The 70860-nt window shown below is 41.5% G+C and overlaps 5 protein-coding genes across 6 annotated transcripts in view; 2 read left to right on the forward strand and 3 right to left on the reverse strand.

Moving 5' to 3' along the window:
• Nucleotides 1-4700: 4700 nt before the first annotated feature.
• Nucleotides 4701-7238, reverse strand: LOC133114115 (germ cell-specific gene 1-like protein). Its single transcript, XM_061223306.1, has 5 exons — nt 6938-7238; nt 6365-6412; nt 6025-6177; nt 5307-5418; nt 4701-5019 (listed from the first exon to the last, which is right to left on the reverse strand). The coding sequence occupies exons 1-5, from the start codon at nt 7236-7238 to the stop codon at nt 4701-4703; spliced, it is 933 nt and encodes a 310-aa protein (XP_061079290.1).
• Nucleotides 7239-16860: 9622 nt separating this feature from the next.
• rcvrna (recoverin a) lies at nt 16861-19446 on the forward strand. The gene is made up of 3 exons (XM_061224359.1): nt 16861-17241; nt 17904-18015; nt 18402-19446. Exons 1-3 carry the CDS (start codon nt 16861-16863, stop codon nt 18518-18520), a joined length of 612 nt encoding a protein of 203 aa, XP_061080343.1. The 3' UTR covers nt 18521-19446.
• A 2308-nt stretch (nt 19447-21754) lies between these two features.
• gas7a (growth arrest-specific 7a) lies at nt 21755-43669 on the reverse strand. Its single transcript, XM_061224118.1, has 10 exons — nt 43330-43669; nt 36654-36743; nt 35645-35760; nt 34919-34993; nt 32821-32899; nt 30480-30608; nt 29489-29612; nt 26919-26998; nt 26508-26606; nt 21755-25196 (listed from the first exon to the last, which is right to left on the reverse strand). Exons 1-10 carry the CDS (start codon nt 43432-43434, stop codon nt 25083-25085), a joined length of 1011 nt encoding a protein of 336 aa, XP_061080102.1. The 5' UTR covers nt 43435-43669; the 3' UTR covers nt 21755-25082.
• A 742-nt stretch (nt 43670-44411) lies between these two features.
• On the reverse strand, nt 44412-49960 carry LOC133114116 (growth arrest-specific protein 7-like). The gene is made up of 3 exons (XM_061223307.1): nt 49852-49960; nt 47705-47776; nt 44412-44557 (listed from the first exon to the last, which is right to left on the reverse strand). Exons 1-3 carry the CDS (start codon nt 49946-49948, stop codon nt 44412-44414), a joined length of 315 nt encoding a protein of 104 aa, XP_061079291.1. The 5' UTR covers nt 49949-49960.
• A 9574-nt stretch (nt 49961-59534) lies between these two features.
• Nucleotides 59535-70860, forward strand: part of LOC133114224 (myosin-4-like) — a 14478-nt gene continuing 3152 nt past the window's right edge. Inside the window, exons 1-31 of one of the 2 annotated variants that reach the window (XM_061223406.1) lie at nt 59535-59738; nt 60449-60592; nt 60722-60878; nt 60970-60997; nt 61144-61252; nt 61345-61437; nt 61537-61600; nt 61695-61793; nt 61915-62018; nt 62174-62312; nt 62508-62626; nt 62717-62866; nt 63105-63275; nt 63531-63847; nt 64056-64125; nt 64729-64816; nt 64901-65018; nt 65095-65218; nt 65551-65687; nt 65818-66073; nt 66419-66661; nt 66749-66925; nt 67064-67209; nt 67796-67886; nt 67971-68360; nt 68446-68572; nt 68681-68799; nt 69406-69602; nt 69790-69973; nt 70056-70221; nt 70567-70691. In XM_061223406.1, the coding sequence (XP_061079390.1) occupies nt 59535-59738; nt 60449-60592; nt 60722-60878; nt 60970-60997; nt 61144-61252; nt 61345-61437; nt 61537-61600; nt 61695-61793; nt 61915-62018; nt 62174-62312; nt 62508-62626; nt 62717-62866; nt 63105-63275; nt 63531-63847; nt 64056-64125; nt 64729-64816; nt 64901-65018; nt 65095-65218; nt 65551-65687; nt 65818-66073; nt 66419-66661; nt 66749-66925; nt 67064-67209; nt 67796-67886; nt 67971-68360; nt 68446-68572; nt 68681-68799; nt 69406-69602; nt 69790-69973; nt 70056-70221; nt 70567-70691 (4656 nt within the window). The remainder of the gene's footprint in view (nt 59739-60448; nt 60593-60721; nt 60879-60969; nt 60998-61143; nt 61253-61344; nt 61438-61536; nt 61601-61694; nt 61794-61914; nt 62019-62173; nt 62313-62507; nt 62627-62716; nt 62867-63104; nt 63276-63530; nt 63848-64055; nt 64126-64728; nt 64817-64900; nt 65019-65094; nt 65219-65550; nt 65688-65817; nt 66074-66418; nt 66662-66748; nt 66926-67063; nt 67210-67795; nt 67887-67970; nt 68361-68445; nt 68573-68680; nt 68800-69405; nt 69603-69789; nt 69974-70055; nt 70222-70566; nt 70692-70860) is intronic. The other variant, XM_061223407.1, reaches the window with a different exon arrangement.

Raw genomic sequence — 70860 nt, forward strand, 5'->3', positions numbered from 1 at the left:
GGTCAGATCAAGAATTACATTCTAGCGCCACCGAGCGTCTGGCTGTTTGGTACCATGCACGGTATCTTTTTTCCATGCATATCTACTGCCTTTAAGATTGGGTTATGTGGTTGAGTACGTGGAGAGGGATACCTACGTGGATTTTCTGCCCGCTAGCAATCTATGAAGGCGAAGTATCTTATTATTCTGGTTTTAATTGGAATCAAGTGAAACTCATCCTAAGTAAGGTATTTTGTTCACCAGTGATATTTTCAATTAGTAGACTATTGCCTGGGCTGCCAATTCCTTTCTATACGGCGTTTAGTGTAAGGGTGTAGTGGCCACTCACTAGCAGGACAGTGTGTTTCAGTGGTTTAGACTTCACTGCGATCTAGCCCTTGTTAACGTTACTATGCAACTACATTATCCATGTTCCTTAGCGGTAATGATTTTCAGGAAGTGTTGCGAGAGAGGGTTCGTGTGTTGTGAGTTTTTGAATGAGAGAATGCAATAAACAACACGTTTATTTTCTCCGTCCACAAAAAGCCTCCTTTGCACCTTGTTGTTCCCATACTCCTACATGGGCATTATTATTTTGAACTACCTTACCTGATTTAATTACGAAATGAATTTGGTCACGCTGTTACATTTTCTTTGATAACTGACAGATATATGGCTGACTTTCATAGAAATAATTTCCCCAACTAACTATAGTGAGTACAATTTACGCACAACATTGCCTTGCAATACAACATGTGTTTCTTGTTCGTACCTCCACCATCTTTGCAACAGCACGTAATGTACTAAGCAGAACGGAACGTACACAACAGTACAGCAGCAAACTAGCTGACCAGCACCTTGCTGTAAGCATGGCGTCACGATTATTGGCGTCACGGTTATTGGGCTCCTATTCAAATGTACTGAAAGAAAATATTCTCGTGTACAATTTCAAAACCGCAAGGTCTGCATTGAGCACCACAGGTCTTGTAAGCAACTCTAAGATTGAACACGATAGACATCGAAAGTGTTTCACTCTCAGCCTGGGTAAGGATAAGGGCAGCATGCACGAGATTTTTTCGAGACTCATTTTGAAAACCATTAGCTCTGCAGTTTGGTGTCAACTCGTGATTACATGGCATTGTTCAGTAATATCATGCGTTAAAGCTCAATCGAATTTTGAGACTATAGAAATGTTTTCCCCTTAGGCCAAGTTACATAATCGTCCATTTCCCAACAGGAGGTCTGGAAACAGCCGTGCTGAGATATGAATTCACGGGGGACAGAGAAGTAAATTTGTTAACAACACAAGTTCCTGTGGCATTCAGGGGTAAAGGTGTCGCAGCGCTCTTAGCTAAGGTGAAGTAGCCTAAATCTACTGTACGAAAAACTTAATAATAAAGCTATTTAGAACTGTTCAGTAAGCCAACGCGATATGACGCATGTCGACTGTTATTGGTTATTGATAACCAGTGACGGCTATATTCGTCACAAATAGCCTGCATTTCTCTGTAGGAGAGAGTATCATCCCATTTGAAGTCATACAATTTCTGTGTATCTTTGGGTTGTTTTCTTGGTGTGTGTCAATAATTTGTGATTTTGGGGTATTTTTTCTTACTGTTGACAAAAACAACTTAAAAGTCTCTCTCTCTCTCTCTCTCTCTCTCTCTCTCTCTCTCTCTCTCTCTCTCTCTCTCTCTCTCTCTCTCTCTCTCTCTCTCTCTCAGAGTGCCTTGGACTTTGTTGTGGAAGAAAACCTGAGGGCACATATATCTTGTTGGTATATTAAGCAATACATAACTGAAAACCCAATGTCTGAGTATAAAGACAAAATTGTTACTTAGCAATGTGTGTGTGTGTTTTTGTGAATAGTACAAAATTATTTTATTGCAGGCTGTTATATTGCCGCCTCACAGCAAGGAGGTCCTGGGTTCGATTCCCCGTCGGCCGGGGCCTCTCTGTGTGGAGTTTGCATGTTCTCCCCGTGTTTGTGTGGGTTTCCTCCGGGTACTCCGGTTTCCTCCCACAGTCCAAAGACATGCCGGTTAGGCTGATTGGAGAGTCTAAAATTGCTTTGGGTGTGAGTGTGTGAGTGAATGGTGTGTGTGCCCTGCGATAGACTGGCGACCTGTCCAGGATGTTTTCATGCCTTTCGCCCAATGTATGCTGGGATAGGCTCCAGCCCCCCTGCGACCCTGTTCAGGATAAGCGGGTTAGGATAATGAATGAATGAATGATATCACATTTCACTGTAGAATTTCAAGCCCTGTGGGTTGTCTTATTTGTAAAAAAAAAAAAATGTTTACCAATTATTACATTGACTGCACAAAAAACTCTGGTACACACTTCACTATATAAAAATGAGCAGGTTTAAGTTATATGTTTAAGAAGATAAGTTGCATTGGCTAAAAGCATCTGCTAAATGACTAAATTCTAAATTATACGGTTTCACCACTACCATCATCATAATCAACATTGGTTTTGTGTACAGTTATTCAGTTAATTATGTGGCATCATTTTTAGTCTTGAAAAAAGTAATTTTCTTTTTCCTGTGCATTACCATGTCATATTCATAATACTTGCAAGGATGAAGTATTTAAATTAATCCCTTTGTTATTAACTTACATTTTTACTTTCTGATAATGCTCTCAAAGCTCCTTTTCTATGGCAATAATGTGCACTGCTGTGGGTGCAGTTTTGTTGCAGATCACACTGCATCCTCAGCCCCTGTTTCATGTTATTCCCTTATGTTCAATTATACTGAATTTTTGAGCTATGTGTAGATTGGAGAATACACACACTTCAACTTGCGTATCTCATTATAACTTATAACTGTGAGTCAGCAAGGTAGCCAATACCTACTAAGAGAAAGCAATACACACACATATATATATATATATATATATATCACAGTTTAAACGATGAAAATGGTCGTCAGAGTCCTAAAATCCTGTGTTTTCCTACTTGTAAGAAAAACAAACTAAAAGCCCACTTTCTTCACCAAATTTATTCTGTTTCTTTTCCAGTTTGGCTTGTTCCGTATTATAACTAATTTCATAAAACTCGGGAACAGGCCAGGTTATCAAGCTAAAAGCTAGAACTAACCACTGACACCATTTGGTGAGTAGGTGTAACTGCATATTTACAATATTGCAGAGAAGCATGAGGCAACCCCCCACCCTTACCTACCGAGGAGGGATGCTTGGTTACTCTGGGTCAGTTTGGTGATGGGGAAGACATGCATAATGACACAAGTACAAGTCTCACTTGCACTTCACTCACGGACAAAACCAAATGAACAAAAAATGAGACAGAATGACAAAAAAGAACAGAATGAATAAACGCAAGAGGATGAATTAGATTAAAATCAAGAAATAACATCTTGCAAATTAAAATAATGTTTTGAAAACATACATACATATGCATAAACAATTTCTGTTTAAAACGTTTGACTCAATGTGTACAGTGACATGGAGAATGTATTTAAAATATGCATTGATATTTTTGTACAGAGAATTTTGCACAAATAAGCTGGTTCACGTACTGTATAGGGGATCTGGACAAATTCCTGGTTTCTTCTGCTAAGGCAGAAACTCTGCCCCAGTTAATATTGTGGCCCTACTAACACATACAAAGAACATTATAATACCTTGTATGCCATGGGTGGCAAAACACATGCAGTTCATCTAATTAAACAGATCCTGCTGTTTGGTGAATCTGATTATGTTTAGACAACAGTACAGGTGAATGGTATGATGTAACAGGGAGTGAAATGAATATAGAGAAGAATCAGTTCTGTAGTCATTCTGATAATTTCTACAGGAAAGCATGAGTGGTACTTGACACTTGGTGCTTTATAGGTTGGGGGTAATATTTCCTCCACCAACCAACTGCTGTTTTTCATACCTGCATGCATTTCCATTAAATATTTTAGTGGTGGATTTTGCTGACATTCTGAGCAAGGCACTCCTGGAAATTGTATGTAAATTAACACGGAACCTCACTGGGGAAAATATCTGTGTTCAGTATACACTGGTATTTCAGAATCCAAGGCATGGTCTCAGTATATCTTTGTCACTTTGAGTCTGTTCAGCTCAACTGATTTTTAAATGGATTGTATACCTGCCCTGTGATTCTTTCAGGTCATCCAGAAAGGATCTGCACATCTGCCCAGCCATTGGACAGCATTGTCCCAACTTGCTGCTGTTTAGAAAACAAAGTTTCCAGATTCAAGAGCCTGGGAGAATAAAGCTTACTATTTCAAAGCTGAGGATCAGCACATTAAAGGAGTTAGCCTTTAACTGGTGCACCTTTTTACCATATGAAGCAAAAAAAAGCAGACAAATCCCAGCTACTGCAATGCAGGATACTAGTCCAAAAATGTGTTTGGAAACAAAAAAGCAGACAAATCCCAGCTACTGCAATGCAGGATACTGTTCAGAAAATGTGTTTGGAAACAAAAAAGCAGACAAATCCCAGCTACTGCAATGCAGGATACTGTTCAGAAAATGTGTTTGGAAACAAAAAAGCAGACAAATCCCAGCTACTGCAATGCAGGATACTGTTCAGAAAATGTGTTTGGAAACAAAAAAGCAGACAAATCCCAGCTACTGCAATGCAGGATACTGTTCAGAAAATGTGTTTGGAAACAAAAAAGCAGACAAATCCCAGCTACTGCAATGCAGGATACTGTTCAGAAAATGTGTTTGGAAAGAGCGATTCCATCAAAGAGTGGAAATTCCAGGGAGGTGGGATGAGCGATGAGGCTCCGGTAGATCCATCTTATCCTCGACTTCCAGGAAGACGGAGTCGTCGGGCGGCTTGCTGGAGAGGTCCAGAAGCTCCTCAGTGGCGCTTGGGGCAGTGCTTATGTACACGTCCCACAGCTGTGCCGGGGAGTTGAGCTCCATCAGCTTTTCTTCCAGCCTTACGTGCTTCTCCAAGATTCGCCGTTTCCGCCGAAACTCGATGATGGTCTTTGTGTAACGGTTCAGCGTTGTTACCGCCGAGGCCATACAAGCCGCAAAGGAGCTCCACGCCAGGCTGTAGCAGAGGAAAGAAGAGAGAGAGAGATAGAGAGAGAATATCAACAAAAATGTGCTGCCATTGCTGTCTTTCATTCTTCCTCAGATGGAAGATCTTTATTTTGTTCCCAGTTGTAGGTTCTCAGAAACAGGTTTAAAAATAGATATGTCACCATCAATTACAAACTGGACAATGAGGTCCCGCCCAGCTCTGAGTCCTCAATAGTAACCTGATATAAAATCCTGAAGTGAAGACACAAGCCAGTTGAATAATTACAAAATCATGTGAAGTTGAGGAACACTTACAGGTAGGACCAGCTGTAGTCCCAGGTTTTGGGCCTCCAGTCCTCTGGGCCCAGGCTCACGCTCAGCTGGAAGATTGTAGTGAACATCATGTGTGCTACCATCCCCAGCAGACCTGCAGCACCACAGGAGCACAGTCACAACCAGGGCCAGATCATGACGTTACATTATTGGCATTTGGCAGATGCTCTTATCCAGAGCGACGTACAGTTGATTAGACTAAGCAGGAGACAATCCTCCCCTGGAGCAATGCAGGGTTAAGGGTCTTGCTCAAGGGTCCAACGGCTGTGCAGATCTTATTGTGGCTACACCGGGATTAGAGCCACAAACCTTGCATGTCCCAGTCATTTACCATAACCACTACGCTACAGGCCGCCCTAGAGCTTCTGCAGTCAGTTTTGATGTTCACAATGGGCAACCCGATCGGCAATTTCCCATCGCCCTATGCTACCAGCCACAGGTGGCATCGGCACAGTCTGAATCAATCTGAGGCCGTGAGGCTCATCCAAGTACCACAGCGTGGTGACTTAACTGAATGAGCCACCCAGAAGCCTTTTCACAATTTTTCTAAATTCATAATATTGTCAACTAAACTATGAATGAAGAGATCAACAAAGTGGCAGACATAATGCTCAAGAGATGAATGAGACGAAATTGAAAGTCACAGCTAGGTGTTACCAAATGCACAATGTGTTACCAGTGGTGAATAAGGCAGCATTACCGGACAGGGCGGTGAACACAGCAGCAAAGGCATTCATCTTGAGTCCGTTCATGAGGTTGCAGCAGCAACACATTTCGGTACACATGAGGACCCCTCCCATGAAAAGCAGGCAGATGTACAGGCACTCTGCCACAATGCACAGCCACAGGACCCCTGAGGGGAGAAAAATAATAACCTTTAACCTTTGAACTGCTCTCCCCAATCTAATCGAGGTCATGACTGGGACCCCTGTCTTTTTAAAGAATTGTGGTGCACAAGAATATAAGTTAACAACAACTAATAAGATTCACTCATTCTTTGTTAATAATAATAATATAATAAGAAATATAAAAGTACTCACCTCTTTCATGTGCAGGCGCAATCTCTAAAAAATTTCTGCAGGTAAATCCTGAAAGCAGAAAAAATGGAATTGGTTAATACAGCAAATGTCCCATGTAAAAAGCGGACACTTATTTTAGTTTAGAATTATTTTAGTATCTACTCATCTGACCATATAGTGACATTTTAACAATAAACAAAATCAACTAATAAAATAATTTTATATTTAATCCGTAAATTTGCCATGTATAGAGTACTCAACCCCATATAGATTCTTGAGACAGTCATGATGTCTGGTGGTCAGTTTGCACAGAATGTACTTTGTAGAGTCTAATATTGCCCCTGGGTTCATTATCAACTTATTATTTGATAATGAGCCTTAAAAAAACCTAAAAACACATTTCAAGATGAAAATATTTAAAAAAATGTAAAATATGTTTTGTCCCACTTTAAGTTATATACTGAGAGTTTTTCAGTGAACAGTCATAAATGGCCTATAAGAAAGAGTGGTATGAGAGAGCTTGTGGGCATGTATATATGTGTATACATATCATAATATGCATCTTGGTGGGGTTGATCTGGGGATGTATCTCACCGATCATGTTGAAGCTCTGCTCGCAGGACACCCAGATCCCCGTGTGGAACTTGCGCATGATGAACTTGTCCTCGCCCGTCTCCCAGATGTACTGCACCAGACGGCTGTCGTTGAGGTTGGAGCTGTTGAAGCGGATGCAGTAGGTCTGCTTCACTGTGACGGGGCCCGCGCAGAAGGGCTTCACCACCTTCCTGGTCCCCTCGCACCAGTAGCTGGTGCTCACCGCGGACACGGCGAAGGTGAGCGCCACCATGTTGAGGGTGATGGCCAGGTAGGCTCTTTTCTGCCGCGCCATCTTCATGGCCCAGGGAGGGCAGGAGACTGGTCCGCTGGCCTGGGGATCTCTCTGCTGGCCGGCTCCTCAGAGTCGCATAATCTCAGATTATTTCTGCATTTCCCTGATTGTACACTGTGGCAGACTGAGCCCTTCTCCCTCAGCTCTACACTCAATGCACAGATGCTCTTCCCTTTACTGCCCACTCTCTCTCTCTACCTCTCACTTTTCCTTCCTTTGGCCATTTTCCTATTTCCCCACCTCTCTCTCTCTATCTCTATTTCTCACTCTCTCTCTCACTCTCTTTCTCTCTACCTCTCACATTTTCTGTATTCTGGGTTTTGTGCCACGGGTACCATTTAAAAGTGAATCTGATTTGGGAAATATGCTTAGGGGATGACAGATGCTGAGAGAAAACAGATCCTGTCTTTTCTTCACAAAAGGATTATTTTTTATGTATCATTTCCATAAATAAATGTTACAATGATACAATATCTAACCACTCAGCAGGAAATTCTTTCAGAAATAATATATCAACGTTCATATATTCATGATGACTTATTTGTATTTCAAAATAAAGTGAATTTGTGTGTGTGTGCATGTCCAAAACAATAAAAAAAAAGTCATACATCATTACACACACATAAATTAGAATATGAATTCTGGGTGTACTCTATATTATTTCACTGTTTTAAAAAGTTTTGACACGCAGAGACAGCAGCATTTGTAGGAAGAAACATGATGTAAAATATGTTTACACCTCAGGTCACAGTGTACATCATTTCACATTGCCATGGAAGGGATTTTCTGTCATAAATCCACAGCGTCAAACTCAGGTGATATGAATTTACATCTAAATTCTTTTTCTGTGGCCATGTAAAATGAGAAATTAATATCCGGTGCAAAGCCATAGCTAAGCACCTTAGTCGTGTTTTTAATAAAACATTGTTTTCTCATGAAAACAAACTGAGCTGTGTGCATGAGGGCATGGATGCATCTGGCATGGAATTGAATATTCTAGATATTCAAGATGGATATTGAGGAAGGAGAAATTACTGTATAAATATAATCCTGATGGGAAACTAAGAGAAAAACCATACTGTTGGGTCATTGCAAAAGCCATTTTATATAATATTGCCTGTTTACGGATTCCGTAAATTTAAATCAGAGAGACTGGTAGTATTAGTCGAGCAAAACTAATGAAAAGTATGTGCAGGGATAAGATACTGAACCTTCTTCCCTGAAGCTGTCTTGAGACACCTTAAATGAATGACATTGTCACAGCGCAAGTGAGATGTTCACAGTAGCAGTTGTGTCCAATACTTTTTTTCTTGCAACATCGTAACCTGTAAAGACTAGCACAGAGGCTTGCACTGACAAGGTCGCTACTGGGCAACACTACAGCTACTTATGTAAAATTTCAATAGCTGTGGCGTGTATCCTCAGACAGAGTGACCCACCCTCAGCACAGCATGCATCTGCCTAAACCCTTTTTCATGTAAGGTCAATATTCTCTCACTGTCCATGCTGCTACTGTGAAACTGTTCTTCCTATTGGATTGATTAAGCCTGGATTCACCATATATCCTTCAGACGTACTTGTGCTATGCATCCTCCTCTCGCAGTTGGAAAAGTTCAGTGATCACCAAAAAGGTTGAGGGATCCCCAGGTTGCAGTGCTTTGGAGGAAGTGAACAGTAGAATAGGATGTATCTCCATGCAGTTCCCTAGCTTACATGACGCCATCGACAAAATCAAAACCATTTTTGGAGCAAATCCCCGAGGAATAGCTATATATTAATCAGGTTCTCTTACAGCTGGGGTTTGCCTATATTTAAATGAAACATGCAGCCACTGAAAAGCTTACAGTGGTACTTTAAGTGTTACGATTATGCTCTTTGTGAGACAATTTATGCAAGCTAAACAACATTGTATCTAAGGACATTGATCTTGTATGGTCTTGAATGCAGTTATGCAAAGTGTAAAATGCTGTGGTCAGGCTGTAGCCACTGGAGCTGTCCATCATGTTGACAGATATGGGAGTGTGTCTTGCTTTTTTCAGCACAATGGACAGCTCCAAAGATTTATACGCAATAGTTGATAGGCCTACTGTGCCAATAGTTTGTTTTGGATGAATTCATTTCAAATAGACAGTTTTATATGCACAATACAAAATAGAGATAATAATTCATATTTTCACACCCCTGCCCTGCAGGATGTGTTTGAGTGTAATTCACAATTTATAAACCTAAAAAACAAAACTTCTTTCCTACCTTCTGAAGTACACCATCCATCCATCCATTATCTGAACCCACTTATCCTGAACAGGGTTGCAGGGGGGCTGGAGCCTATCCCAGCAGCTGTTGCCAGTCCATTGCAGGGCACACTCATACCTACGGGCAATTTAGACTCTCCAATCAGCCTAACCTGCATGTCTTTGGACTGTGGGAGGAAACCGGAGTACCCGGAGGAAACCCACGCAGACACGGGGAGAACATGCAAACTCCACACAGAGAGGCCCCAGCCGACAGGGATGAGGCGGCAGTGCTACCCACTGCACCATCCATGCCGCCTTCTGAAGTACACAAAACACAAATTTTAATTTATTTCAACGGCAGTGTGTCTAAAACATTCCTACTCTGAGAACTCTGATACATGGAGTTTATAAATGATATAAAAAAGAAAAAGGGCCCTGTTGGGGAACCCTTTTGGATAATTCTTTGTTGTAAAAAGATGTTTACCAAGGCCCAGACCCAGGTGATTTACTTCAATGAGTCAGATGAGTATAATTCCAGGGCTGAACTTTTTATTCTGAAGCAACTCCAAGAATATAATTGAAAATCTGTGGAGAGATCTCAAACAAGATCGTACATGCAAGGAGGCTGAAGAATACCTCTGAGCCAGAGCTGTTCTGCCAGGAAGAATGTGGAAAAATTAGCTAGCTACAGATAGCGTTTACAAGCTGTTATAGTTGCCCAAGGAGGATTTACAAAGTACTAACTGACTGGGTTCCCAGACTTTTTCCTTTTTTTATTATTTCGAAACTGTAAAAAATTCTAATAAAAAGTCATCTTGCTTTCAAATTTGAAGAAATGTGTCATGCTTAACACTGTACTATTTAGAGGTCAGGTTTGCTTATATTTACATTACATTATATTACATTATTGGCATTTGGCAGACGCTCTTATCCAGAGCGACGTACAACAAAGTGCATACCCATAACCAGGGATAAGTTCGCTGAAAGACCCTAGAGGGAAGTACAATTTCAATTGCTACCTGTACAACAAAGATAAGGATGAGGGCCTTTTTTTTTATTTTGTTTTATTTTTTTTGAGAACAAAGAAACAAACAAACAGAGCAAAAGTGACCAAAGTTAACTATCCAAACACTGCTTACCTAGCCAACTAAGAATACCGATACACAAAGCAAGTCACAGAGACAACAATTAAGGTTCACAGGGAGGTAGGGAGGGATGGGGAGAGGTGCTGCTTGAAGAGGTGTGTCTTCAGCTTGCGCTTGAAGGTGGGGAGAGATTCTACAGTTCTGACCTCAACGGGAAGTTCGTTCCACCACCGTGGAGCCAGAACAGACAGTAGTCGTGAGCGTGATGTGGAGGTTCGGAGAGGGGGAGGTGCCAAGCGGCCTATGGAGGCTGAACGAAGAGGTCTGGCAGGGGTGTAGGGTCTGATGATTTTTTGTAGTGTTTACTTTGATAATAATTGTAAAAGTCTTTTTGACTAGGGGTGTCAACATCTTTGCACACAGTATGGTACAAGTAGCTGGTAGCATGATCACCCCCATACAAGATTATATACCTAGCAGCAGGCAATCATCATAATCCGTCCCTAATCCATGCCTTGTTCATAATACATTTAACTGGAACTGGAAATTAATTTTTTGAATTTTCAGGAAGCTTGCATATTATGCATATATTATGCATATTATGAAAAATTTTTTTCATAAAATGCCTTCCATTTGAGGCATAAGCACCTGTTCTAGATTTTATGAACACCAGATGTGGCCAATCATCGACTTGCTAGGTTTAATGCGTTTTATAAAATGACCTTTGAGCGCCCTGAAAAAAACATTTAACCATGGCTTCACACGTCTGGCGTGATGGGGATGACAGAAGTTTGATTGACTGATCTGAAGGCTGAACGGATAACCAGCGATAACACGATAAAGCAATCAGGGTTAAAATCCCTTTACCACCTGGACAGATGTGAGTTTGAGCATCACACACAGTAAGGTTATAACCCCATACACAAACCCCATTGTTTGGTGGATGGGTCAGGCGAAAGCCAGTAGATACCTTTTGTTAACACTGTAATTGTAAAAAACTGCCGTCTTCAAAAAATCTGCCAAAATCCATTTTCTGTCACAATCACTGATAATGAGCAGCCATACTTGTCAGTAGAGGAGTCTGAAGTCGGGGGACTTAGATTTAGGGTTTTAAGGAGCAAGGTTAAAGTTCTGACTGAGGCCATGCATAGAATGAGTTCCAGCAATACTTCCTTAAATATATGCTGTTTGTTTTTTTCTGTCGTTATGTATGTATGTACATAAGGGAAAGCACCTGGTCCAAGTCATTCTGAATTTTTTCCCCGTTTTTTTACTTTCCCTGCACACGTTTCCTCCCTACGTTCAAGTTTGTTTGCTGTTTAAATATTTGTTTCTGTGGAAAAAAAAAAAGAACACCACATCAAATGACTGTAAACCCTTGTCAATGAGCCATCACTCATCGCACATCTGTCAATCAATTCCTTTCCGGTACTTTCTCCTCTCTCTTAAACTTTTGCCATTTACTTTTGAAGGAGGACTTATGTAGTTATCATTGTGACGGGACTATTAATTTAAGATTTAACAATTTGTATTTATGGCTCCAAAATGTGAATGCCAGAAACAATGGTGTCCCTTTTCAGGGGTTTAGACATAAGACTGGAACAGGTGCATGCTGTGCTAAAACCTTTATGAAACTGTTATTAAATTGCCATTCATGCAACAAAGTTTTTTTGTTTGGACAAACGTAGCAGCAATTTAGTTGAAGTGCTGGTTACACAGTGTGCCTGAATAACAAGAGTTGTTTATGCAATTGCTATCAGCAAGTTTGTGTGCTACAAGAGAGGAACATTTTATAATGGTAAGCTCTGTTAAGACCTGAGAAAAGGATTTACACATGAAAGTGGGATTTAGATGGACGTTGTAGGAGGATAACTGTCTATCGTTTGGTCTACAACTAATCCACCTTGCATGAGCAGAGAACAAAACAATGTGATTTTCAATTTGTTGCTGGAAGTTATTGAAACCTGACCTGGGAATGATTGATTAACCTCCTAAGACCCGCACTCTTTTTTGGTATGCATTTTTAATTTCTCTTTGCTATTTGGGCTTATTGGGACCTGATAAGTATAAAAACTAAGCATCATCTTTTGATATGATGTAGTTTTTGAGGTATCCACGTATGTGTACATCGGGCCCCAGTTAAGCAGAATTAAGTATTATGGTTGTACAGCCCAAAATGTGGAGTCCACGCATGTGTACGCCAGGTCTTAGGAGGTTAAAGCTACTCATGCTTTCAAAAACACAATGTGAATTTTGACTGCTTTCAGAAAAATTGTTGTATGATATTTTATGAAAATATTGCACGTTCAGTTCAATTTTCTCTAACAGCTCATTTTTATTTAATATTGTATTATACTATAAGTACACTTAGCTTATATTGTACATATATGTACAGTAGATGTACAATAATGTTTTTTTCTTTTACATTTTTATTTATTTATTCATAATTGTCATTTCACTTTTCCATACATCCAGTTTTCCATACATCCATTTATTCACAATTTATCATAGGTGTATGAGACACAAAGATCCACAGATTTTCCAAGATATATTACATCTAAACCTAAGGGATCAGGGATATCTGGGAATGCGCTGTAACCTACGCGTTTAAAGGAACATATGCTGCAGCTGGGTTATAAAATATGAATGTGATGCAGTGCTAGGCTGGTTCGTGACGAGTTTGAGAACATACAATCTTTTTTCCTTTTGTTGATAAAAAAACGAATATAAGCTCAAATATGATTCCAGTACACGGCATTGGGAAAATAAAATTACAAATATTCCAGCAGTCGTGCTCCGCTCCTGAAATTATTTACCTCAGCCTTAAATCCATTGTATAGAATCTAAATCCATTTCTATTGTTTACTCATGTTTAAAGGCACGTGCCACACACGCTTTTTGATCACCTATTACTACTTCTGTCATACTCTGAAGACAAAGCGACAAATATAGAGCATATAGGCTAGCAGTGTGGCTGTTGGTCTGTTTAATCTCATAGGAGTTATGTGCAACCCAGGAATCTTGGCTCAGCGGATTACGCGAACTAGCCAACCGCCCAATGTACAACTAACAATAGACACGCACGTGCTGGATTACAATTTCCAAGAGTTTCTGATTTTCGGGTCTTGAACAGGGCCAGGTTGGACCTCTGTCACATTGCAGAAATCCACCGACATTCCTTTAGTGTTGGGGCCTGACTTATGTAAGTGTGCTGGTCATTTATTGCTAGAAGAATCCGACAGACAGGACAAATATCTACGAATTGGCTGTGTTCTACAAGCGTACCCCCACTTCGTGATGGGCACTAAGAATAGCCTATAGCATGTCATTAAGATTCCCTGAAACCGCACAAACTCACCATTGCTGCAGCACGGACTTATTTGCACGTCATGAATTGTCCTTGAATCCGGTTTATGACATTCAAGTTTACAGAAAAGATTACATCGCACCGTTCGAAATATGCCGGTTCGTTTGCCATGCATGAAGTTGCGAAATAAAATAATAAACAGCTATCTTTCTTGGATTTCATTGTTTCTGTTAAGAACAATAGCCTACATAAAGTAAATATGCGCAACTAAATAGGCTTCATGGCTTCATGGCTGGCTGCAGACGCGAGTGCGAAAAAAGGTCGTTAAGCAGGTCTTAACGTTTGATTAAAACATTGACTTTGATTACTTGCTTTATAATTTTGACGATATGTAGAATTTTGGCGATATGGACATACAGATTTTAGTTGCGCAGTCCATAGTTCTGTAAAAAAAACTATGTACAGTGCAATAGGATGGATATAGAACAGTCTGTGTGTTAAAACGAGCTCATAATTATGCAGTAGACTCTTCATAATCAGAAGAACATATTTCCATACGCAGCTCACTCAGTTTTTCATTCCCCTGCTTTCTATTGATTTTTGTAGTCTCATCAAAGACTACAAAAGTTAAGTTAAAATTATTTGAGATTTGACTGATGTTTTATGGTGGCCCGGATGCCAAAATTCTCTGATTAATTCATGGATTCTCTGATTAATACATGGCCTACTAGGCTCTGTAGAAAAAAGTACTGATCAGAATATACTCACAGTGATAATATTTACATTACTATTTTTGTTAGACATAGTAAATAGTCTCTTTGCCAGAAGGACAATGCCTTACTCTGCCCAGAGGGAGCTTGTCTTCTGCCGTGCCAAACACATTTGGCAGGAGCACAGGATTGAGAAGGCTGGAAACAGGATTGATAAGATTGAGTGTGAGATTGAAAGGATGAGACTGGCAAGAGATCCCATGGCCTTAGCAAGAATATGTGCAGGGTAGGCAGGGTGAATCTGAGGAGCAGCACACTGGCAATGGTGCTGAATGGACAAGAGGAAGTATGAGATCGGCATATAAGTATTAATGGCAAGTCACACACACACACACACACACACACACACACACACACACACCATTGCATCTTGTACACATGGACCTGCGTAGCTACAGCACTGCTTCGTCACTGGTAACTGTTTTTTTTTTACAAGACAGTTACGTGTATAGAAACTCCCCTTTTACCTTAGTTGCATTTTAACTTAGAATTCTGAAAATAACAATTAATTCATTATTATTAAGCAGACACTTTCAATCGAAACAGAAAGTTGATTAGACTAAGCAGGGGACAATCCCCCCTGGAGCAATTCTTGGTTAAGGGCCCAAACAGAGCCCAGCAGCTGTGCAAAACTTATCGTGGCGACACTGGGGCTTGAACCAACAACCTTCTAGGTCCCAGTGATGTACCTTAGCTACTAGGCTACAGGCTGACCCCAGACTCAGTAACAGCCCCCAATAACTGCCCTCAGATGCAGTAATAATGCACTAAGGGTGCTCTTTGTAAATCCCCCACCCTTAGTTACTATGCTTCGTGGTACTGGAACATGTTACTGAGCACATTTAATCTTAACCATCTCATTTGTGTGAATTCATCCAAAGCCAGAGTTTGCAATATAGTAACTGAGAAATGTAAACCCATTTAAATCCTCAGTTTACTCACACTATTGCTTTCACACAGCGACACTTTACTGTTGTGTGTTTTTACACAATTTAGTAATTAGTGTGCGACTGACTGCTGCCTCTTGAACAGGTCTCCCTCGTGAGCAAGAACTTAATCTCAATGACACAACCTGTATGAGTTAAAGACAAAATTCAAGCTTAATTACACTAATGTAACAGTCATTTTAAATACAAACCATAGGAATATGCATCCTACAATTCCCCCTGAGGTGGACTAGGGTATTTAAGTCATTTAGACAGTCTCTTTGCACTGCAAGCAGTTTAAGCAGCTTTGAGTACAGGACATGAACTACCCCAACCCCACACCCACCCCGCCACCCCTTTTCTGGGGCAGAGCTTAGAGACACACGGGGGTGGGGTGAAAATTTAACAGTCTTGCCTTTGTAAGTTTCCATATGGATTAGATTTAAATTCTGGGAAGGCAATTACACTTCTGACCCATAGCAGCTTGAGCTATTCCAGATCTTATTAGACACAGGACAGCATACTTAGTGGATGCCCCCAGGATGCAACCTCTTCCAAGAACAAGACCCAACTTCTGGTAAATACCAGCAGTAGCTTCAACCGCTACTCCTTTTGAGTGCTGTTTTTACACCAGATACCATTTACATCAAATAAAATGTTTGCCAGATGGGAATCTGATATCTGACTGTGCCCAGGATAATTCCTTTTGAGATAATAGAGTGAAGCATACTGAAATATGTAAAATGTAAAATGTGTAAAATATAGGCCTACTGAAATACCCAGGAAAAAGATACCGATTGCAGACCAGGGGAGGCGGAAGGAGACTTAGTGATTACAAAATGAGGGGGTCGGGGGGTTCTCGTCTTAATGCTTAGTATTGCGCTGAAACATAAAAAACATTGCCCCTTTTTGGATACGATTGGACACCTCTGAAATGTAGGCTATATACATGATCTTTTTATTTATCAAGGTATACAACAGTGAATCTGTGTGTTGAGCATATTGTTTCCAGAATAATCCAACCCAAAAAAGTCCACCAGGAGTTGACAACTGACTCACTTGACTGACCCTTCCTCACTCTGCCCTCAGAAGAGATGTCAAACTTTGTGTGACGTATTTATCCCCTTAATCTTTAAGAAAGCCAGTCTGGATTTAAAAGAGATATCCATAATCCAGTTCAGCACTTTTGTGGGAACTGTAAGGGTACAGGATCTTGTCCGCTGCGGAGACGACACGTAGCTACCACACTGCCAGGCCGAGTGAAACAAGCAATCCATAGTACCCTACCTGGGTGTGTTTTTGAAAGATGGGCAACACCAAAAGCGGCGCACTCTCCAAGGAACTGCTGGAGGACCTGAAGCTCAATACGAAGTACAGTGAGAACGAATTATGCGCCTGGTACCAGAGCTTTCTGAAGGAGTGCCCCAGCGGTCGCATCAGCAAGGAACAGTTCGAGGGAATATACGCCAGTTTTTTCCCGGACGCAGACCCCTCCGCCTACGCGCAGCATGTATTCCGGAGCTTCGACACAAACAGCGACGGGACGCTGGACTTCAGGGAGTACATCGTGGCGCTGCACCTCACGACTTCCGGGAAGACGCTGCAGAAGCTGGAGTGGGCGTTTGCCCTCTACGATGTGGACGGAAATGGCACCATCAGCAAAAACGAGATTCAGGAAATTGTACAGGTGAGCAATGCTTGAAGATGTTCTGGAACGCCCGTGTGAGCACCAGGATTTTGTATGTGTAGTCGCCACAAAACTCGCACAGGGTGCGGTAATTGTCTAGGAATGGAAATGTGCATTTCAGCGAAAGATATGAATAAACACAGTATAAATAAACACAGGAATTGAAAGCAAACTTGCAATGTTCAAATTAGATCAACAATGATTTGCCAAACTAAATGATAAATAACGCGTGACAACTAAAATCATACATACAAGAAACCCAATACACGTAATGTGATGTAATAGCTCACAACATTGAAAATATTTAGCCTACAAACTTTAATCTTCAACGGAAAAGCACACTAATATAGAGATAATTATAATAATAACAATTTCCTAATGCTTAAGTAAAACAAATTTCCAAAATGGTCCAAATGCTGTAGTGGTAACTTAAATGTCCTTCAATAAATTATATTGTTGATAGTAATCCCAGCTAAGGGAATGAAATAAATACTAAAGCTCCTTACCTGATGTAATTTGTTTACCCTGTGGCGTGAAAAATAGGCTAGTAGGACCTCTCGTTGCAAATGTATGTGCTTGTATCCACACTTTTACTATAATGTTTTCATTTTTGCGACGCAGTTGCTCAAAAAGCCAATTTGTATTATTCTGTTTGCACATAGTCAATATTCCACATGCTATCCAAAGAAGATCAAGCAGGCCTCCCAGAAGAAGAGAACACGCCAGAAAAAAGGGCGGATAAAATATGGAATCATTTCGGCAAAAAAGAAAACGGTAAGCGTCGTTGGTCTCTGTAAACACTATTTTGTGTACAGTTCTGCAAAAAAACTTTTTTATGTATTATTATGAGAACTTTAATTATATTTCAGTATACTGAAGTGTTATAATGTACATTTAAAGCGCACTCGATTTACGAAAACTGTACTTCGGCAATCTACTTTTGGCCTACATGGACAATGATGATAGCCTATTAAATTATCATAACATTAGCTCTGTAAATAAATGTTTCTTTGTGTCTTAATTTGAACTTCTAACGTGCATTGAACATGGGCCATACCGTTTTGCAGTGATCTTATTAATCAAAAGATTTCACACCATCACTCATCTACAGTGAACTATTTAACTATTAAAATAATGTTTGTTTCTTTCCTGTTTTACAGACAAAATATCTGAAGGGGAGTTTATTCAGGGGGTCATGGACAACAAAGAGATCTTGAGGCTGATACAGTTTGATGAACCACAGAAAATCAAAGATAGGTTAAAGGAAAAGAAGAATTAGCTTTTGGATGTGTGAGACCTCCATTGAAAAGACTGTTCATTTTTCACCGTTTACATACCTGTGCTGTCCAAGCTTCTTATGCTGCCGTGTAGTGTTCAACTCAGATCTACATTGTGTATGTCATACATCATTGTATATTTGCAGGGTGTTTCATTTTGCTTTCCTTTCACAACCACATGCCATAGGCTCGAAACAAGCTCATGAAGATCCTGGAGAAGAAGTCCAGGTCCCTAAGTCACTGCCTCGTACCTCTGCCTTGTCCTAGCTGGATTAGGAGCTGGCCATTTGCTTAATAAAACTGAATGAAAACCAGAAAGCTCTCCAAATTGATTGAGCTTCGGCTATGGCCAGCAATCCCTTTCCACCAAATCAATCCTCTTAAAATCTGAAGGTCATTTTGAACAAGTGCTTGTAGAAGACTTGTGGCAGTGGTGGGAATATTCCAAGAGGTGTTGGTACACTCTTTGGTACATTTATTTAGTACCATCTCATCAAGATTGATACTTTCTTACAGTACAGATAATGTTAGAGTGAAAAGTAGTAGAATAACTAATATAAAATATAAACATAAGGTCTGTAATGTAATATTTAATTGGATGGAAACTGAGAGACCATGGTTGGTAGTGAGCATAGGAAGGGAATAGCGGTCACTGAATATATGGTCTCACTTTAAGTAGAAATGCTTTGTTCATGTTTGATGTGGATTGAACTGCAACACTGGGCTGGACTGTGTATCTATCGCTGTGATAGCATCACATAGATTAATCGGCTGGGTAAGATCTGTTTCTGTTCCATGTAGGCTGTTCATTCACTGGAGGGAAATATGCCTTTCTCAATGGTGAAGCAAAATAGAGACTAACTGTAACAAATTATTACAATTTGTGTTCCAATGTTTTGCAGTAATAAAGATAGATTAAAAACTGTAACTATCTTTCTGTTCAATGTTGATTTGTCTTGTTGGAAACACACAAAAAACAAACCTAGATTGTTATTGCCAAATATTCAGATCAATCCTATAATTGGATTTTTCCTTTTTTTAATGTCAGTTTAAATGAAAAATTACTTCCAGACCACAATAAACTGAATTATAGTTCCCTGACACCATTTGCTTGATTGATTGATCCAAATCATCTAATTCATTTTCACTGCCAAGGTTTGACAGGATGCCTCAAGGGTGTATGATCTGCACTTAAGACTTGGGTCACCCGCTGGTGGTCTACTGAGAATGTGGGCTTTAACTAAAGTAATTGGCTTTAACTGAGCTGTTAATTGAACGCTAAGGATGTCACTTTGACTGCGATCTCCTCCAAGTCCTTTGTAACATAAATGTATTATTTGATGTGTAAGAATGAAGAATGATTCAAGTACATTTTTTTCTCCAGTAAATATCAGTTCCTGTAGCATTCAGCTTGATCAATTATTTCACATATTTGAATTAGCTGTAAATCAGCTGATTGAATATACACTCAGTGAGCACTTTATTAGGTATTTATTAGACTTATTTTTTAGACTTCCACTGCTGTAGCCTATCTGCTTAGAGTTAGGATGCATTGTGTGTTCAGAGATGCTTCTGCATACCACTGTTGTAATGTGTGGTCATTTGCCTTACTGTCACTTTCCTGTCAGCTTTGACCAGTTTGGCTATTCTCCTCTGATGTCTCTCATTAACAAGGCATTTCTGTCTGCAGAACTACTGCTCACTTGTTTTTGTTTTTTGCACCATTCTTTACAAACTCTAGAGACTAGTGTGTGTGAAAATCCCAGGAGATCAGCAGTTTCTGAGATACTCTTCCACCAACAATCATTCCATGGCCGAAGTCACTTGGATCACATTTTTCACATGGTTCATGTCAACACTAACTGAAGCGCCTGACCTGTATCTACGATTGTATGCATTGCACTTCTGCCACACAATTGGCTGAATAGATAATCACATGAATAAGTAGGTGTAATAAAGTAAAAAAGGTTACTAATAAAGTACTAATATATTGAATTTAATTTAGATGGAGGACTCCTTAGATCGAAGGAGCAGATGAATTACAGAAATTCATTTTTAAAAAATTCAAAATTGTGTATATATTTGTTGTTGACACAAAAATATCCACAGGCATCCATTTAATTCTATCTGCCAACAGTGGTAGGTTCCAGATCAGAGTTCAGTTGACTAATTGATTGAGAGGAGTTTCTACATTACTGCATTCACAGGTCCCCAGGTTCAGGATGGGGGCAAAGCTTATAAGAGTAGAATTAGTGCAGTCTCCTCAGCCTGGGATTAAACCGACATGATCTCATTCCTCCAAGTTCTCTTTTACTTTTTTATGCAGTAAGTAAACAGGTGTGAACATGGCTGGTTCCATCAGATCCCCTTCTTCTTTGCTCTGTGCTGAGTGACAGGCCCAGGCATTAGCCAGAAATACAGGGCTTACCTCTACCTTATGCCCAATCCTGCTTTGGCTCACGCTAATACATGCCCCAGTTTCAAATCTCCCTTTGTTCCACCTCCGCTCCTCACACTCTTTCAGCCTCCAGCTGACCAATCACAGAGTGCTTTGAGGGGAGCTTGGGCCATTGTTGTGACAACGGGGGGCAGAATGTGAGATGTCATCTGCTTACGGGGCTAAGTCCATTACCCTGAAAGGTTTTCTCCGTCTGTGCCTCTGCTTTTGAACTTGTACATCGAGCACCGCTTTACAGCTCAGCTTGTCAAAGCAGGCGGAGAACTGCAGTGGGTTTTGTGTACAAGTGGTTTTTTGGAGTTGGGCTTGGAACTGAGAGCTGGCAAGATTGATTCCAAGACGGCCCACTTAATTTGAAATTACGAGCAAGCCACTTGTATAACCAGAATTGATTCAATTTGCCCTGGAGCTATATGTATAATTTAAAAATGAGAGCTATATTAGCTAGATAAATGTGTCAGTGCAGCAAATAAACATCATTAATCAATGAAACGCGCTTAGAATGCAGAATAAGAAATACAAGTAATGGGCACAGATAGGCACAGAAATTCTTCATGCAAATTCATGAGATTTCTTGAAATCCAAGTAGCTCAAAATTGGGGTGAAAAATGGCCCATGATCCAAGGGAAAATGTAACAGTTACATCATGCAACAAAATAATACACAAATAAATGAATAAAATCCTGAAATAAGACACTACAAGTTTTTAAATGGAAAAGACTGGGACTAAATGCTTTTTTTCAGTTTTCCTGAATAACAAGTCACCTTGGATCGTAGGTGGTCAATGGACAAACATTTTATATTTTATGACTGACAATATCAATATTTTACAAATAGTTTACTGTCACAAGTGACTAAAGCAATGTAAATGCCTGTAAAACACTGTCTCTGTTGCTGTTAATGGCTGAAAAGCAATTCTTTGATTTTTAAAATCCTATTCTCTGACATGGTACATTACATGTGAAAACGCAGACACACATTGAGATAATATAGACACACACAAGCACGTATATTAACATGACTTGACAATGTCTCAAAGAACTCAAATCCTTTAACATCTGATTTAATATATATCTCATATTAATACAAAACAATCACCAAATATCCATTAAATTACTGTTTACAATCTTTTCCGTAGTCAATTGATTTCAAAGCTCATGTCACAGTTCAAACACATCCAGTTAGCAAAATTACACTTTCCACAAATTTACAGTAAGTTACAATACACCCTTTGAACAAGAACATTTATATCTACATTTCTTTGAGTATTCTTGCAAAAAACATGTTTAATGTTTAATGAGTAATTTAATGGTTGTTACATGCAAAAAGGTTAATTTATTCTGAGAAATAAGATAAAATAATTGGTTATGTTATATGCTAGGCTTTGTATAAAAATAATTCTTATGTAAAATAATTTCAATGTCATTTCTGTACCCATCTCTTTTGGTGTATTTGCAACCTTTAGTAATTCTCTCCACATACAGATCAATTCCTAACTTCCCTCAACTGTCAGTAATATATTTAATTTCGATTCAGTGCTGCATGTTGCTTCCGTTAAAATTTCACTAAATTTGGCAAAACCACCCAAAAGAAAATACAATAATCTGAACTGAGAACATTTTGTCTGAAATGTACTCTGTTTTTCTCATTGGCAACATTTCATTCTTTTCAAAATCTGTACCACATTACCATTACAGGAACTGTTCATTAAAACAGTCATTCAGCTACGTATCCTTTGGAAATACACATGAGGTTACTTTACTGATGAATACAAACTTATTATATGGTTCAGGCAGACATAAAAACATGCTGTAGGCATGAAAAATATGCATCCTGACATCCAGACTCTTCTCTGCTCCAAACTGCTGAAATCTGAACTGCTAACACAAATGACCTAGTTTTAGCATCGGGTAGTACAAGTAAAAAATTATTTAAAAAATAAGCCAGAGGACTGACATCCATCTGTCCCAAATGTCAATGCTGAAACATTAACTGCCTGCAAACAGGATGATTAAAAATGCACAGTATTTACAAAAGTGTAATGGTGATCCAAGCACCAAACATCAGGGGTATGTTTTCCCCTTGAATGATCTATCAGTAAGATGTCTGCTGTGACATCATCACTGTGTGCCCATGGAAGATGGTATCCAAGGGCCTGTGTAGCTATTGTAACAGTCAGTTGGCAAAGAAGACCAAAGAGGAAAATCACTGAGTTTTCCTCAATGCTATGTAAGCTTACCCTGCAATGAGCCACATCAAACAAAGTCTGCTAAGGAATGGAAAAATACAGACAACAATGGTTAAGAATTTTTGGCATATGATTATGTCAGGAATGTCCACTGGTCTTTGCAGATGGCCTTGATGGACCCACGCATCCTGGACTGTGTGTCTTTCAAATATTTAACATTTTAGTATCTTCATATCCTGTACCTACTGAACTGTAAAATCTAACTACAGAAGTGTGAAAATGTACACATTATAAGAATCAATTAATTAACTTCCAGTATTTAGGATAAAGATTATTTGAGAATGAAGTGGTCAAGAGCACCAGGTGACATTGCCGGCATTCTGAGATTGCTAAAAGCCATCAAATCCTGATGCTGCTCTAAGAACGCAATTTTATTTTACCAGCAAGCATCTTCGCTCTCAGAAATAAAGTGGAGGTACAGTTTTGTTCTTAAAGGATAACATTTCCTAAATGTATGCTGAAAGTACAGTAATGTAATGTAATGTTTTTTTCTGTACTTTATTTTATAGGGTACCACCCCAGTGACAAGCATTTGTACCCTTTTCAGCACTTTTTGTATCATTATTTCTTTCAAACATTCATATTCCTTCAAGTCTCTTTCTTGGACATGATGGGAGATGTCTTTTTAAAACCTGAAGTTGTCTTGAAAACAAATTATATTTTTATGAGGCTATAAAAACGAAGACTTGGTGGGCAGGAAATGACGCTGATGTAAATATTCTTCCTGATGATTTGTGTTCTTACACATATCACAAACCTATTAGCAGTTAATAGAAAAACTGACAAATTGGACAAATTCAACATGTACACGTCAATGGGCAGTCTCTGAACAAGGTCATGCAAGGACAGTAATGGGAGTGATGCTCGACGCATGAATACATGCGGACCTTGGAGATAACAGTCGTCGCTATCCCTGCCTTAAAGAAACGCACTAGAACAGCGGCACCCAATCATGTGCCATGGAGGACTGAGAGTATGCCTGCTGATCTCACTAATTAGCTCCCTCCTCTGAAGTTGAAGGTGTGTGTGGCATTTGGTCTGGTGAAGCCACACATTAATGGCATTTGGCAGACGCTCTTATCCAGAGCGACGTACAGTTGATTAGACTAACCAGGAGACAATCCTCCCCTGGAGCAATGCAGGGTTAAGGGCCTTGCTCAAGGGCCCAATGGCTGTGCAGATCTTATTGTGGCTACATTGGGGATCGAACCACCAACCTTGCGGGTCCCAGTCATTTACCTTAACCACTAAGCTACACACCTATGGGTGGAGGGAGCACATGCACCCGGGTTGTGTTAGCTACTGTAATCAGCCCAGGTGCTTAAATGTGTGCTCTTCTCCACAGGGCGAGACCTGGAGAACTTGCCGAAAGCATGACTCATTGGAGTTTGTTGTGTTAGTTTGTTGCTTTTGCCAATACTTTTTTTTTTTTTTTTCTGTTTGTGTTGGTGTGGGTGCGCTCTCTCCCCACGTAACAACGGCGGAAACCCGGAACTGCCACATCTCCCTCCCGGGGGTGTGACAGTGTGCGTGACAGTGTGCTAATGAGTGAGATCAGGGGGAGTGGTGACAGGCTGGAATGAAAACCTCTCAGGCCTCCACGGCACACGATTGGGCGCCGATGTTCTAGAACGAGACACAAACCGAACAGAGGTCTGCGAGCACACTGTAGAAGATTTTGCTCCGTCGTACTCTCCAGTAAATAGGCTCTCCTGTCACGCACCGACAGACACGGAGCTCCGTGAGTGGAGGAGATGATGTTCCGGCCCTCCCTGCTCTGATGGGTTGAGGTGTCTACTGTCTCTGAGGGAGTGAGGGCGCCCTCTGGTGTTGTAGGACGGACGAGACGGGACCTTGTCTAGATGTCCATGTCCACCGGGCGGATCTCCCCGGTCTTGTGCTCCGTCACCCAGAGCTCTCTGTCTTTGGCTGGGTCCACCGTCTGCAGCAGCTGCACCACCGGCTCTACGGTCTGTGAATGGTACATGGACACACACATTACTGCTAAACCACCGGCTCTACCGTCTGTGAATGGTACATGGACACACACGTTACTGCTAAACAACACACTCTACCGTCTGTGAATGGTACATGGACACACACGTTACTGCTAAACCACCGGCTCTACCGTCTGTGAATGGTACATGGACACACACGTTACTGCTAAACCACCGGCTCTACCGTCTGTGAATGGTACATGGACACACATTACTGCTGGGTGCAAACTCTGTAGATTTGATTCTCAGCTGGGATGCCACTGTTGTACCCTAAAAAAAGTTACTTTATCTGAATTGCCTCAATAACATATCCACCATTTTGCAGTGTAAACATGTAATCTGTGTAAAACAATGAATAATTCCAGCAGTTTTTACTGTTCCCTTTTTCCTGTCAGTTCCTGCTCAAATGTTCTTTTGTTTTTACAAAACATTGGTGCCTCTACATAGCTATTAATGATGCAGCCAACGTCTGCATACACACAAAAACACAAACGCACACGGACGCCATTCACCTACACAGTTACACACACACATACACACACCCTCGTTGACCTGCACTTGTACACACACATGGTACATGTGACAGGATGCCCTACAAAGGGCAGAATGTGAAACAACCAAGCACTATTTTATGACATTGCTTTTGATAATATTCACAGAAACTGTCTCTCTCTTGCTGGACAGTACCTTGTGAGCACATACGCACACACAATACCACTGCACACAAGCTGTAATCCCTGAAGCGTTCTAAAGAGGCTCATCATAGTATTAGTGCGTGATGCGGTTAGGCTGGGGTCCGGCCTGTTTAGCTGTCGTTTATTGTCCAACAACGGCTTAGAGGGCAGCAGTGCCCCGTGCAGAGTCATCCACGTCTACAGCCGCAAGTTCACTTTCTAAAATCACAGATTTTTGCTAGTAAAGACTGAGAAAAAATGACTTGATCTCATCATTAACTTCCTTATGGTCTTGTTTAAAAGGAAATACAGCTCCGTTGTTGAGCTCAATAAAGCCCTCCCAAGATCATGCAGGCCACTGCATCAATCAACAATAATCCACCCTATCCACAATACTGCTGACAAGCCTTCTGTGCTGACAGCTTAACAAACAAACGGTCTGTAGCTTCAGTTTCGCTGACGGCGCTAGCCGGGTAGCTAATCTCCAGGCTTTTTGGCAGCAAACGCAGTGCTTGACGCAAAGGGGACGAGTGCGGCCCGCTCGAAGCCAAGCTCCACTTTCACGTCAGCGTACGTGTCGCGGAATCGGCGGGAGACGAGGCGGCCCCTTACGCTCTGGTTGAACATGTCCGTCTCGTGCCGCAGGGTGGTGTACTGCCGCAGGTGCTGCCGAATCATCTCCACCCGCTCCACCTCCAGCCTCTCCAACTCCTGACAGTGAAGAAGGGAGAAACAGCGGGGTCATTACACGCTACACAGGGCACTACAATGATAATATTGGGGGGGGGGGCATATCCCTAGGTCCTAATGTCCCCCCTGGGATGTATACCCATGACCAGGGTAACACATTTACATTGCATTTGGCATTTCACACATTGGTTAATACAGTACTTTTACACAGGAACTGATTCAGAGCCCTCTTAAGAGTAGATAACTATGGAATATAGGCTGTGGCACTGTGTGGCTTGAATTAGCTACTTAGGTTTGGGCTAAGAAAACAAAGATGAATGTGGTTTTCTGTACCAAGCTGGTGGTGACCATTTCCTCGAACCACTTGGACTGGGCCTGGTTGTAAAGGTCCACACAGCGCATCAGATCATCGCCTAGGGTAGAGAGATATCCAATTAGCACTCTGATGAAAGAAAAGCAGTTTTGATCCATCATAGCCATCATCGCCAGGCTGCTGTTCAACACACAACAAACAATGTATAGAGAATGGAACCTAATTACATATCCAGCATTGCCATATGACAGAACTATGTTATGAGGAATCCCTAAAATATATATCTAATTCTGATATAAAGCCATACTTTCCTGCTTGCAGTTATGTTGGTGTTAGTTGGAAATACATTCAAGTGAAGTGGATGGAAACTTTGACTACAGGGACATATATGACACAAAATTATACTAAAGCCGACTGAGCGCCACCTCAAAAGCAAAACTACAGACTACCTGCAGATGGAGCCAAAGACCACTAGCACCAGCTCCTGGCGCAGTGTTTCAGCAGCACGTCCAGAGGCATTCATTGGAGTACACTTCATGCTCGGCTTGTGCAAGAAGACAGGCAGACTGAGCCAATGAGATGTGGATACACAATGAGAAAATGGCTCACCATACCACAGCGTACACAGGAGATAGCACACCATACCACAGTAATACCACACCATACCACAGTGTACACTGGAGATAGCACACCATACCATAGTAATACCACACCATAACACAGTAATATCACACTATACACCAGTGTACGCTGGAGATACCACACCATACCACAGTGTACACTGGAGATACCACACCATACCATAGTAATACCACACCATAACACAGTAATATCAGACTATACACCAGTGTACACTGGAGATACCACACCATACCACAGTGTACACTGCATATACCACACCATACCACAGTGTACACTGGAGATACCACACCATACCACAGTGTACACTGGAGATACCACACCATACCACAATGATACCACACCATAACACAGTGTACACTGACGATACCACACCATATTATTAGCAATTAAATAGCTGTAGTGGTAAAACATAAGATCAGAAAATCATTTTATCTGCAGTCTCTTAAATTGACTGAGGCTTTGTCCCGCAAAATTTCATTTGAAAACAATGTTGGATGATGTGGAATGGAAGCATCAACAGAAGAAGTGAAATTGGCATGAAAAGCTCAGTCTCCAGTTGTCTATCGCCAAATGGCTTCCTAAAACAAAACAATGCTGCAACAGATGGAGCCTAGGGAGACTGTTTGGTTGGATACACAGAACCAAGATGTAGCGAAGTCTGGCTGGTTGTAAAATGGATTCCAGCTTTGGCTAATGCGCACACGCTGATGTCCCTGTCTTATTTGAGGACCAGCTGGGAGCCGCTAAGGTTGTGGGTTAAAATGAAAAGCGGCCATCAGGAGAGCATTCCATCTCCCTTAGCAACTGAAGGCAGAAATGGTTATGAACATTGTCTAAGCCTTTGATGAAAGAGGCTGCGAATCATGTGACTTGGGTAATAATGGGTAGAACCCAACTGTAGATTTATCTGCAACTTACATCTGAAAATGAACTGACCCCTGACCTATGACCTCTTAAGCGACAAGAACAAGTAATATATCTAGGATGTTTTCTACAAGCTAACATTGGGCCATGGGGAAAGTTGTAAAGACTCTTGCTGTGAGCTATGTGGTTGGTGTAGTGATCGCATGGGTACTAAAGCCGTCTTGAGAGAAATGTGAATTCCTTGCATTGTCCAGTAGCTACTTATTAACTGTTGTGATTCAAGTTCACTCGCTCCCGGCCCCATGGGAATATGGCGAAATTCCCTGCATGCACTAGTGAAGGGCCATAAAATGGACACGCCACCACTCCTCCTCACCCCACACCAATGGGTGACCTTCTCTGGGCTTGGAACAAAAGTGCATTCCATGACAATCAGTCGCGTCTCCTAAACAGTAGGAGTATTACAATTTCCATGGCCCTCAACCAGACAAGCCCTCTGTTCATGTTTTGTTGGCCACTGTAGCCAGAAGATTATCACAGAGGGCTGATTAAAATAACACACCCAGTGCTTCTGTTAAAAAGGTTCCTTACCTTTGTTACCAAGGGGTATGGCATTGCACAACACTGAACACAAAGCCTCTTTGGTTTCTCTGCTGGCGTGTTTCCAAAAAAGTAAAATCCATTTACACCCCGTCAGAAACCAGACCTGGACCCAGCACAACACTGCTGTGAATGATAATCCCATGGAGTGGTTGCAACACTCAAAAAGCACTTTAAACAACAATAAGAGTATTTACAGACTCTGAAATGTATACAGGGTGAGTTCTTGGATTTCCAAATAAGCAGGCTTAAAGGGTCTGTGGAGAATATGTTATGTGTGTTAGAAATAAGTGCAATGCTGTCAGTCCCATCTTCAGTTTTTCCTGCTCACAGGCTTTACAGAAGAAATGCAACTCTAAGAGTAAAACCACATCTTTCAGTGACAACGAGATATTTACATCAATGCCTCACTACCAGGTCTGGGCAGAGCCTTGAACTGCCGCAACTTGTCTGGAGCATTTAACCCTCTCGCGTGACCTCTGACCTGCTTGTGTGGACTTCCTGCGGGCCTTCTTGATGTCTTCCTCGGTCTTGTTGCTGAGACGGATCTCCAGCTGCTGGGTCTTCACCTCCAGGTCCTTCTGCCGATCGGCCAGGGCCCTGCGGGACTGGAGAGGAGAAACATCAGCCAATCACTGTGTGTCCTCAATCACACTGATCCAATGAAAACGGACCACACAAATCAGTGCTCAAGCATTAATGTCAACAGAATGGAAATAAATATTTATGTAACGCAAATGACTCCTTACCCGGACAACTTCAAGGGGACTAGTCTGAAATAAGGAACACTGGAGCACACGGGAAGCTCCAGAGGTAGAAAATACAGGTTCCTGTACACTGTCCTCCCCAGTATTTTCTTACAATCACCTGGGTTTGCTAATTAGCACAATTCCACAGCCAGGAGGCAGAACTAATTAGTGAAATCCAGCTGGCTTCATGAGCTGGAGTTCATGGCTGGAAGACATGGCAGGACTTTTACTTCCTGGCCCCTGGACTTTGAACCTCTGGGGAGCTCAGAGGAAAAAACGCTGCTTAATGAACAGGAGATGGGCTGACGTGTTCGACGACTATGACGACTTCCTCAGGGTAAAGCGGTATTTCACCTGGAGCCGGTTGGGAATCATCTTTTTAGCTAAATATTTATCTAACTTCAAATACAGCTCGATTTGGACTGTCGCTTAAGATAAATTACAGTATTCATGTTGGCTGATGAAGATAATGTCTGCTCATAAGAAATTAGTAAAAGGGTAACGTTAAGGACAAAAACAGGAAATATTCAGACAAGCAATCTGCTGGGTATTAAATGTACAGCCTGACAGCATAAAAAAGCCCGATGCATGTGACTCATCCCTGCGATACACTGGGCTGATTGACTGTAACTCGGTATGACTGGAAGAGCTAGGCGGAGGCGCGCAGCAGCAATGCGTGCGACGGCCCGGGAGCCCGGGAGGGGCTCTCGCTCAATGGAGCCGTACCTTCTCCACCGCCGAGTAACGGCCGGTCAGCTGTTTCCGCAGGTCGGCAATGTGGTGGTCGTATTTCTTCATGTCCTTTTTGAAGTGTTCTCTGAAGGTCAGCAAAGGTTTCTCCACCTCGCTGTGGAGCTGTGCGAACATGAAGGGAAAGAGGCGGGGGCACAGTCAATCTACCGTGAACACAAACGCAAAAACACGAGCAGGAAGGCGAACAGGACTGTGACCGCCAGTGCTTCACAGAGACTGTTACCCCATGCAGAAGGCCACGAATGCTGCAAAGTTTTAAACCAGCTCGCATGCGATTTATGGATCAACCCAAAGGTTTCCACACTTCATTCCTATTGAGAACATGGCAGCACAGAATGTTTTGTTCTGTAGTTGGACATACAGTGCCCTCAATAATGTTTGGGACAAAGACCCGTCATTTTATTTTTCCCACAATTTGAGATTTGTAATAAATAAAAAAATCACACATGGTTTCGCAGAAATTACAGCAGTGTTTATATATAGTCCCCCAATTTCTGGGCGCCCTAATGTTTGGGACACAGCAATATTATGTAAAGGGAAGTAGTCAACTTCAGTATCCTTTGAATGCCATGACTTCCTGATGTCTGTGACATCATCAGAGTCTGGATGTCTTATTTTCAGGTTGTCCTACAAGCGATACTAAAACTGTTTGCATTTGAATGGGAATTGGGGGGGTGATTAGATTGATTCAGTTATAAATTATGCTGATGTAGTATGGAGAACATTTGTTGGCTAAATGACTTTAAGTCATCAAGGGTCCAAGGTATCAAATGAGCCTCAATCAACTGTGCTGCTGTCAGATATGCAGTAGATACAAAAATAATTGTTCCGCCTTAAGTTCAACACCAAAATTACTAAACATGACTACTTTAATTTATGGTAAATGGTTGGCATTTATATAGCGCCTTTATCCAAAGCGCTGTACAATTGATGCTTCTCATTCACCCATTCATACACACACTCACACACACACCGATGACGATTGGCTGCCAGGCAAGGCAGCCGACCAGCTCGTCAGGAGCATTTGGGGGTTAGGTGTCTTGCTCAGGGACATTTCGACACAGCCCGGGCGGGGGATCGAACCGGCAATCCTCCGACTGCCAGACGACTGCTCTTACTGCCTGAGCCATGTCGTCCCTGTCATTTACGTACATAACATTGCTTTGTCCCAAACATTATGGTGCCGTGAAATGGGGGGACGATGTAAAAGCACTGCTATAATTTATACATACAAAAATTTATACAAAAATATTCAAAAAAGCTTTATTAAAATCTGACAATGTGCACTTTTGCACTTTTTTTCATTACAAATCTCAAATTGTGGAGTAAATTATAGGTCTTGGTCCCAAAAATTTTGGAGGTCCTGTACTTTGCGGAGACATACTATACAGACTATAGCGGAAATCCTGACAATATCCACACTGCACTTATCTGTGCTCCATACTATCGTACTTCAGTTAGGACTCCAACATGGATACAGGCTCACTGCTCGCTATGCACACTCGGCTCATGGACGTATGCAGTTTGGGACACAGCTGCTCAAGTTACGCTCCAAAGGGAGTTCAATACTACAGGGAACTTGGTCATTATGCCCTAGTAAGAATGTTAAACAAGATAAAGCTGACTTTCAAAACAGGGTGATAAGTTCAAGGTTGTATTTTGCTTTATTTTCTAATGAATTTGGACTAGAATCTGGATGATGAGTTTGCAGTGCTGCTGAATAATCTTTCCCACTTCGGAAGAGAAATCTTTCAGCCAGTGAAACAAGATGCTGAATAAATGCTTTGGGACACCTACTCTTTAGGACTACATAAGACAGTAGACAGTAGTGGAATTGGTTGACAGTTGTGGAATTGGTCCTTTGTTTAATTATTTGTTGATACTGGTAAACAGTTAGACTGTCAGACTGTCAAAGGTAAAAGTGTGTAGAACAAGCAAGAAGATTTATTTTGTTGTATTTTTTTTTATTTGTCTGTGTTTGAACACCCTCCTCCCTCGACAGTACTGCACGACTCTTTGTTTCTGAGGTAAACCTAATTCTGTCTCAGTGCTTCTGTTTCCTGCCTGCCAACATATCCACCCACCTAGCCACTACAGCCTCAAGTTTGAGTAATAATTTTAAGCCAGTAAATATGAACTCTCCCCTTCCAGTCCTCATACAGAACCATGAATCTGGCAGTCGATGGCATTATGATAAATGAGGCATGAATCTAAAGCCTTTGAGTCAATGTCAAAGACATGCGTGACAACACTGGCATTTGACTTTGAGCAGAGTAAACTATCCTGAGGAATTATCAGAAAAACTGAACATCACCATCGCGGAGAACTTCATGTGGACATCAGCCTCGTCTGCCAAGCTTTTCTTCAGCTGGGCCCATGAATCTCCGAGCGTGCTGCAGGGAGAGACAGGTAACAGCTCTGCAAAAGTGTGACTCAAAACATCATTGTTTTTATTATACTTGATAAGCGTGGGTTCAGAATAGATTCCTAGGCACTCTACCAATATACCTCTGCTACACAGAAATGTAAGAGGGGGTGGGGTGGGTATTTATTATAAGGGTTTGCTGTCCATTGCTTTCAATTACAGGTAGATTGTTCAGTTAACATTCTAATCACATATTTCTGATCTTGGGCCAGTTTATAGTCCAGCCACAGAGTGTTGCTGTGACATTTGGTATATACTCTGGGCAACTGGAGTTGACTTATACCTGGTTGCACAAGGACTAGAAAGTTCTGAGATTTCAGTCGAGCTACACTCTGTCATATGAGCATCTACAGTGATTAATGATAACATGTCATATGCCATTTTGCATGTGATGCCCTGTAAATTTGGATTTTCATTGGCTGTCAGTGTTTTATCATTCATGCACCTGGAAAAAAACGCTCTGAAAGTGATCCCAACAATATCGTTCGTCACTGTCTGTATACAGTAGTTGTGGTGTGGACTCTGCCATCCACTTTTATTATTTTCTCAATATATTTACATTTTAGTTATAGTTCTTGGTATGGACAGAGTGCAGCATGGAGACTGCTGGGGGGAGGAAATGGGATGGAGAATTAAAACGTGACTATGGATGGGGGGTGGGGCACGGGCAGAATAAGAGCCAAGGCATGAGAAGAATTAATATCCATAACAAAACTCTAAGAAGAGAAGCATACAGTGCAGTCTGTAAGTATTTGCCCAGTGGCACATTTTCTGTTGCTCTCGCTCTGTACACCAACAAACAAACAGTTAAAATAAAACAATCACTATGTGGTTAAATTTCAGACTCTTGGCTTTAATTTGAGGATTTTTACATCCATATTGGGTGAATCGCGTAGGAATGACAGACAGTTTTATATATAATCCTCCCAATTTTAGGGGACCAAAAGTAATTGGACAAATGAACACAAACTGAAATAAAGTCATCATATTCAATATTTGCCTCACAGTAAGGAGGTCCTGGGTTCGAATCCCCGTCGGCCAGGGCCTCTCTGTGTGGAGTTTGCATGTTCTGCCCGTGTGTCATTCACTATTTTGTTGCAAATCCTTTGTAATAAATGACTGCCTGAAGTCTACAATCCATAGACATCACCAGATTCTGGGCATCTTCCCTGGTGATGCTCTGCCAGGCCTGTACTGCAGCCCTCTTCAGCTCCTGCTAATTTTGAGGGCTAGATGCCATCTAGTCTGGTCATCATAAAGTGAAATGCATGCTCAATTGGACAGGTGAGGTGAGGTCAGGTGGTTCAGGTCAGGTTGCTTAGGCTGTATGTTTTGGATCATTGTCCTACTGCATGATGAATTGTATTCCAATCAGCATTTGCTTGGATCTGAGCAGACAAGATGCTTCTCTGATTTATTCAGATTTTTAAGCCTAACAATGGCCTGCTTTACTGGCATTGACACTTCTTTGGTCCTAATTTGGTTAAACAACAACAACAGGCTCCAAATAAGCATGGCACATACTTATGGACTGCACTGTAAACCACCTCATGCGCCTGGCGTTTCCCCTTTCTTCCCTTCTGTTACTTTGTAAAGAGTCTTTTGTGACAGTTTTCTGCGCTATAGAAATAAAAATATAACATACAACTATAAATAACATACCATGAGCTGAAATAGTACAAAAACTGGGATTGCTACAAGGATGGAGGAGAGCTAAGACACAGTTTGAAGAGGTGGCTGTTCAGCCTACGGCAGAAGATTACCAATGACTCTGCCAACCTGATCACTTTGGAAAGTTTGTTCCACCACTGTGGGGGCAGTAAACAGACAGACACTGTGACTGGGAAAACTCTGAGAACCTGGACCGGTGGGACTAGCCAACCGAAAACCTTCCTCCAAACTCTTTTGTTGAAGTGTTTGCCACGCTACGCAGATACTGTAATGAGTGAATGAATGCAGGTCTCCTGGCTCTGTGGGCTGAGCTCACCCTTCTTCTTGTGCCGCCAGGGGAATCTGGGAGAGCTTTGAGAGGTTCTTGGCGTATTCCTCCTCAATCTTTATCCTAGAACAGAGCAAAGCTGTGCTGAAGCAGAGATCCCACTGTGACTCTGATGTGCTGAACAGCCATAGGCCTGGATTCAATGAACGTTTGTCCTTAACTTTGACTTACAATTACATGCAAATCTGCGTTTTTTTTCCCACAAGTAAAGTTTGGTGAGTTCAGCGGGGGATAAAGCTAATTCATAAAAAAGTTTTTGAAGAAAAAGTGTAATGCTTGCAACTAGATGTAAGTGAAAGTTAAGGACGCATGGTCATCGAATACAGGTTATGGTACAGATCATGTTATGTTCCCATTTATCACTGTTAACGTGAATTATATTTGGTGATGCATGAAGCCTACACAGAAGTGGATGGGAGCAGCAGCTAAGGGAGCAGCCATGGGCTCCCTGAGTACTCAAACATAGACACGAACTTAGGCCAAATTCATGAAAAACCTTGTTTAATGAATGCTGACAAGTAATATTGTGTATCATTTGCCTTAAAAAAAACGAATCTAAGATTTTGAATCAGTTGACATTGAAATGTATTTTTAAAGTTTAAAGTTGACTCTATTCCTCGTCATGCTTCGAACCTATGTCTCCTCCCCTGGGAAAACCAAACCCCCTAAAAAGTGTGTGATCTTGAGCGCTGGGTTTCTTGGGAGCAGACGTACCTTTCCCGCATAAACTCCGCCATCTCTTTCTGCATCTGTTTGCCCTTCAGCTGTTTCTGAAGAAGAATCTCAAAGCCAGGGATGCACGTGCCTCCCTGAGGATCTTTTTTATCAGCCTGGGGGAGGGAGAGAAAGAAAACAACACTGAGAAGGGAGGGTGAGTATGTGTGTGTGTGTGTATGCGTGTGTATGCGTGTGTGTGTGTGTGTGTGCCTGTGTGTGTGTGTGTGTGTGTGTGTATGCGTGTGTGTGTGTGTTTGTATGTGTGTGTGTGTACATGTGTGTGTGTATGCGTGTGTGTGTGTGTGTGCATGTGTGTGTGTGTGTGTGCCTGTGTATGTGTGTGTGTGTATGCGTGTGTGTGTTTGTATGTGTGTGTGTGTGTGTATGTGTGTGTGTGTGTGTGTGCGAGTGTGTGTGTGTGTGTGTGCCTGTGTATGTGTGTGTGTGTATGCGTGTGTGTGTTTGTATGTGCGCATGTATGGGGCTGTGTTTCCATGTATATGTCAGAGAGAGTGTGCTTGGCTGTGTACATCCATATACACATGTGGGTATGCGTGTGTGTGTTTGTGTTAAAGGGACTGTAGTTGTTAAACCACATGAAGGTATTTTTCAGAGGTTTGATCATCTCAGAAACCTGCCCCTCGGTAGGGGGCTGGGGCAACGGAATGATAAGAGTGTCCTGAGTGGAGGCTGCACCCACTGGGGGTGAGAAATTATGTTTCCATATCAACCTTTTCTGCATAAACTGCACTTGGCGCTGGCCAATATGCTCCTATGAATAATTCATTTGGGCACAAGAGCGAGTGACACTGTGAAAACACGCGCAGCGGGAGCTCGGGCCTCAGAGCCAGGAGGAGAGCCGGCACAGCCCGCAGGGCCACCTGTCTGCGGCGTCACTGCGCGCTCCTCTCGCCCGCACGCGCCCCTCACGCCCGCACGCGCCCCTCACGCCCGCACGCGCCCCGTCCTCCCCGTTACCGTGACGGCGCGGAGGGGCCCCTCTCACCCAGAAATAGTCGCAGTAGCTCCAGTCGCCGGGCTTCAGCAGCGGCTGCTCGGGGCCCGTGGCGGGAAGCGGAAAGGTTACGCTGTTAATCTGCGGGCGAGAAGGAGGGGAGAATCAGACCGCGCGCGGAGGAAGCAGCGCTGCATCATGGGAGAGAGCAGGGGATGGGAGACCGTGGAGGCTGGAATGATAACAGATGCACCTGAGTGGGAGAATGCGCATGTGTGCTTGTGTGTGAGAGAGGAGCAGAGAGAGGGAGAGAGATAAGGGGAATGCATGAATTTGTGTGTGAGTGTGTTTGAAAGAGAGAATGAGAATGTGTCTGTGTTTGAGACAGAGCAAAAGAGAGGATGAGATTGCCTGTATTTGTGTGCGTGTATGTATTACAGAGAAAAATAATGATTGTTTCTGTGTAGATATAGAAGACTGTCCTTGCTACAGATTTAGTGGAGGAGGGTTGTTTAAGGTCAGACATAATATCCTGTTCCAGGGATTTGTGAGAATATAAGACAGTCCACTTCCAGGGACTGGTCCTGGTTCAGCAACCACAGCATTAGAGTCTATTGTGTTGGAGACGTTTTAATGAAAAATCCTATGCAGTGCAACCGATGCTTTGATATTTTAGAGCTGCTATTTTCAACCCATTTTATTTTGATGCCATGCCAGGGGGACAGGGGCTGGATTGGGTGTTTGGGAGTATGGATCTGTGTAAGACAACACAGAATGACCAACAATCAAACATCTGATGCACTGTATCATCAGCTGATTCATTCCCATCCGTCAGAGAAAATACTTAGTCACATCGGATGTTGTTCGCATAAGATTAGCTGTATGCAGCCAGGAAAATATACTAATAGGATAATCACAATCTCACGGGGAGAGTCGTCTTGCTCAATTTTAATAAGAGAGATGGGCTCTATATGCAGCAACATTGGCTGTACAAATCGGTTTTCACTGAATGTGCAAATGAGGTGGACGCAATGGTCAAAAAGAGCGGTGCCACGGTAGCCTGCAGCCAGAAGGAACCGAAATGCAAGGGGAGGGGGGGCACGGAAGACCTCCTGCGCTGCCGTACCCAAACAGTGCGCTGCTACTGACACTCCCCCCCTCCCTCAGAGTAAAGCGTCAAGAGAGCGCAAGGCCCCGGGGTCCATCAAAGCCTCAAAACAGTAATTATACAATGTACACCATCTGCCTATCTGCAGGCCCACCCTGCCAAGCTGCACACACACACACACACACACACACACACACACACACACACACAGCCACTCACAAGTGACTCCAGAGAGAGATCTGGCCTGCAGTAGCTTATCATTACTGCGCCAGTAATGATAAGCTACTGAGTAACATTAATAACAGCTACCGTGATGACACTCGCATCACCCGCCAGCAAGCCAGGGATGATGCGCGTCTTGTTTAGAAGGGAGATCCATTTTAAATGTGTGACAATAAAAGCGGGAACCTGGCCAGTGTGCCGATGAGAGCTGAGGGGGGGGGGAAGGGGACGGAGCTGCAGAGAACGACTGCAGCGGGGGAATGTGCTGCGAGATGCAATTATAAACACATCCGCTGCTGATACCTCTTCTGCCTCTCTCTACTGCACACTCTAAGGCATCCGTTACTGATACTGATCAAACTGTCTCTGTAACGCATAAACACATCCATTACTGATACCACCTCCTCAAACTCTCTCTGCTCCTCACTGTAACGCATAAACACATCCGTTACTGATACCACCTCCTCAAACTCTCCTCACTGTAATGCATAAACACATCCATTACTGATACCACGTCCTCAAACGCTCCTCACTGTAACACATGAACACATCTATCACTGATACCATCTCCTCAAACTATCGGTGCTCCTCATTGTAACAAATAAACACATCTATCACTGATACCATCTCCTCAAACTATCTCTGCTTATCACTATAACACATAAACACATCCTGACACACATACATTCACACATGCACACACACTCACACAGTTACAATCAATACAATACAATGCAATCCAATACTTCATTGTCCCTGGAAATTTGTTTGCAGACAGGTTTAAAAGAACACAGGACACAAGGACACACACAACAGAGTTACAATCAAAAACCAATATGGGCCATGCACGCACACCCACACACACGCATATGCATGCAATACGCACACACACAGAATCTCTCCAACATTGTTGAGACTGCAGGGTGCTTGGCTACTGTTGCTAGGAGACAAATTACATTAGCTCAAAAAGCACACATTTTACAATACTGCACCACTAGACTTCTGCACTCTTTCCCACATGCCATGGCATCGGTAGTTTGTTCATTTATTTCTATTATTTCCATTGTGTTAGGCTGTTTTCTACAATCATTCATTCCATTCCTCAAGCACCTGAAAAGATGAGCAATCACAGGATTCCAAACCAAACAGAAATCCTTATTACAAGCTCTCAGAAACAACCGAAACCTCATTAAACCTGCTCTCCAAATAATGTCCCTCATAACAATAAATCATCCTGACGTGAATTTCCAAGCAGTGCTTAAAAACTGTTTCAAGCAGCGGGAAATGCAAATACGTACTTTAACACCACTGAAGCATAGCCAATGAGGCTGAACATGTCGTTCATTAAGTTTAATGGAGTATACACCAGTGCAGAAGCAATTTATGAATGACTGAAATGCTTCTCGCAACACAAGGCCGGTGGTTGATCACTCCACCCCTACCCCACCTAAGGTGGGTGAGAATAGGAAGGGGTCCCTGGGGTACTTTCAGAAGCGCCGGGGCCAAATCAATGCCGAAATGCTCATGTGTTCATCGGCTCTGATGAAAGTGTCTGCCCGCTGCAATTTACCACTACATCACTCTGCCAATCACAAGAGCTCATTTCCTCTCCAGACTATAATAATAATAATGATGATTATGATGATGATGAAGATGATGACGATTATTATTATATTATTATTATAGTCGGTGATGAGAACAGCCCATTCAGGCTTGTCAATTTAAATAACAACGATGATAACAATGACAATGACAATAATCCTCATGGCTGCAGTTCATTGTTGTTTCCCTTTCTTGTTGTTTCTGCCTTTCTACCTGTTTTTAATGCGGTTTTAGACGGTTGGGTTATTATCTGTTGAGCAACGTCATGACTCAAAGTCTTGCATGACTCACGTGGCTCCCGTATTTCGCCAACGACTGAATCACCGCTGGGGCTACGCTCCTGTCCCTGCGGCTGACTTCACGTCTCACTCACAGCGAGTCTCCCGCCGGTCTCCTGAAGCAGGAAGGGACGTGGGGCTGCACCTCTCTTCCGCCGTACCTCCCAGGCAGGACGGCTCCGACACAGAGAGCGAGCGGGGGGCCCACCCCAGCAAGCAGCGGCCCCCAGCCTGCCGCCGACGAGGCCATGACCCGCGTAATGGAATCTGTGACCTGCTCTCTGAACTGTCAACTTCCCCACTCATTTATTCATATATTTATGCCATCCTGGATTCAGCCTTCGGAACGGTACAAGCATTTCAGCCTTGCTTAGGCCGAGGACATGTCCTCTTTTTAATAGACATTTTTAATGCCCTCCTTTTGGGCCCGAAAATATGTGTCCAGACAGGATTTCTACACTGTTAAAAATTCTAGTAAAATTTGCTGATATATAAATAAATAGCCTAATATTATGTTCACAATGATCAGAATATTATACACAAACACCTGTCCATCCTCTTTTTTTGTAAATCTAAAATATGGTCTAAGTCTTGCTGCTGGTGCCAGTTATTCTGGATATGGATACAAACAGCTTCACCACAACACATGACCTTCACATACCTCACACTTTACACAAACTGTAGCTATATTCTTAAAGCCTCAGTGAAACATTTGAGTACAGGACAAAATGCATTTCATATCATCCTTTGCAAAGCACGGCATGTGCTTTTGCATTACTTCTAGAGATATTATTGTATTTAAACCAATATGTTTAATGTAAAATGTTTCCACATTTTTAAAACACACACAAAAGGGATTTAATAGTGACCATGGGATGGAGAACTCAGTGGAGACGTAAGATAAACATTATCACATTCATCATGGGCCTCCAATCCATATTCATCCAACAGCATAAAAATGATGTTTACATTTGATTTTCTTCCTCCTGAAATAAATATGCTTTCAGCAGCACTTATCGACTGTGCTTAGAACTGACCCGTTCATTACTGAGGAATTTAAAACGTGGGCGCCAAGACGTTTTTCTTCATTCAGATCCATAACATATATAATATACATTCTCATATGTTTTAAAGAAAACAAAATCACTCTATTAATAGTGATTATAAAGGATTGAATGCATTTATTTGACACACACCAAAATATGGACACAGCCAAAATACACTGTAATCCAACACAATGTATGTTTAGATTTACAATATCTCATTAGTATCTCTTAGTTGAATATAATATTTAATATCATATACAATAATTATAAAAATACAGTATTTAACAGAGAAGTAAAGCTATCTCCTATGCTTAGTGTGCTAGAGTCCATGGGTTCCCCATGTCTACAGAAAAGTAAAAAATATTTCCAGCGCCTGTATGTGAATTGACTGTATGCATATATTCACTTGTTTACAAATAACTTTTGCGCAGTAGTGTATGTGTGCATGCATGTGTGTATACTGTATTATGATGTGTACATACGTGTGCGCATGCATGCATCTACGCACTTGGGTGTGTCCACGTGTCTGTGGGAAAGTGTGTGTGTGCGTGCATATGTTTGTGCTGTGATGAATGTTGCACATTTGCTTGTGTAGACTTCTGTGTTTGAAGATGACGAATTCTCGCTCCTGTTGATGCCCAATTATATCCAGGTGACAAAGGCATTAAACACAGTAGACGTCTGGAGCTTTTTTATCTGCTGTTGGATGAGTGCCTTTCCCATTTATGCATCCGCCAAATGGTCACACCGTTTCTGTCTCCATGGAAACTAGATGAGCGGCACGTTCCCTTGCCCCCCTACCCCACACCTAGAGGTCTGAGGCAGTCACAATCCACACCCGTGATCCCCTGAGACCGTGCTGGTCAGCAACATGCACAGACAAGGACCACCATGCAAAATCAACCACCCTCCAGGAAATAAAGACATCACCATGTCTAATTGACTAGCGGTGAAGACATCGCTCAAAGGTTTTCCTCATCACACTCATGTGAAGTCATTTTAAACCAACGGGTCTAAGAGATAAATTCTGAGTTGACTGTTCTCCGTGAATTTGACTCCAGCACCCAGATATTCTTATCTAACACACACATAGGAATACACAATGATGAAAACAGGCAAGTCAGCCCATGTAAGCACATCATTTGTCTTTGACTTGCAGAGAAGTAGGCAAGCCAGCATATGCATTTTCACAGCATGGGCATTCTAGGGCAGCCATACCCATGTCAAAGAACGGGGCAGTGAATTGGACCCACAAAACCAGTTCGGCCAGATAACTGGGAGGTCCACTGCACTTGACAATGAATGCTCTGTTCTGAAAGAAGGCATTGTGTGTTTCTTCACTGTTTCAGTGATGCAACAGGAACACTGAGGTCAGCTCCTGCACTTTGACTAAAGCACTAACAAAGCAATAACATTTCATTAAAAAAAAAATTCTTCACCATTAAGAATTCATTAGCAACGGCACAAAACAAGAAGGGTTTTTTAAAAATGTGTGATGCAACAAGCAAATACAATTTTCCAATAACATGAACCCTCTTAGTCTGGATAGCTCAAACTATTTGTTTTAACTGAATTCATATTTTATGATATGTGCAGATCCAGATAACGCATGTTGCAACTGAAGGGTCAAATGCTTTAATATTTGGAATATTTTAATTTATGGCTCCATTTGTAAGCATTAATGTTTGAGTTGGGCACAGTCTGTTGGCAAAATAGAAAACTAAGGAAAGAACAGACACACACATACACACACAGAAATAAGTAGTGCTTAGATTTTGTATATTCCACTTGTGAAGGAAGAAAAAGTGAAAAGTTGATCAATGATTTATCATCTTAGATGCCTATATTGACTAAATGTATCTGATCTCATTTATATCTTAGAGGCAACATTAAAATAAAATGCATTTAGACTTCTAGATATTGGCCTAAATACGTTAGGTGAGGTAGGCTACCCAGCTCAAGGTACAGCACAACACCTTTCCCTGCATTCGAACTGTAAACCTTATGGTTCCCAGACTACTTTCCTAACCACAACTGAATAGCCTACTTGTGAGTTACCAATATTGTGCCATGCAAAACAGATACATACATGGAAAAATCTATTACTCAATCCAGCCTTTATGGAACATCCTATAGGCTACTTTCCAATACTGATTTTCCATGTATACTGTACCTTGAACTCTTTTATTCTTAAACAGGACATAAATAGCACGCCAAATAGACTGGAGACAATCAACCAATCCATTTTGACAGCCCCTTTCAATGCTGGCATACAACATGCAGACTCACATGTATTGTTCATCTTCATTTCCATACCTGAAGTTAAAATTTCGCTTCAAATGTGTACCCCGCGAAAGCTTTACCGTCCAAAGAGCGTGCATCCATTCATAAAACGCCAATTGCGTTCTCATGACATTTGACCGAAACATCTCAGCACTGAGACTATGTCGATTGCTGTTTGTGGTACTCACGGTGATCTTCGTGTCCTTGTCGGGTCTCCTGCAGGGCGAGTTGGACACGGGGCTCTGTGGAAAGAGACATGAGGGATCGTCAAAGCTGCCCTCCGTGTCAGACATGACCGTCGTCTCGAGCGAGCTTTCAGACGTGAATGTTTTTTTTTTCTGTGTTTTTGTAATGGAAAATCCTTGCTTCAGTTACTGCCGTACGTTTCCCAGGCAGCGGCAAAGCGTAGTGAGAGGAGCAATCAGCAAGACGGCGATGATAATAAAGGCAGCGCTGAAGTCAAGCTGTCACCCGAGTCCTAAGGTAATCGGCAGAGAGAGAGAACGTACTCGCCAACCCTCTGCAACTGTGTTCACTCAAGCAACACATGGACCGTGTGTATTAGGAGGAATGGGGGTGGGTGGGGGGTTGCAGTTATTTTCACTCACCATACGCCCCCTCTCCCTCTGGAAAAAAAACAGAAGAGAGCAGGAGGGGAAAACATTTTTTCGGTGTGTTCGGCGCGTGTGGCATCAAATTATTATTCCAGAGCTAATTGCAATTGGGGCTAAACTGAAGGAGAAAATGAATAAAAACAACAATAGCTGATGAAACTGCTGCTAATTCTTTGTGGCTGACAGTGTATGATTGGCTTTGTGCGGTGCAGACGTCGGGTGTGTTTTTCTGAAAAAAGAGAGGTGCTGGCTTGGGGGTAGCTATTCTCCTTTAATTGCAACATTACACTTCGTGCAGTTTGTGTTGGTTGAAGCTGTTGCACCTTAACTCAAGGTTTGAGGGCTGGTGCATAGCCTACTGCTCTCTTCACTGACAGGTTCACCTGCAGTTGCCATAGACAACGGTATGAAACAGCGGCCACATCGCAGCTTTCAGAATTTCTTTAAAAAGCACCATTAAAATATCATAAAGGAGTTGAACATTTAACCAGATCAATGAAAAAATTTCAAAACGGCAAGAAATGTGGCTGTGTCAAATTGAATGGACCTGTTCGATTGTGAACCATAATGAAATACTTTGAGTTATGATTTCAAACTGTTCAGAAGCCGTTTGCTGTCTAGCTGTAGTTGTCTGGAGCTGTATTATAAGACAGATACTAATTTTGGGCCTCTAGAGTGTAGAAATGCCCCATTTTAATTTGAAAGCAGAAAACAAACTGGCTCTTGATCTGACCTACCTCTCTCTCAGAGCTGGTCTTCCGTAGAGCCAAGGGACATTTGTCCTGCTGGAACAAAGAAGTTCCTGTAGGGTGACGACAATTAAAAGTTAACCTTGAAATTATGAATCAGATATTTAGGACAGTTGCTGCTGAAATAATTTCAAAATTAGTATTTTGAAATTAATTTTCTATAAGACCAGTTTCGCTGTTGCAGTTGACTAAATATTGTGATGGGTGTGGGATGAGTTAGGCCTAAAGAGGAGCCTTGGTGGACACCTTCATTGACAGGTGAAGTACTGGGAAAAAGATAATCAGATTTAACATACAAGTGGTTAAGGAAATGGAAACCACATGGAGGCAACATTAGGCAACACAGCAATTTTGAGATTTAAGAGGAATGTCAGACAATTACCATTTACTAATGACCATTATTAAGAAAGGGATTGGAAAGATCATTCACATATCTGAGGTGATCCTTATCTAATGAGAAAACAGAGAACATAACAGCTCACACTCTCAAATGGTACCTTATATCCTCTCTACAAATATATGTGTGCAACATATACACTTATGGAGCACTTTGGTTGGCATTTATATAGCGCCTTTATCCAAAGCGCTGTACAATTGATGCTTCTCATTCACCCATTCATACACACACTCACACACCGACAGCGATTGGCTGCCATGCAAGGCACCGACCAGCTCGTCAGGGAGCATTTTGGGGGTTAGGTGTCTTGCTCAGGGACACTTCGACACAGCCCGGGCAGGGGATCGAACCGGCAACCCTCCGACTGCCAGACAACTGCTCTTACTGCCTGAGCCATGTCGCCCCCTGCCAGAGCCACTTTATTAGGAACACAATACTAATTATGGGTAGGGCCTCCCTTTGCTCTCAAAACAGCCTCAATTCTTTGTGGCATGGATTCCACACGATGTTGGAAACATTCCATTGATATTCTGTTCCATATTGACATGATTGCATCACACAATTTGTCGGATGCACATTCAGAATCTCCCGTTCTACCATATCCCAAAGATGTTCTATTGGATTCAGATCCAGTGACTGGGAAGGCTACTGAAGAACATTGAACACATTGTCATGTTCGTGAAAACAGTTTGAGACGACTTTTGCTTTGTGACATGGTGCATTATCATGCTGGAAGTAGCCATTAGAAGATGGATATATTGTGGCCATGAAGGGATGCACATGGTCCGCAACAATACTCAAATAGGCTGTGGCATTATTGATTCAACCGATGATTGATTCGATTATGTGCCAAGAAAACATTCCCCACACCATTACATCATCGCCTCCATCCTGGACTGTTGATATTAGGCAGGTTGGGTCCATGGATTCATGCTGTTGGCGCCAAACTCTGCCCCTACCATATGTATGCCTCAGTAGAAATCCTCTTTTTTATTAGAAATCGAGATTCATCTGGCCAGGCTACGTTTTTTCCAGTCTTAGTGATAATCGCATGAATAAGTAGGTGTACAGGTGTGCCTAATAAAGTGCTCAGTGAGTGTACATTAACATGTCTGATTCTTTCCAATCATACGCTGTATCCCAATATAGGCCTCTTACATTGTGGATTTGACAAAGGCACTGGATGAATGTGTACTGCATGACTACATTTATCTGGTACATAATTTAGGGACACATAACTGTAAACGAATCATGTTTTTTCCCTTCAATTTATAATTTCCAGTACATATACAATTACAATAGTCTAGATATCTGGTTTGATGAGTGGATGTTCTGGCAGCTTTGTGAAATCCAGAAAAAATAAACAAATGGAATGTCCCATTATTCCTCTCCATACCTAACATGCCCCATTTAAATATATATAAAGAATGTTGAATACAGCCTCGTGAGCATTTGCCAACCTGGATTGGCCATGTTCGAGAAACGGTTGAGAAAAGATAAGAGCAGATGAACAGAAAAACAGGCTCCATTAACACCCTCCTCCCCCAAGCCCCCTCCCCCATTCACCCTCAGCCTTCTTTGTGCTCCCTCCATTTAACCACAAATAGATTTTCACAACACACTGGCAGTTTCGCACAAATACATCATTTGTGTGCAGCTGCCACAGTGAGGTATAGGTAGAGAAATCTCTGTCTAAAGGATGACTCCCCCACTTCCCCCTCCGGGCTTTGGAAAATTAGAAAGGAGAAAGTTAATGAGAAATAGCCAGGCCTTCAGGAAAGATTTCGCCAAATAAAAAAGGGCATCTTGCTCATTTCCTCTATACGGTGCCATTCTCGATCCCTTCTGATAATTCAGCGGCGAGGGGGATGCAAGATTATTCTATTTGTTTTATCCGGCCCTCGGACCTGAATTTGACAGCACTGCAGCATAAAAATGAACCAGCATCGTCACAGAAAAGTAGTGGCCTTACTTCGGCCCAACAGAGTGCTTCAGGGCCAGTGTAAAATGGCAGGTCACCGGGGAAGCTGAGCAGGGTGGGACTGAGTGAAACTTAAGCCAAGTCTATACCTGATCATTTGTGTAAACCACATTTTTCAGGCGTGACAGTGACAAACGCAATGTTTGGATTACTGCAGGATTAGCACTGGAGAGCTGGGGCAATACACCACACAGGTTTTGAAACAGAGGTGTCGCACAGAGATCCCAACCCTGAAACTCAGAAGCTGTTTTGGCGGCGTACAGACTAGTGAAATGATGCTGCCGGTGAAATTAAATAAATGAGGCAAAATGTAATTTCCGCATGATCAAAAAATGATACAGTATGCTATTATGTGAGAATTTAAAAACCAAACCAAACAGACTGATAATTCAAGCTCTTTTGCTCTATTAAACCCTGTACAACCTCATCAAAACCCTCTCATTTGTGTCACAGTTTAAATCGTCCTCCTACTTTCCCATCTTTTTATTATTTTGTTTCTGCGTATAATCCATTTGAAAAACTGGATACTTTCTGAAGCAATTCAGGAAAACACTGTGCTCACCTGGGAATCAGTCCAGTTACCTAAGTCCAGTTACCTAACCGTTTTGCTACGCTGCTGTTGCCACTGCTGCCCACATTGCTGACAGCTCTGCATTGTTACGACACAGCTCAGTGGCGACAGCAGGAGTGTGGCAGACCCCTCTTCTCCAGGAGTAGCAGAACTACAGTTACTGTATGCGAAGTGACAACGGTGGAATCAGGGCTGTTGACATTAAAAGTTCAAAAAGGGACTCGGTGGGAAGAGTGGGAGGCGGGGATTACCTGTAGAGCTCTTTAATTTCAACGGGGTCTTTTGAGGCCCAGGGGCACCAGCAGGGCATTCCCACGTCGTTTCTGAAAGGAACAAACCACCCGTTAGGAGCCAAGTCTGCAGAGAGACAGCCAGGCAGGGAAAAGGTCTGGCGCCCGGCTCTGCTGGGTCACTGGCCAGCGCACAGGCTCAGAGTGGTCAAAGCCTTAGACCTCACTTCCTGTCAGTACCATTTTCCTCCTTTCACACAAGAGGGAATGCTGAAAAACAACCACAGACAAAGGTTTGGAGGAACTAGCCATTGTGAGAATACATGTATCACTGGCTTCAGAGGAGAATAATCTCTGCTCTGATGACATCGTCTTTATGTGTGTTGTGCTTATGTTTTGTGCAACCATTTCAAATGTGTACAACCAACGCAAAAATAAAATATTTTGAAAAGATGGCCTATACATCAATCAATCAATCAGAGAAAAGAATGGCTGCTTGGGATTTCTGATATGAAGCCAATATTTACTTGGCAACCATACCCTTATTCAGGTCAACTGCCACTTTTGGACGATACAACTTCCCTCTAGGATTCTCAGCGCACTTGTACCTGCTTATGCACTTTGTTGTACATCGCTCTGGATAAGAGCATCTGCTTATTGCCTGTAATGTAATGTAACCACAGTATCAGCTGGCAGTTTAAATGCTGTACATTTATACATTCATAATGCTGGTCACATTCGTATTATACTGTACATTTATGCAGCTGGATTCTTCTGGCAGCTTTTATGGTTGAGAACCCTGTTCAAGGCCACACATAACAGGGGCTACTGCCTGACCTGGGATTCGAGCACTATGCACTATTACATTACATTACATTATTGGCATTTGGCAGACGCTCTTATCCAGAGCGACGTACAACAAAGTGCATACCCATAACCAGGGATAAGTTCGCTGAAAGACCCCAGAGGTAAGTACAATTTCAACTGCTACCTGTACAACAAAGATAAGGACAAGGGCCATTTTTTTTTTTTTTTTTTTTTTTTTTTTTTTTGAACAGAGAAAAACAATTCATGTCAAATATTAATATGCATATTATTATTATAAATTGAAGCCTCTGGAAAGACCACAGTTACAGATCTCTGCGTCATTTCTCTATTCCGTTAAATCATTCCACAGTAGTCTGACCTAATCAAAACAATCAATAATAACAATAACAATCAGCAAGAAGTTGGTTGAGTAACTGTTTTATTTGATTTCCACATTGATTTCTGATGCGAATGAGAAGTGACCGTATTGATAATTTTCACACAGCTTTAACACCTCCTACTCCACACCCAGTGATTGCGCAATGGCCGTGAGTCATCACCGATACTGTGAATGAACAACATTTCCCCAATGACGTTGGCCTTAGGGAAGATTTAATGACATCCTCATCCCCCTTTGCATCCCTGCTTTAAATAAAGACCCAAAGTGACATGAGTTTAGACATCTTTCTTTCACAGATCTGAAAAAGATAATCAAATTACCTTATTTTGGATGACTCACAGTGGCAGCGAGATTTGAAGGTTACAGTTGAGAGAGACTGCCTTGTATTATGGCCTTATAATACCCCCACACTGTCACCTCCTTTGGGCTGTTTGTCACCAAGTCTAAAAACCTTTTGCATCTTAACAAGGGAGCAATTAATCAGAATTGTTATTCAGTTACCTCAGCCAAACTACACAAATAATATACATGATCATAATTGTTTTCATCTGAAATACTTTGGATATACTCAGCAAATATTTGTAGACAATCATTGTTATGTCTATTTAATGTCTAAGATGTTATGTACAGATGTAAACAGATTAAGGCCTCTGTACCCTGTTCACCTTTTCAGCAATTATATGTGCATTTTTGCTGAAGGAACTTTGCATTTATGGTAAAAAGATGCTGGGGCACCTGTGTGAAATGTGATGAAGCTGTAATTAGAAATGTGTATAAAAACCTAACCAATCAATACTGGAATAAAATACATATATACTGTATATGATCTTTGCCAAACAGTGATATAATACAGTATAAGCACCGTTTGGGCAGAAAGCAGAGGATTTGTTCAAGTTCTAGAAGCCCGAGTTTTGCGTTAGCATCAGCTGAAGTGATGCCTTCAGGTAGCCTGTTCAGTTACCGTTGCTGCTGGTGTTGACATAGTATCTGCGTCCTTGGGGCGACATGAAGCTCTTCCATCCCTGGGGGAGGGGGACACTCTCGTGCTCATCTCCCATTGTGGACCCTGAGGACACCGCTTTCTGACAAACACAAAGCCACACGTGATTTTTATTGGCTGAGGAACACAATGAGAAAATCTCTCATGAGGTAGCTGCCTGGGTTGTTAAAAAAAATACTGTATGGATAAAACGAGATAAACAAATAAAATGTTTTTGCCAAAACAAACATACTATACATATGAAGTAACAGATTTTTTTGGTCATTTCCAACAGGATCTACCCTATCGGTCTGACACTATCAATCGGTCTTTTTAAACCTCGTCCTACGTGGGCATTGCTGTTTGTCAAGACCATTTTGCAGCCGCACTGAGAGGCGATGCACACTGACTGACAGAGCAGGCCATGGGTTCTCCCTCCCGCAGCTCCAGACAAATGTGGGAAGTAAAAAAAAGAAGAAAAAAAAAAGAAGTGAATATCAGGGCAGTGTAGGCAGGAGCTTCTGTTTGATGTGTGACATTAAAGAGATTCCTCTCTTTCTCTGGAGCTTTAGGCTGGGATCAGCAGGGGTGTTCACCAGCACTGAGTAACTCAGGACGTGACAGATCACCGGCCTTCACCGCAGGGCCGGTAATGTTTGGCTTTTATCTGCGTGCCAGACACACTGATCAGGGGCCTGACTTGAATTGCTTTCACGTCACACTATCTACTCAAATTAGTAAATATTTACCCAATCTAGTCAGGGCCTATATGTGCACATCTTCTCATAAAATATCCCAGGAATCCTCTAAAAGGCCTGCCTCAGAGTAAAACCTTTTCATTAGATGCCGTAGGCTATACGTGATGCTGTCATCAAGCGGCTAACAGTGAATTTAAAGCAGTGAATACAGCAACATTAATTCTGTCATACACCCATTACTCCTTTTCTTTAGATTTGCCTCCCAGTAAAGAGACCCTGTAGGACCATTTGGTCCAGTTAGCAGTGACACACTAAATTCTAAATGTACATATACATGTACTGCACTTGTAAATCGCTTTGGATTAAAAGCGTCTGCCAAATTACAAAAATGTAAATGTAAAAATGTACATATGAGTGCTTTAATTTGTATTATAGCACCTGCCAGGAGGATTAGCGTGACACCATACAGTAAAGAAATGGACATGTATTCCCTTATGATCATTCAGGCAACAACGCTATTAAAAGAAAATAGTTTACCTGTATCTAAGAAGAGTGCAGCTCTTACAAAGCGAATGCATTTTCATATGGGAGGATGACATGGATTTATAGATCTCTAAGCAATAAAATTTCACACCTCCTTTGGCAAAAGCTGTAACAAAAACTGCCTTTTGTACAGAACCTAAAATGGAAAATCAATTGGTATTCTTGCCAAATCACATAACATAGTATTTTATGCTGCATACTTTATTATTTTAAAAAGTATATTAAAACCCTTGAATTGGTGGAAACTAAGCAGCCACTAATTTAAAAAGTGCCTTTTTGGAATAGCCTCAGAGCAATGTAATTTGGGAACAACGTTTTGAGAATTTTTGGGGGAAATCATTCATTGCATTACTTGTACTGCATAGAGCATGTACAGAAATTCAGGACTGGTATCTTTGTACCAATATTCAAATATATAAAAAAATATTTTCAGCCAATGTGACAACATCTCACATCCTTGGAAATTAGAAATGAGGGAAAAATTTCAAATTTAATTTACAAATACATACCACATTAATTTTTAATACAGTAATTACATTTCAATATATTTTATTTTTTAAATGAAAGTAATTTGTGAGAATCTCATAAATGTAAAATTATAATTAATTGACACGAAGAAGTCTGCTTAAAAGTGTCACCCTTTGACTATCAGAATGACATTATTATTCATAAATTCATAATGGTACATAATAATTGTGCACACCATCCCCCTAACGCCACAGAAAGTCAATTGATATGCTGCCTACACATCCATACTATAGCTAAAATAGCTCTAAGACACGTAGGCTAAGGTTATTTGCATCTGAAAGAAGTGTAATTGCAACAAGAATGTAGACCATGGGACAGAACAGAACTCTCCATTTTATACTGCACTGACACAGACTACTGAAGAAATTAACGATCTTTCGGAAATCAGAAACATGCATGTCATAAACTGATAATAAAAAACCCAGAGTAGTCCTTTCTTCTCTTTTGGGGAAACAGTACCCCGCTTCATCCATCAAAGAGCATTTGATTGAGGCATCAGAGACTGTGGACATTTGTATGGTTCTGCCTGAAAATTGTGCTACAATGAAAACCATACAGCACGTTGCTATAGGTACACTGTATGGTACGCTCCATAAAAAAAAAAAGAAGCTAATCTGGGACCAGAATACAGAGCAAATCTATAATCTCCACACAAACCATCAAATTCAAGGTGGCTAAACCTAATTAAAACTACATGAGAGACTGAATTCAACCCAAACCGTTTAAAGGGTTCCACAGTACAGAATGTCTTGTGACGCTCTAGCTGCTGAACATGCCTCCAATGATGCAAGGAGCTGTGGTATTCCTACTCTCCTTATGGGAATACTCAAGAGTGAAGCTCAGTCTCTCAGTTCAAGAACAACTGGAGTGGAGAAACAGTTCCAGTCCAGTGGTGAGGCGTTAGACACCTCATAAAAACATCTATTCACTCACAGTTCATGAACCATTTTCCATCTGGATCAGAGACTCATCCGGTCCAAAGACCACTTACTGTCTGCTCCAACTCACATTCACACTCTTACAATTTCATTCAACTGTTACTCAAATGTTACAAAGGAAACCTTGACACTGTTGTTCTTCCCATTCGACATTTTTTGCCTTAAGTTATGAATGTTTATCCTGAATCATTTTTCAGCCTAGGCTGCTTATCAATAGAATGAACCCAAAGGATCTAAAACAAATGTTGCCAAATGTCTACCAAAAAATGCTTGAAGATACAGTGAGCGCACTATATTTTGATTATAGTACAGCAGCCCACTCAAATAAATTGTGGTAAAGTCAATTTAATCTACATGCAAAACTTAAACATCAGGTACAGAAGGAAAGGAAATTTTGTACCAGCATTACAAAGGTCCAATAAACATGAACTGAGATCATTAAAGACCCACAAGCAAGAAGACTGAAATGAGAGCCTTACCATAGTAGATGTTGCTCAGATCAGATAAGATGACCGTAATCTGGCTTCTGGAGCCGTGGAGTGAGAATGGGACTGGGAGAATTTGGCGAGGGGTGAATAAGTGCGAGGGGAAAACATGTATCACACATATGGAGTCTAATTAAATACCCCAAATGACCCACAGCCCCCATGGACACAGCTCAGGCCTTGAAAACAACGGCCCCTTAATTCCCAAGCCACAAGTTTCTTTTCTTTCGCTCGTTCTTTCTTTCTTCTCTGCTCAGAAAGAGAGATAGACAGACAGAGAGAGAGAGAGAAAGAGAGAGAGAGTGAGAGAGAGAGGAAGGAAAAAATGTGTTCTGTTGCCTTGTTCTCTTGTCTGGCGGCTTTTCCCCAGAGAGCCGGCTCTTGTGCCTGCAGATGTGGGGTTCTGAGGGTCCAGGCCCGGATGATGGCAGGGGCCACTTTTAGACCGTGGGCAGCACAATGACGGACACTGTTCTCCAGCACCGAGGACCTCTCCAAAGCAACAAAGTGTCCTCTGTGCCTCCACTGGCCCAGAGGGCTTTCATCCCTAACCCCAACCCTCCATCAAAACCCAGCCTCTGTGCCCCCGACCCCCGCAGCCACAATGGAAGGCTTCCTCATTACCACAAAAAAATGATAAAGTTCCAAGTCTGAAGGAAGAAAGCCTGGCCATTCTACTGTGGCCGTGAACTAAATGGTTTATTGATTAGCCCCTGAATCTTTCCTCAGTGATGGTATTAATCTTCAGGGCGAAATGTCCAAGTGCCCGTCAAATGACCGTCAAAAGGGCTGCTGGGTTGTTTATCCTTTCAAGACACTGTTCCAGTGTGTGGATGTTCCCTGAGATCAGGCATTGAAACCAGACTATGCTAGGGCTGGCTGTACCTGGCAAGATGACTGGGTGGCATATAAGTAGCCACAGCATTTCCCAGGGAGCGAAGGTTTACCTCATTATGCACCACCACCCCCTCTGGTTAACCGTGTCCCTGCAGCCTGACCAAACAATGCATAACAACTGCGTGAGCTGATGCAGTGAGCTTGCAAAGTGAGGAGAAGAGGGGGCCAACAGCATTGAGTGTTTTCGGGAGGAATGCCTGTTCATCTGCCCTGTCCACAATTTACAGCATAGATTGCAGCATTGAGACCAGACAAATTAGTATGACGTGACATTCCTGGGATTATTTTGTCACATGACTTAAAAGATACATTTAAGTACAGCACCTAGACCAATGGAGTGCCTTTTGCAGATGCTTCTCCTTACAAACACAACATGCTTGATTTGCTCCCAATGGTCTTAAATCAGTCCTAGGCAAGTACACACTAGTGCAGGGGTTGGCAACCCTGGTCCTGGAGAGCCACAGGGTGTGCTGGCTTTCGTTGTTACTTGGCATTAATTGATCAAAGAAAGCCGTTGATTACACAGTTAACTCACCTCACCTGGTTTCTTGGGTCTGAACATCATTCTACTGTGCAGTAGCAATAAGAAATAAGTTCTTATTTATGCAGATTATATGAGATATATATGAGATTTCCAAAAGAGGATCTTTTTCTTAATTGGATATAATGTGAGCTTCATCCAAGACGAGAGTTCTCCATCTCCCATTATGCTCATTTGTATCATTCCGAGAATGCAGAGACTTCCCCTTGGGATGCATACTAAAAACACACTGAGATGGGATGGGGATGTTTGCGGCTCACCAAAACAAGGAAGAGGGCTCCTGGGTCTGCGGCCCATGTTTTATGAGGTCTGATGCGATAAAGTGCTTGCAAAGAGTACATTTACATGCACTGTTACACAGGACATACAATGTCCTCATTAGAGCACAGAGGGATCATTTCAAGCTGAATAGTGATCGTATTGTAATATTCTGTCATTTACACCATCAATGTGGTTCACTGTATATCACCTATTCCTAGTCACATACAATTCAGTTATCTATATCAATTGTCAAATTTGAGAAACTATGGTCACTTATTTATTTGGTAAAGTACAGTAAAACAAAGTGCACTTCACAAAACTAGTAATAAAGTACCCTAAGGTCAACGGCGCTGCCTAGTGGCACACAGAGGAACTGTGCATTGCCTTTCCGAGGTAAACAATAGACAGCAGGGAGGAGACCAGGCACTTTTGTCTCCTTCGCATAAACAGTGGGGCAGGGAGAAGGACTTATGCAATAGTTTCAGGACCAGTTGGGTGATCAGATTCTGTCACAAATAAGTGTTAACATCTCTTTACTATTGAAGAAAAATATCTAAATATAAAATCAGCACACACTCTGAGACTAAAGAAAAAAAAACTAAAACATTTTCCCAGATTTGGGCATTCTGATCTAACAAACAGAGGCAGCAAAACGAACAAACAAAATCTCTATATATTGATCCCATAATAAACATTACAGCATTTACCCTAAAGCCACAGGTTTACTGTACAACATCAAGCCTATATTCATAAACACAGCACTGTGGCTTTGCATATGAAACACTCAAAGTGAAAGGCAGTTGGGTTTCTGCATGATTTCAATCTATGCCCTTCCTATAACCTCTCTGCAACTATAACTGTCTGTTGGGCAGGGCTAACAAAAGAAGCTGAAAGGTCATCACCATGGCAAGCAGCTTTTTTAGGTGGGATTTATTATTATTATTATTGAGAGGACTGTTTGTCTTTTGACAAAGGTCAGAAGGTTGTTTGTCCTTGAAGATTATAAATTGTCTATCCAGCAGGCTATCTATCTAGTCTTTTCAGATGATCCTTTATAAGTCATGATGGTTTATTTACAGAGATAGTTTATTTGATTAGTGTATGCAATGTTTTGAAGAAGTCCACTTAAAGGAATAATTCACTTTCTGGCCTTTTCTTTTATTGTTTCACAGTTTTAGGGCCCCAGACAGTTTTGACAGTTTTGTCAGGGATATCAAGGATATTTCAAATATTTAAAGAACTTTCTTACGAAATGTTGGTTTTAAATTGGCTGATATAGGCTAACTGATACATATAGTCATTTGTTATCTTAGGCAAGAATAAACACTTTGAGGAACTCCAAACTGTGTGTACAGCAATGTTATGTCTGGAGGTTGTATATGTACTCTATACATCACCCGGGTACTCTTCAAAATGTTATGCTTTTTATCTTTTTTTTTTGCTAGAACCATTTCTTAAGGCACATAATCTTGTGACCACTGCACTCAAGGAAAGTAGATGAAATAAACATGATACAATGAATCTACTCATGTTTATAGCCTCTGGAAACAGTCTCAGTGCAAGCGGCTTTGGAGTTGTTTAACATTTATTTTCTTGCCTGTATCTAAAAGATCATTCACTGTAAACAAAAAAGTGTCTGGGCCAATCAAAAGGATAAACTAAAACAAAAATAATATTTTATAAAAACATAACTATCCCTGTTAAATTAACTTGAACTGCATGCCTCACCACAAGGATGCAATTTCAGCATTAATGGTGAAACACAAACTACCAGAGAATCTATCAGCACCTGGTATGTCATAAACCCATCCCTGTGGGAGCAGACACCTTGTAATAATCTGCTACAGACACAAGTCTATGCTACCAAAGCTTTATCTACTGAGCCATTTGGGAGACCGAGTTTCACTGCTTCCACTGATCCCAAGCTATCCATGGTAAAAGCAGCACCGTTAGAATGTTCCGTTAAGAAGATTCTAATCAAATATTTGTGATCTTACACCTTAAAGGGTTAAAGCGACACATGTGCAAAAGTATAATGGTTAACAACTGACTGTTAATTTACAGCATTACCCTTTCACGAGTTCGACTTCAGCATCCAGTGTGACAGAGTGTGGAGTCTCTGTAATCCTCACCAATAAAACCCTTATGGAAGAACAGGAAGCTCACAGCTCCTATGGAGGACAGACCATGAGCACGTTCTTCATTAAAGACAGCTGAGTCCACTCCTGTCAAAATAGCCAAACAGGTGTCGACAATGTGACACCCCCCTCCTTTAAAGACAAAGCCAGGGAGCCTTTTTAAATTCTCTTTGTGGAGTTGTTTCTCAATCCCTGTATAAACAGGCTCCTTCAGAGTTAAGGCACTGCACTGTACTTCAAAATGCCGCTCATTATGAAAATACAGCACGTGTAGGAAGTGTCAACATGATCAAAATACAGTGCTTGTTTGAAGTGCCAACATTATGAAATACAGTGTGGGTATGCAGTGTCAACATTATGAAATACAGTGCTTGTTTGAAGTGTCAACATGATCAAAATACAGTGTGGGTATGAAGTGTCAACATTATGGAAATACAGTGCTTGTTTGAAGTGTCAACATGATCAAAATACAGTGTGGGTATGCAGTGTCAACATTATGAAATACAGTGCTTGTTTGAAGTGTCAACATGATCAAAATACAGTGTGGGTATGAAGTGCCAACATTATGGAAATACAGTGCTTGTTTGAAGTGTCAACATGATGAAAATACAGTGTGGGTATGAAGTGTCAACATTATGAAAGTACAGTGTCAGAATCTCAGAAGAGACTTGTAGGAATTCAAAAAAATGTGGATTGTTCAGACATCAAAGTTTCATCCTGCATCACATTAACTTCATAAACTCATGCAAGGCAAAGTCTCAGGCTGGAAAAGTCACACATTTTTTGGCCTAGATTAAAAAATAGCAAGCATTTCTGGCATGCCAAACCATTCATTATTAATATGAATAGCTTTCATATTCATTTAAATTTTAAGGTCATACAGAATCTATTTTAGAAGGAGGTCTTTCTTAGCTACAGTACAAAGAATGACTACATTTACTGTACAAAATGCTGTGTGCAAAGTGCATTATAAAAGATAACCATGCGTACATCCAGTCTTTGAATACAGCAGGCATAGAACCAAAAAATGAATGCTGAAACAATCCTGAGAGTACTGTAACCCTGGCTTGACAAATATATGGACAATATAATCAGTTAAATGGTTGTAAATGGTTGGAATTTATATAGCACCTTTATCCAAAGCGCTGTACAATTGATGCTTCTCATTCACCCATTCATACACACACTCACACACCAACGGCGATTGGCTGCCATGCAAGGCACCGACCAGCTCGTCAGGAGCATTTAGGGGTTACGTGTATTGCTCAGGGACACTTCGATACAGCCCGGACGGGGGATCGAACCGGCAACCCTCCAACTGCCAGACGACTGCTCTTACTGCCTGAGCCATGTCACCCCAGTGATATGAAAAACGTATAGTTACGTGGAAACATTTGCCTATGAATTTACTGTAATCAAATTTTCACATTATCATTATCACAGTTATCATCTATCTCTAGAAGCAGGCCAAGCTGCATGCACCATTAGAAGGTCATGGAATCCCATTTGAAAAAATAGTATGCCGAAGTATATCTGAAATGAACGATTTTATACTTGTGTAAAGTACAATTAAAGTTTATTTCAAGGGTGCTACTCTAGTATGCTATACAATTTCACATGCCACTTGTGTTATTACAGCTGAATCCACACTGTTAATTGACTTGTCCTTTTTGATAATTGGCGTGTGCGAGGGGTTAACAATGCATTCCTGCCTAACCCATCCCCCTGTCAATCTCTCATCAGGCGGGCCCAAGGCCGGGTCCTCAACATAATTCTGGCCCTTGCAGGGTATTACAATTGTGATATTTTACAGTGTGTTGTCGCTAAATATAACTGTACCTCATAGTGACCGGGCTAATCCTTTCTGCTTCATCAAGAGCCATATAGAGGGACCGGGTATAGATCAAGGGCAATGCTTCTGTATAAAGGGAGCACTGGGCTATTGCTGCCATCTCAAAATCAAGGTAAGCCCTCTTCTCTGCTGCGCAATATGGAGATCTTTTACAGTTGATGCTTTTTAAATCTATTATGCAGATCATTTGATAATTTTAATTGTCAGTTGGTGGTATGGGATCTCAGTTCATGTGTGATACTTTTCTCTTTTATTATTACTATTTTGCATTGAAAATGGCCTCAGCATTTCAAAATAGATGTGATCCTGTATTGAATTTGGTGAACTAACATAAAATGATAAATGTTTTTTCTCCTGAAAATATGAAAATAACCTTTTGATTTTATTTATTCTTTGTCATTTTTTATTATTATAATTTATTGATTTGATGCTACTAAAGTGAAATAATGAGGTCACTGACTGAGTGATTTTGTCTTTCATTGTAGATTGATATCTCCATGATGCCAGTTTGAATAGTTTTCAACCATAAAAGTGTCTTGGGGCCAAAGGACAGACAAATAGGTATGACTGTGTGAATTGACAAGATTTGACTGCACGAGCAGAATTTGAGAATTCAAATATAATCCACTTTGATCTACATTTCATGTAGGAAAGGTGCTATATAAATACAGCTTATTATTAAAGATAGTCTAAAAAAAGAGTCCCTCAGAGTAATGTGGGATTATATGTACTGTTGGTGTGTCTACTGTGACTTCAGCGCTGTGTTTGCTGCCTGTGAGGGACCATGAGTACCGACGCAGAAATGGAGGTGTTCGGGGTGGCTGCACCGTACCTGCGCAAGTCCGAGCAGGAGCGCCTGGAGGCGCAGAGCCGGCCCTTCGACGCCAGGACAGCCTGCTACGTCACGGACGAGAAGGAGCTCTACGTGAAGGCAGTCATCCAGAGCAGGGAAGAGGGCAAAGCCACTGCTCTCACATACCATGACAGGGTGCGCACCTTGTTTCCACTTTCTGACGGGGAAATAAAAAGAGCTTGGTTACCAACACTCAGTGAGCACTTTTATTAGGTATTTATTAGACTTATTAAGTCTTCTGCTGCTGTAGCTTATCCACTTAGAGGCTTGGCACGTTGTTCAGAGATGCCCTTCTGCATACCACTGTTGTAAAGTGTTGTAAAGTGTTGTTAAAGATATGCTGCTCACTGGATGTTTTTTGTTTTTCACACCATTCTCTGCAAACTCTAGAGGAGATCAGCAGTTTCTGAGACACCCCAACCACCCTGTCTGGCACCAACAATCATGCCACGGTCAATGTCACTTAGATCACATTTCTTCCCCATTCTGGTCTGAAAAACTGCTGAACCTCTTGACCACGTCTGCATGCTTTTAGTTGCTGCCACATGATTGGCTGATTAAATATTTGCATTGACAAGCTGCTGTAGAGGTCTAATGAATAAAGTGGTCACTGAGTGTATATTTCAACAGCTTTATATGTTTCACCCAATGGACATACTCAGAAACAAGACTGTTATCATATTGTCAAAGGGAGATGTAATCAGGTTTAATAGCAGTTGTATATCAGAACCCCTGCCACCCAGAACCCCAGCTAGCCTAATTGCAGAGCACAGAAAAGGCCTGTCCAAGATGACCTTTGAAATGGGATTGTATCATTTCTGAATTAGCGTTGTTTCCCCCTGCAGACCGTCACTGTCAAGGAGGATCAGGTGTTTCTGATGAACCCTCCCAAGTTTGACAAAATCGAGGACATGGCCATGATGACCCACCTCAACGAGCCTTCCGTGCTGTTTAACCTCAAAGAGCGTTATGCAGCGTGGATGATCTACGTAAGCCACAAAAAGCAACTTAGCACAACATGCACCAGTCAATGTTTCAATGGCAATCACACTTGACATATATGACACACTGACAGCACACTATTGACAGCATTCTTTTTTTCTCACTGTGCATTTTAGACCTATTCCGGGCTGTTCTGTGTCACTGTGAACCCCTACAAGTGGCTCCCAGTGTACAACCCAGAAGTAGTGTCAGCTTACAGAGGCAAGAAGCGAATGGAGGTTCCACCACACATCTTTGCGCTGTCTGATAATGCCTATCAGTCCATGCTAACTGGTATGTAATGTCAAAAGTTTTGCCATTATGCTAAAAATAAACAGGACATTTGTATTCTAATACACATTTATTTATCATCTGTATTTCTCAGATCGCGAAAACCAGTCTATCTTGATCACGTGAGTATTACTATGCTTATGGTTGATGTACCATTATTACAGTATTACTATGATTATTAGTATGATAATGATGGGGATGATGGCGATATAGATGATGATGATTATTATTATTGTTAGTGACTTCATGAAGTCCTTGTTTTTTACAGTGGAGAATCCGGTGCAGGAAAGACTGTGAACACGAAACGTGTCATCCAGTACTTTGCGACGATCGCAGTGTCTCCAGACAAGAAGAAAGAGGCAGCCAATAAAATGAAGGTAAGTCTTTGGCAATTTGGAAGTGCTGCCTCTTAGATTCTGCACCACAAGCTCTTTTAAACAACAATAAACATATCCTTTGTGTTTAACAGGGAACCCTGGAAGATCAAATCATTCAGGCCAACCCCCTGCTGGAGGCCTTCGGTAATGCCAAAACCGTGAGGAATGACAACTCATCCCGCTTTGTGAGTTCAGTGAGGCTGATATGTTTTTCACGACATTTTATAACGGCAATGACCAACATTGGTCTCTTCAAATAACAAATGTGATTTGTGTTGAAACAGGGTAAATTCATCAGAATTCACTTTGGCACAACTGGTAAACTAGCTTCAGCAGATATAGAAACCTGTAAGTTCCGACATCACTGAACTCTTTATGTTATAAGTACGTCTCATAAAAATGTTTTTTAATAACTTTGAAATCTTTTAAAATATATTTTAAGATCTGCTGGAAAAGTCCAGAGTTACTTTCCAGCTGTCTGCTGAAAGAAGCTACCATATATTTTACCAGCTGACTTGCAACAAGAAGCCAGAACTCATAGGTAATATTTACATAGAATTTACATATAATTTATTATATATTTATCAATTAATCCTGTATCATTTACACTCTTATGCGCACACACACACACACAGCAGCTCATGTTAATTTGTCTCCTTCAGATATGCTCCTCATCACCACCAACCCGTATGACTTTGCCTTCATCAGTCAAGGCGAGATTGCTGTAAAGAGTATTGACGATGCAGAGGAGCTGATTGCGACAGATGTGAGTTCAATTAACCAAACAAGTGGCAGACAATTCATCTAAAAGCATCTAATCTAACTTGTTCTGCATAAGAGTGTCTGCTCGTTAAATGAATTGTCAAATTATGTTATGAACGGCCTTTTGGTACTATTGCTTGTGTCTTTGTGCACATGTAGGAGGCCATCGATATCCTGGGCTTCAACGCAGATGAAAAAATGAGCATCTACAAGCTGACCGGTGCAGTGATTCACTATGGGAACATGAGGTTCAAGCAGAAGCAGCGCGAGGAGCAGGCGGAGCCTGACGGCACTGAGGGTGAATGACAGGCAGGCGTGTCAAGTGTCAGTGAATGCGATTTATAATGCTTTTTATCAAGGTTTTTCTGTTTTCCAGCTTGCTGTGGAGGAATTTAGCTTGGTAACTTGCTACAGACTGTGAACAATGAAAGCTTGAAGGTTAACTGCATATGGTAATGTACTGATATGCATCCCTTTGTATTTTAAAATGAAGAGGCAGACAAAGCTGCCTACCTCATGGGCCTGAACTCTGCTGATCTCCTCAAAAACCTGTGCAATCCCAGAGTGAAGGTTGGAAACGAGTATGTCACCAAGGGGCAGAATGTCCAGCAGGTTAGACCATACTATTCCGTGTTCGTTGAAGGATGTGTTTCAGCGTCAGTATTCCGGTCTGCTGACATCTCTTAATTTGGTGGCTTTTAGGTGTATAACTCCATTGGTGCATTGGCTAAGTCTGTCTATGAGAAGATGTTCTTGTGGATGGTCATCCGGATCAACCAGCAGCTAGACACTAAACAGCCAAGACAACACTTCATTGGCGTGCTTGACATTGCTGGATTTGAGATCTTTGATGTAGGTATTATTCTTAATCTTTTTCTTCTTCTATAAAAACTAATGAATATTTCTCTTATACCCTTCACAATTACAGTATGTATATTTTAAATAAATATCAGTCAGGTAAATATACACATATTGTTATAGAATTAGACAAATAATTCCTATTTCTTCAATTATAAACATGGCCTTTAATTAGTAAATCACCATGAGTTTCTCTAAGAGCTATATTCTTAATTCCTTCCTTTTAATTTAGTTCAACACACTGGAACAGCTGTGCATAAACTTCACCAATGAGAAACTGCAACAGTTTTTCAATCACCACATGTTTGTGCTGGAACAAGAAGAGTACAAGAAGGAAGGAATTGATTGGGAGTTCATCGATTTTGGCATGGACCTAGCAGCCTGCATTGAGCTTATTGAGAAGGTATGTTCAGGCTCACCTGTATGAATACAAATTAATAAACAGGAATTAATGGGAATTTTGCACCGGATATGAAACTTAAATATGAAACCGGATATGACTTTCCGAAATAAATCAACTTTACATATAATCTATGACCCTCAACACAATTAATACTGCAGCATTACTGCCATTCTGCATGTATCACTGTATGTCACAATCACAATCTCAGAAATTATATTTACATTTTTTAACGGTCCATTCAATCACTTCCTCTAGCCAATGGGCATCTTCTCCATCCTTGAAGAAGAGTGCATGTTTCCAAAGTCCACAGACACTTCCTTCAAGAACAAACTTTATGACCAACATCTCGGCAAGAACAACTGCTTCTTGAAGCCCAAGCCCATCAAAGGCAAGCCTGAGGCCCACTTCTCCCTGGTCCACTACGCTGGCACTGTGGACTACAACCTTGCTGGGTGGTTGGAGAAGAACAAGGACCCGCTCAATGAGTCTGTGGTGCAGCTTTACCAGAAATCGCCACTGAAAGTGTTGGCTGGGCTCTATGTCGGCTTTTCTGCAACAGATGGTAATTCTGCACTTTACATATGAAATGTAATCAATATCATGGTTCAACCAATGGTTCCAACATTTTGTCTCACCAACAGGGAACAACCCATTCTGTCAACATCAATTATACACCAATCCCAAGTGTGCTTTATGTTGCAATGACTACTATAATCACTGTAGTTGGCATTCAAATACAGCTTAGTGTTGCATTTCCTGTTGCATTATTTTCATTGATGTTGCAGGTGGTGCCAAGAAAGGCGGGAAGAAGAAGGGAGCCTCTTTCCAGACCGTGTCTGCTTTGTTCAGGGTAAGACAGTGTCTGCTTTACTCAGGGTAAGACCGTGTCTGCTTTGTTCAGGGTAAGACCGTGTCTGCTTTGTTCAGGGTAAGACCGAGTCTGCTTTACTCAGGGTAAGACCGTGTCTGCTTTGTTCAGGGTAAGACCGTGTCTGCTTTGTTCAGGGTAAGACCGTGTCTGCTTTGTTCAGGGTAAGACCAAGTCTGCTTTACTCAGGGTAAGACCGTGTCTGCTTTGTTCAGGGTAAGACCGTGTCTGCTTTGTTCAGGGTAAGACCGTGTCTGCTTTGTTCAGGGTAAGACAGTGTCTGCTTTGTTCAGGGTAAGACAGTGTCTGCTTTGTTCAGGGTAAGACAGTGTCTGCTTTGTTCAGGGTAAGACCGTGTCTGCTTTGTTCAGGGTAAGACCGTGTCTGCTTTGTTCAGGGTAAGCTACCCTTCCATTACCACTCAGACACTCATATCATTAGCAGACACTTTTATCGAGAGTGATTTGCACAGTTTATACAGTTTTTACTTATAATCCTTTGGATTATAAAATATCCAGCTGTTCTGCATTGGTCATATAGAACTTCCTTTACTACCGTTCCAAAGGCTACTTTTTTCAAATGCAGGAAAATCTGAACAAACTGATGTCGAACCTGAGGACAACTGAACCACACTTTGTGCGGTGCCTGATACCTAACGAAACCAAAACTCCAGGTAGAGGCTTAATAAACTCAAAATAACCTACAAAAATACAAAATTCAATGAAATTAAGAACTAAGATATTGCTATCACCATTAGGTATCATGGAACACCATCTTGTTCTGCACCAGCTGCGCTGTAACGGTGTGCTGGAGGGCATCAGGATCTGCAGGAAGGGCTTTCCCAGCAGAATCCACTATGGAGATTTTAAGCAGAGGTAAGACCGTAGAAAAGATCTCCCCGTTTAAAAAGAATAACATTGGTTTGGTGCTGAGCTTTACTCTGGATGGCAGGTACAGAATTCTGAATGCCAGCGCTGTTCCAGAGGGCCAGTTCATGGACAACAAGAAAGCTGCTGAAAAGCTTCTGGGCTCCATCGATGTGGATCACGCGCAATACAAATTTGGGCACACCAAGGTCATCTCAGCTTTTTTGGATACGTGTATCATTCTATATAGATTTGTATTTGATATTCTGTAGATAAAAGGTCCAAGGCCTACCTTTATACTGTATTTCAGCATATATTATTGTTGGAATATTACTGGCCACAATATACTGTAATATGATGAAATACAAAATACAGAAGAAATTCAGACTGTATTAATGTCCCAGAGAGTGTCAATGAATCATGTAGTATGTTAAAATGTGTGTATTGCATAACAAACAACAATGGAGAAATGCTGTTCATTAACCAGTGAGGCAGGTATATCACACCGCATTAACACTGTTTGACACACATGGCATTCCAGGTGTTCTTCAAAGCTGGTCTTTTGGGAGTTCTGGAGGAGATGAGGGATGAGCGTTTGGCTCAGGTGGTGACCTCTACCCAGGCTGTGTGCCGTGGATATCTCATAAGGACAGAGTATCGTAAGATGATAGAGAGAAGGTACCTTTGCGTTTCCAATGTATGTAGCACAGTGTCACGTGGTATAAAAGATCACAAAACGTTTAATGATAAGCGCCTATCTCTAATTTGAAATTGAAATTCTACTCTGATCAATTTGATCAATTAATAGGGAAGCCCTCTTCACCATCCAGTACAACATCCGCTCATTCATGAACGTGAAGAACTGGCCATGGATGAGGCTCTTCTTCAAGATGAAGCCCCTCCTGAAGAGCGCAGAGTCGGAGAAAGAGATGGCACAGATGAAGGAGGACTTCACCAAATGCAAAGAAGACTTGATAAAATCAGACTCTAGAAGAAAAGACCTAGAGGAAAGAATGGTTTCCATTATTCAAGAAAAAAATGACCTCCTCCTTCAAGTTCAGGCAGTAAGTTCAATAAATACAAATTATTTGGTGTATTGGGTCTATGTCAAATCTATGTCTATGTAAGATCAAATCCCTTCAGAATATGGCAAATCCCTTCAAAATATGCAGCAAAAAACATAAACATAAAACATAAAATGTCAATGTTGTTTGTTGTTGTTTCCTTACCTGGTAATCAACATTGGTTACCATATTTTAGAGAACCTAAATGACCTCCATACTTGCATGAATGGCAGGTGTTGGTAATTACAGTGCCACTTCCTGGACTCATTAGTGCATGCATGCTGCGCGAGGCTGATCATAAATATAAATATTGCAAGTGATAAACTGATTTCCACACACTCTAAGGAATCCGACAATCGGATTGATGCTGAGGAAAGATGCGAGGGCCTGATCAAAAGCAAAATCCTGCTTGAAGCAAAACTCAAAGAAAAGATGGAGAGATTAGAAGATGAGGAGGAGATCAATGCTGAGCTGACCACTAAGAAGAGGAAGCTGGAAGACGAGTGCTCTGAGCTGAAGAAAGACATCGACGACCTGGAGCTCACACTGGCCAAAGTGGAGAAGGAGAAACATGCCACCGAAAACAAGGTTTACGTTTAAATATTGCATAACAATTTCATTTTAAAAAAACAGGCAAGACACCAGTACCAAGCTGATGCAGTAACATGTTTTCAGGTTAAAAACCTGATAGAGGAGATAACGGGGCAGGATGAGAGCATTGCCAAGTTGACCAAGGAGAAGAAAGCTCTCCAAGAGGCACATCAGCAGACTCTAGAAGATCTCCAGGCAGAGGAAGACAAAGTCAACACTCTGACTAAAGCCCAGGCTAAGCTTGAGCAGCAAGTGGATGATGTGAGTTAAGTGAATAGCTTATGAACTGGCAGAAAAAAGCCCAATTGTCTTTCCAGTACTGTGTGGCCAGATAAGACACAATTACGTTAGTAAATTTTTCCAGTAATGAGGTCCTAAGTTGTATGATAATAATTTCAGCTGGAAGGTTCTCTGGAACAAGACAAGAAGCACCGTATGGATCTTGAGAGAGCCAAGAGAAAGCTTGAGGGCGATCTAAAGCTGGCCCAGGAGTGCATAATGGACCTGGAAAATGAGAAGCAACAACTGGAGGAGAAGATTAAGAAGTGAGTGTTGCTCTGAATTACATAATATTAATTTATAGTGTCAGGGATTTCAGCCTTAATTGTTTATGCATTGTTAAGGAGTATAAATAAACCTTGACACAGTTGAATGGGAGATACATTTGATTGATGTAATTTTCTTGCAGGAATTATTGTTGGAGAGCACCATCCCTTTATTAACAATAAGGAGAACATGTCTCCTAGTCGATGATACCAATTAGCAAGCTCGCCATGTAGGCTGAGGAAATTATGGGGTTTTCCTCTGTCCAAATGTGTCTTGAAAAATGTGTAATTGCCAGAGGGTTAGTCCTCTAGCTAAAACTGATTGGAGCATTTGTTAGAAAGCAAAACATTGAGTGATATTAATCAGTGGTATTAAAATGGATGTAATGTTATCAGTCACTAGGGTTGACCTTGACTCTCAGCATAGTATATGTAGTCTAATATACACTACAAAATAAATTAGCTGTAAATTCAAATATTGTTACTTTGATTAGAGACTGTCCCTTGGGTTCATATGGAGCACATTATATAATTACATGATGCATTAAATGCTGCCTTTTCAATATTATTATGTTTTATGCAACAGAAAAGACTTTGAAGTGACTGAGTTGCATAGTAAGATTGAGGATGAACAGGCTGCTGGGGCACAGTTTCAGAAGAAGATTAAAGAGCTTCAGGTGAGAAGGAGGAAAAACTCTGCGGAGTTAACTTCCATGGCTTTCAAATTTCTTTTGTGGAAAAACAGCATTTCTAACCCTCAGGCACGTATTGAAGAGCTGGAGGAGGAGATCGAGGCTGAGCGTGCTGCTCGGGCCAAGGTCGAGAAGCAGAGAGCCGATCTCTCCAGGGAACTTGAGGAGATCAGTGAGAGGCTTGAAGAGGCTGGTGGCGCGACCGCTGCTCAGATCGAGATGAACAAGAAGCGCGAGGCTGAGTTCCTGAAGCTGCGGAGAGACCTGGAAGAGTCCACCTTGCAGCACGAGGCCACTGCAGCCACCCTCCGCAAGAAGCAGGCCGACAGCGTGGCAGAGCTGGGAGAGCAAATAGACAACCTTCAGCGCGTCAAGCAGAAGCTGGAGAAGGAGAAGAGTGAGCTGAGGTTAGAGGTGGATGATCTTTTAGGCACCATGGAGGCCCTGGCAAAGGCAAAAGTGAGTTGCAGACTGTTATTTCGATCTCCTTCAACGTTAATATGATAAAAATGATCTCACTTACATTGTACAATGTGTTTTCTAGGTGAATCTTGAGAAGATGTGCCGTTCCCTGGAGGACCACTTGAATGAAGTGAAGTCCAAAGAAGAAGAGCATCAGCGGTTAATCAATGACCTCACAAGCCAAAAGGCTCGACTACAGACAGAAAATGGTATCATTAACTACAATTGCACATCCTAATGGATGACTATTTTTTTATTTATAGTCTTTAATTTTTCTGAAATTTATTGGGTGAATTTATTGATTTTCTTTCTTCAAGGTGAAATGTCACGCCAACTGGAAGAGAAGGATTCTTTAGTTTCTCAACTAACTAGAGGGAAACAAGCATATATTCAACAATTTGAAGAGTTTAAGAGGCACAATGAAGAGGAAATTAAGGTAGCTTTTAGATGGCACAAACATGGATTTTAATCTTGTTAGAATAATCTTGTGAAGTGTTACTTTTTGCAACTTCTTGAAGAGTGTTTTTTTGGAATAAGTAGTGTTCTAGAACTCCATTACTTCCAATTACCAGCAGTGACTGTTACATAGCATTATAATGTTTAGTTAAGAACACTCCCATCACATTTGTGATCTCACACCTTAATTAGTTCATAGGAGTCAATGATTTACATCAGGGGTCTCCAATCTTATCCAGAAAGGGCCGGTGTGTGTGCAGGTTGTTGTTTTAGCACAGGACTAAGACAGCTGATTCTACTCATCTAGGTCTTGATTAAAGACCACGATTAGTTCATTAGTATAATCAGGTGTGTTACTGCTGGGTTAAAACAAAAACCTGCACCCACGCCGGCCCTTTTAGGATAAGATTGGAGACCCCCGATTTACATCATATGGTCACATGGTCCATGACATGGAGCCTCACTCCTCCTCACTCCCCCTTCACAAGAAAGGACATCTTATGTAATATTACATTATTGTCTAATGAGGGTTTGTGAAATAAAACCCTCATTAAAGCAGTTAATATGTATTTCATACGCTCTCTAGGCCAAGAACGCCCTGGCCCACGCCTTGCAGTCGGCTCGTCATGACTGCGACCTGCTGAGGGAGCAGTTTGAGGAGGAGCAGGAGGCCAAGGCTGAGCTGCAGCGGGGGATGTCCAAGGCCAACAGTGAGGTGGCTCAGTGGAGAACCAAATACGAAACTGACGCCATCCAGCGCACTGAGGAGCTGGAGGAGGCCAAGTAAGTGGAAGGACTCAAATATTTTACCACCTTGTTACCGTTAACTTTAAAATGATGTATGTTTCATATACTGTGTTTTGCACACACATATTAAAGGAGGCCAAGTATTAACTGAGTGAAATAATGGGTCTTATTAATTTGGCTTTCCAAAATAATGTGGGCTATTTAACATATTGACTACTTTTAGGAAAAAGTTGGCTCAGCGTCTTCAGGATGCCGAGGAAGCAGCTGAGGCCATCAACTCGAAATGCTCTTCCCTGGAGAAAACCAAGCAGAGACTGCAGAGTGAAGTTGAGGACCTTGTGACTGACGTGGAGAGAGCCAATGGAGCTGCTGCTACTTTAGACAAGAAACAGAGAAACTTTGACAAGGTAAAAACCTGCCTTCTAGTGGTGAGCATATTCTGACATCAACTTCTATTGGTCTGGTTATTCTGGTATATTCTTCAATAAGATCCTGGCGGAGTGGAAGCTGAAATTCGAGGAGGGCCAGGCAGAGCTCGAGGCGGCCATGAAGGAAGTTCGCTCCATGGGCACCGAAAACTTCAAGATGAAGAACGCTTATGAAGAATCTCTTGAACATCTCGAAACGCTGAAACGCGAAAATAAAATCCTACAGCGTAAGTTCCGTTTGGACTTTTGTTCTTTAACACTGCAGACATGGAACATTATATTTACATTTACATTTACATTTAAGTCATTTGGCAGACGCTTTTAATCCAAAGCGATTTACAAGTGCATAGGTTCTTCCACAAGTCAAAGCATCACATCCATAACTAGGAAAATACACATGAAATGCTGTTCTAAACATATAGTCATCGTAAGTGCAAATTCTTTTTATTTTTTTGGGGGGGTTAGACAAGGAGGATAGGGATATCAGAAAGGGGGGCGGGGGAAATCAGGAGGAATCATTGGGCTGCTATAAAGAAGAATGTTCTTTTTAATTGACCATGTCTCACTTTTAGAGGAGATTGTAGATCTCACAGAGCAGCTTGGAGAAACAGGAAAGATCATCCATGAACTGGAAAAGTCAAAGAAACAGGTGGAGCAGGAGAAAATGGAGATTCAGACCTCCTTAGAGGAGGCAGAGGTAATGACAAAAGCACCATTTGCTTACAGCTAATTTTAAACATACATTGGTAACACTTGTACACAAAAAATGCACATGAATTGGCATTAACTAACGTAGTTGTAAACTAACTAATTACTCAGGAGATAATCTGTACAGCCTAGCCTTATTAATGTATTTGTACATCATT

This window comes from Conger conger, chromosome 16, assembly GCF_963514075.1.
Source record: "Conger conger chromosome 16, fConCon1.1, whole genome shotgun sequence".
NCBI lineage: Eukaryota > Metazoa > Chordata > Actinopteri > Anguilliformes > Congridae > Conger > Conger conger.

Bases quoted from the DNA above. Each gene is read 5' to 3' on its own strand.
- LOC133114115 (XM_061223306.1), bottom strand. From the start codon at position 7,238: ATGAAGATGGCGCGGCAGAAAAGAGCCTACCTGGCCATCACCCTCAAC. The intron at 6,178-6,364 runs GTGAGTACTTTT...TTCTCCCCTCAG, and splicing joins TGCGCCTGCACATGAAAGAG to GGGTCCTGTGGCTGTGCATT. The intron at 5,419-6,024 runs GTAATGCTGCCT...GTGGTGCTGCAG, and splicing joins TGTGTTCACCGCCCTGTCCG to GTCTGCTGGGGATGGTAGCA.
- rcvrna (XM_061224359.1), top strand. From the start codon at position 16,861: ATGGGCAACACCAAAAGCGGCGCACTCTCCAAGGAACTGCTGGAGGAC. The intron at 17,242-17,903 runs GTGAGCAATGCT...GTTTGCACATAG, and splicing joins AGATTCAGGAAATTGTACAG to TCAATATTCCACATGCTATC. The intron at 18,016-18,401 runs GTAAGCGTCGTT...CCTGTTTTACAG, and splicing joins TTTCGGCAAAAAAGAAAACG to ACAAAATATCTGAAGGGGAG.
- gas7a (XM_061224118.1), bottom strand. From the start codon at position 43,434: ATGTCTGACACGGAGGGCAGCTTTGACGATCCCTCATGTCTCTTTCCA. The intron at 32,900-34,918 runs GTGAGCTCAGCC...CTCTCCCTGCAG, and splicing joins CTGGCGGCACAAGAAGAAGG to CACGCTCGGAGATTCATGGG. The intron at 26,607-26,918 runs GTACAGAAAACC...CTTCACTGTCAG, and splicing joins AAATGGTCACCACCAGCTTG to GAGTTGGAGAGGCTGGAGGT.
- LOC133114116 (XM_061223307.1), bottom strand. From the start codon at position 49,948: ATGGGAGATGAGCACGAGAGTGTCCCCCTCCCCCAGGGATGGAAGAGC. The intron at 47,777-49,851 runs GTAACTGAACAG...TGTTCCTTTCAG, and splicing joins TGTCAACACCAGCAGCAACG to AAACGACGTGGGAATGCCCT. The intron at 44,558-47,704 runs GTAATCCCCGCC...GTCACCCTACAG, and splicing joins GAAATTAAAGAGCTCTACAG to GAACTTCTTTGTTCCAGCAG.